This window comes from Eschrichtius robustus, chromosome 10, assembly GCF_028021215.1.
Source record: "Eschrichtius robustus isolate mEscRob2 chromosome 10, mEscRob2.pri, whole genome shotgun sequence".
NCBI classification, from domain to species: domain Eukaryota; kingdom Metazoa; phylum Chordata; class Mammalia; order Artiodactyla; family Eschrichtiidae; genus Eschrichtius; species Eschrichtius robustus.
The window spans coordinates 94,655,317-94,727,405 of NC_090833.1; positions in this window are offsets into that span (position 1 = coordinate 94,655,317).

Below are 72,089 nucleotides of genomic sequence, written 5' to 3' on the forward strand. Positions count from 1 at the left end.
CTCTATGCCTTCTGATTAAAAGAATCAATAAATTTATACTTAAAGTAAAGTAGTTATCAACAGGTGAGAGCTTACTAATATCACCTTTTTGTTTTCTGGATGTTTTGTAGTTCTTGTCCTTTCCATCATCTTTTGCTGTCTTTCTTTGTGGGTTGATGATTTTCTCTATTGATATTTCTTTCTTTATCATTTGTATATCTACGGCAGGCTTTTCCTTGTAGCTAATGCCACTTACATAAAACATCTTATACATATAACGGTCTGTTTTATGCTATAACTTAACTTTGATACATACAGGATGTTTCCTTTATACCCACCCCATAATTTATTTTTGATATCATAATTTACCTCTTTCATTTGTATATCCATTAACAAATTACTGTAGCTATAGTTATTTTTAATACTTTTGTCCTTAAAGCCTTTACACTAAAGTGATTAACATACCACCACCTTACAATATTAGAACATTCTGAATTTGACCATCTTCCAACTTTTACCAGCATGTTTCCTTGTTACTAACTAACATTTTTCATTTTAGCTTAAGAACTCCTTTCAGCATTTCTTGTAAAACAGGTCTAGTGGTGATGAGCTCCCTCAGCTTTTGTTGTTTGGTAAATATTTATCTCTCGTTCATTCATTCATTCATTACTGAAAGGCAACTTTGCTGGGTAAACTATTCTTGGTTGGCACCAAACTCTTTCAGCATTTTGAATATATCACCCCACTCTCTCCTGACCTGCAAGGTTTCTGCTGAGAAATCTGCTGTTCATCTTATGGGGTTTTCTTTATTTGTGAGGTTTTTTTCTCTTCCTACTTTTGAAATTTTCTGTGTTTGATTTTAGACAATTTTATTATAATGTGTCTTGGAAAAGATCGTTTTGAAATGTTGGAACTTTGGGATTACCTATTAGGTTTATGAACTTAGATGTCCAAATATCTCCCCAGATTTGAGAAATTCTCAGTCATTACTTCTTTAAATAAGCTTTCTGCTTCTACTCTTTCTGAGACTTCAACAATGTGTAGATTGTTCCTTTTAATGTTATCCTACATTTCATTTAATTATTTTTCACTTTCTTTTTCATTCTTTTTTCCTTTTGCTCCTCTGACTGGATGAATTCAACTGACCTGTCTTCTAGTTCATTAAATCTTTCTTCTGCTTGGTTGATTCTGTTGTTGAAGCTCTCTTTTGAATTCTACATTTCAGTCATTGCAGTCTTCAACGCTAGGATTTCTGCTTTAAAAAGAATTTCTATTTCTTTGTTGATCTCTCATTTTGTTCATGCATTGTTTTCCTAATTTCATTTACTTATCTATTTGGGTTTATTGTAGTTCACTTAATTCTTTAAGAGGATTATTCTGAATTCTTCCGTAGACAGTTCATAGATCTCCATTTCTTTAGGTTCAGTTATGGAAATTTTATTAGTTTCCTTCAGTGGTATTATTTTTCTTTGGTCATTTATGATCCTGTGGCCTTATATTGTTGTCTGTGAATTTTGAGAGTGTAGACATCTCTTCCAGTCTTTACAGACTAGCTTCAGCAGCCTGTCAAAAATTCTGGGTGGGGAGTCAGATGGTATCCATTGACAGGCTTGCTGTTGGAATTCTTGGTGACCTGGTATTTGGGTGAGTCAAAAGCATTGGGTCCCTGGGTTTATTAATCCCTCCTAGAACCTGGGTTTGTGGGCATTGATTGGTAGCCTAGGGTAACAGGAGAACTTCAGGGCTGTAAAAGCCCTGTACTTGGATCTGCTAGGAACCTGGTTTTTCAGGAGTCTAGCAGGAAACTGGTGTCATGAGACTTGGTTGACACTGAGGTGGGCTAAGAGTCTTGGGCCACTGGAGCTGAGTAGGGACAGCGAGATGGCAGTCACTGGAGTGGATTTGGGGCCTGGATTTGCAAGAGACTTCTAGGAGCCTGGAGCCAAGGAAGCTGCCTAGAGCCATGGAAAAACTCCTTGGTATTTACCTTAATTATTTGAAAATGTGTGGCCATACAAAATTCTGTACACAAATGTTTATAGCAGCTTTATTCCTAATTGCTTACATTTGGAGCAACCAAGTTTCCTTCAATAGACAAATTGATAAATAAGCCATGGTTCAATCATAACATGGGATGTTATTCAGTAACAAAAAGAAATAATCTATCAATACCTTAAAAGCCCTAAGGTAACCTGAAATGCATGTTACTAAGTGAAATAAGTCAATATTAAAAGACTACAAAATGTATGATTCCAACTCTATGACATTCTAGAAAAGGCAAAATAATGGAGGCAGTAAAAAGTTCAGTGATTTCCAGGGATAGGGAAATGTGTAAGATTGATGAATAGATAGAATACAGGAGAATTTTAAGGTGGAGAAGTTATTCTATATGTTACTGTTATGATGGATACATGATATTATGTATTTACCAAAACCAATAGAACTGTACAACACAAAAAGTATATGCAAACTATGGACTTCCATTAATAATAATGGTGGTGTGATGAATTGGGAGATTGGGATTGACATATATACACTAATATGTATAAAATGGATAACTAATAAGAACTTGCTGTATAAAAAAATAAATAAAATAAATTTCAAAAATTAAAAAAAATAATGTATCAGTATCGTTTCATCAAATGTAACAAATGTATTAATGTAAGATGTAATAATAGTGAAACTGTGGGAGTGGGGAAGAGAAGGAGTATAAAGAAACTCTTTGTATTCTCCGCTCAATTTGTTTGTAAATCCAAAACTGCTTTGAAAAATAATGTCTATTAATTTTAAAAATGAAAGCAAATATATCAAAACAATCTTGAAAAAGAACAAAGTTGGAGGTCTCACAGTTCCTGATTTCAAAAGTTATTACAAAGCTACAGTAATTAAAATAGTGTGGTACTGGCATATAGATATACATATATACCAGTGGAAAAGAATAGAGAGCCCAGAAATAAAACCACACATTTATGATCATTTAATTTTGATAGGAATACTAAGATCATTCAATGGGAAAATTACAGTCTTCTCAACAAATTGTCCTAGGAAGACTACATATCCACATGCAAAAGAATGAAGTTGGACCTTGTCATACACCATACACAAAAAATTAACTCAAAAAGCATCAACATCTTAATGTTAGAGTTAAAACTATAAAAACTCTTAGAATAAAGTACAAAGGAAAAGCTTTGTGACACTGGATTTGTCAATGATTTTTTGGTTATGACTCCAAAACACTGGTAACAGAATAAAAAATAGATAAATTGGACTATATCAAAAATTTAAACTTCTGTACATCAAAGGACACAATCAACAGAATGAAAAAGTAACCTATGAAATGTGAAAAAATATTTGCAAACATATATCTGGTAAGGTATTAATATCCAGAATATATAAAGAACCCCTACAATGCAACAACAAAAAAATCAAACTCAATTTAAAAAAGTGAGCAAGGTGATTAAATAGACATTTCTCCAAAGAAGATATACAAACAGCCAATAAGCAAATGAAAAAGTGTTCAACATCACTAATCATTAGGGAAATGCAAGTCAAAACCACAATTAGATACCATCTCACATCCATTAAGATAGTTACTATCAGAAAGAAAAAGGGAAAATAAAAAGTTTTGGTGAGGATGTGAAGAAATTGGAACTCTTGTACACTGTTGGTGGGAATGTAAATTGGTGTAGATGCTATGGAAGATAATATGATGGTTCTTGAAAAAATTAAAAATAGAATTGCCATATTATCCTGCAGTTTTACTTCTGGGTATATACCCAGAAGAAAGAATTGAAAGTATGGTCTTAAAGAGATTTTTATACAGCAATGTTCATAGCATTCACAATAGTCAAAAGATGGAAGTACATCAGTGGATGAATGGATAAGCAAAATGTGGCATATCCATACAATGGAATATTATTTAACCTTTTAAAAGCAAGGGAATTCTGACACGTTACAACATGGATAAACCTTGAGGACATTATGCTAAGTAAAATAAGTTAGATACAAAAAGACAAATACTGTAGGATTCCATTTATATGAGGTCCCTAGAGTAGTCAAATTCATAGAGACAGAAAATAGAATGGTGGTTGCCAGGGTCTAGGGTTTAGGAGGAGGAGTGAGGAGTTGATGTTTAATGAATACAGAGTTTTAGTGTTATAAAATGAAAAGCAATCTGGAGATGGGTGGGAGGGATAGGTGCATAATAATGTGAATGTACTTAACACCACTGAACTGTGGACTTAAAAATGATTAAGATGGTAAGTATTATGTTGTGTGTTTTTTTATATAAACAAATAAATAAAAGGCAGATAAAGACTCAATCAAACAGAAGTAAAGAATTTATTGTCATTAGACCTGCATTACATGAAATACCAAAAGAATTTCTTTAAATAAGAGGGAAATAATACTTGATGGAATTTGGACTGAGACAAAGGAACAAAGAATGCTGGAAATGGTGAATATGTGGGTAACTATTAAAAAAACTTTTTTTCTCACTTTAAAATCTTTTAAAACAATATTTGACTTTTACAGCAAAAATACATTGCAGGACTTATACTGTATGCAGAAGTAACATGAGTGAAAATGGCACAAAGAATAAATGGAGTGAAATGAAAGTATACTGTTGAAAGAGTCTTAGACTAAAGGTGAAGTAGCCCAATATTATTTGAAGTTGGCAGTGATGAGTAAAGTGGTATATTGTAATCCTAGTGCAACGACTGAAAAAGAGATATGACTAATAAGCTATAGCAGAGATTAAATGGGATCATAAAAATAACTGTTCAAAAGAAGGCAGGAAAAGATGAAAAAGAACAAAGTATATATTGGACAAATAGAAACCAAATTCAACTAGTTTGATAATTTACATTAAATGTAAGTGGGTGACAATTCCAAAAATAAAAGATATTTTCAGATTGGATAAAAAAGCAAATCACATGTGTTTTCTATAAGAAATCCACTTTAAATAGACATCAATAGATTAAAAGTAAAAGGATGAAAAATATACACCATGAAAGCACCAATCAAAAGAAAGCTGGAGTGGATATCCTAATTTCAGAAACAGGTTTCAGAGCAAGAAAGGTATATTATCATGGATAAAGAGGAATATGTCAAAATTATAACAGGAATCAATTCATCAAGAGACCATAATTCTTAATTCACCCTAAATTTGTTTAAGTCTTCAGAAGACAAAAGGCATGAAGCAAAAAGCTAATAGAACTCAAAGGAAATGCAGACAAATTCAAAATTTTAGTTGGGGATTTTAGCACTCCTATCTCAGTAACTGATAGAATAAGTAGATGGAAAATCAGTAGGGATTTAGAAAGCTTGAATAGCACACTCAACCAACTTGAACTAGTAGTTATTTATAGAATAAGCCACCCAACAGCAGCAGACCATGCATTCTTTTCAAGCGCACACAGAGCACTCAGCAAAATAAACTATATTCTAGGATATAAAAATTTTCAACAAATAATAGAGTTAAAATTATGCAAAGTGTGTTCTCTGACCACATCAAAATTAAACTAGACACCAGTAACAGGAAGATATCTGAAAAACCCTCAAATATTCAGAAATTAAATAATATACGTCTAAATAAATTATAGAACAAAAGAAAACAACCACAAGGGAACTGAATAAAATGAAAGTACAACATACTGAAATCTGTGAGATTCAGCCAAAATAGTGCTTAGAAGGAAGCATAAAGATTAAATGTTTATATTAGAAAACAAAAGAAGTCTCGTATCAATGCTCTAGGCTTCCACCTTAAGAACCTTCAGAAAGAATTACAAATTAAACCCAAATTGAGCAGATAAAAGGAAATAATAAATGTAAGAGCCAAAACCAATAAGATAAAGAATACAGAAACAATAGAGAAAAATTGATAAAGCCAAAAGCTGGTTCTTTGAAAAGGTCAATAGTATTTCTAAAGCTCTAGAAAGACTGGTGAGTTTTTTTTTTTTGGAGTACACATGAAATACCTATATTATGAAAGGAAGAAAAGCCATCAATACAGATTGTACAAATGTTAAAAGGATAAGTGAATATGTTAATAAATTTATCAACTTATATGAAATGCACAAATTCCTTTAAAGATATAAATTACCAAAACTCACTCAGGAAAAAAACAAAAAGATTACCTGATAGTCCTATACCTATTAACTAGATTGAATTAATAGTTTAAAAAATTTAATTAACAACTATACTCTGATTAATTATACTAAATACTTAAGGAAGAACAAAAATTCTACTTTAACCCTTTCAGAAAATACAGAAGGAAGGAACACTTCTGAACTCATTTTATGGGATCAGCATTGTCCTGTTATCAAAACAAAAGTGATTAGATGTAAGGAAAACTACAGAGCAATAGTCTATATAAATATAGATGCAAAAAGTGCCTAACAGGGGGCTTCCCTGGTGGCGCAGTGGTTGAGAATCTGCCTGCTAATGCAGGGGATACGGGTTCGAGCCCTGGTCTGGGAGGATCCCACATGCCGTGGAGCAACTGGGCCCGTGAACCACAACTGCTGAGCCTGCGCGTCTGGAGCCTGTGCTCCGCAACAAGAGAGGCCGCGATAGTGAGAGGCCCGCGCACGGCGATGAAGAGTGGACCCCACTTGCCGCAGCTAGAGAAAGCCCTCGCACAGAAACGAAGACCCAACATAGCAATCAATCAATCAATCAATAAATCTTTAAAAAAAAAAGTGTCTAACAATACATTAGCAAATCAAATCTAGAAATAAATACAATCATATTACACGTCATGATCAAGGGATTGTCCCATGAATGCAAGGTTGATTGAGCATTTGAAATTCAATCAATGTAGCATTATGTTAACAGAATAAGGAGGAAAATCTTCTGATTATGGCAATAGAAGTTTTCCAAAAACACTTGACAAAAGTCAATGCAGAGCTATGATAAAATTCTCAACAAACTAGGAAAAGAAGGGAACTTCTTCAATCTGATTGAGGGTATATATGAAAATACTATAGCTAATATCCTACTTAATGGTGACAGGCTGAATTCTCCCCCTTTAAGATTAGAAACAAGGCAAAGATATGTATTCGCATCACTTCTATTCAATTGTCTTAGCCATTACTATAGTGGAAAGCAAAAAAAAAAAAAAGGCATACATTTTAGAAGGGAAGAAGTAAAATTGGCTTTATTCATAAACAACATGTTTGTCAATATAGAAAATTCTAAGTAAAATTTTAAAACTTCTTTACTATTACATGGATTTGAAAAGATTGGGGACACAAAGTTAATATACAAATTGTATTTTGACAAACTTGCAATGAACAGTTTTGAAAATTAAAAATTTAAAACTGCCCTTTTCAATATCACAAAAAATGTGAAATAAATATTTAACAATATTTATGCAAAATACATACATTGTAAACTAAAAAATATTGGTGAGAGAAATCAAGTGAAGAGGTATAGTATGTTCATTGATCGGAAGGTTCAATATTATTTATTTTTTAAATTAATTTTTATTGGTTTACAATATTGCTATACAATGTTGTGTTAGTTTCTACTGTACAGCAAAATGAATCAGCTATACATATACATATATCCCCTCTTTTTTAGATTTTCTTCCCGTTTATGTCACCACAGTGCATTAAGTAGAGTTCCCCGTGCTATACAGTATGTTCTCATTCATTGTTTATTTTATACATAATATCAATTCAATATTGTTTAAATATCAATATTCCCAGGAATGCAAGGCTGGTTCAATATAAGAAAACCAATCAACATAGTAAACCAAATAATGGATTTAAGGGAAAAAGCATGTGATAATCTCAACTGATGCAGAAAAAGCATTTGAAAAAAATCCAACACTTTACTTGATAAAAATAATCAGAAAACTAGGAATAGAAGGAAACCTCCTCAACATGATAAAGGGTATTTATGAAAACCCACAGCTAACATCATACTCAAGGTGAAAGATTGAAATCTTTCCTCTAAGATCAAGAATAAAATAAGGATGCCTGCTTTCACCAGATCTATTCAACACAGTACTGGAATTTTCAGCCAGCACTTGAACAAGAAAAAGAAATAAAGACACCCAAATTGGAAAGGAAGAAATAAAACTATCTCTATTTGAAGATGAAATAATATTATCTATAGATAGTCCTAAAGAATCCACAAAAAATTACTAGAGCTAATAAAAAAGTTCAGCAAAGTTTCAGGGTATAAGATCAACATGGAAAAATTAGTTGTATTTTTATATACCACAAATGAATAATCTGGAAAGGAAATTAAGAAAATAATTCAATGAATAATAGTATCCAAAAGAATAAAATACCTAGGAATAAATTTAACAAAAGAGGTGACAACTTTGTATGCTGAAAACTACAAAATATTCTTGAAAGAAATTATAGAAGACCTAAATAAATGGAAAGATATCCTTTTTTCATTGATTGGAAGATGTAATAGGGTTAGGATGTTAATACTACTCAAAGTGAACTATGGATCCAGTGCAATACTTATTAACATTTCAACAGCATTTTTAAATAGAAAATTGAAAAAAAAGAGAAAAAGGTTTAAATTCATGTGGCATTGCAATGAGCTCTGAATAGTCAAAAATAATACTGAAAAAGAATAATGAAAATTAAAGGGAGGAGTGATCAAGATGACAGAGTAGGAAGACCCTGAGCTCACCTTCTCCCACATGCACCCCAAAATTACAACTATTTATAGAGCAACTATTGAGGAGAAAGACCAGAAAAGATTTTCTACAAATAAAGATATAGAGAAGCAATCACAACAAGAAGGGTAGGAGGGGCAGAGTTGCAATATAGTCAGGATCCATACCCCTGGGTGGATGACCCACAAACAGGAGGATAATTACTATTGCAAAGGTTCTCCCCAAGGAGTGAGAGAGAGGTCCAAGCCCCACACTGGACTCCCCTACCCAGAGGTGCTTCACTGAGAAGACAGACTTCCAATGTTTGGCTTTAAGGTCAGTGGGGCTTAATTTGGGGGAGATGAAAAGGGCTGTCAAAATGGACTCCACCCTTAATGGGTGCACATAAAACTTACACACCCCAGAGCCCAGGACAGAAGCAGTAATTTGAAAGGAGCCTGGGTCAGACCCACCAGCTGATCTTGGAGATCCTCCTGGACAGCCCGGAGGCAACTGGAGCATACCTGAAGGACATAGACACTGGCAGCAGCCATTTTTGGGTGCTCATTCTACCATGTGGTCACTGGTGTTGGCAAGTACTATTTTCAAATCCTCTCCCTAGCTTATTAGCATTGGTATCTGGCCTCACCTACCAGCCTGTCAGCATCAGTACAGAAACCCATCAGGTGAAGCAATTATTTGGACAGAGACACAGCTCCACCCAGCAGCAGGCCTGCTGCCTTAAGGCCCCTTGAACTCACAGGGTCTGACTCTGTCCACCTGAGGGTCCAGGATTTGGCCCTGCACACCAGTGCACCAGCACTAGCCCTGGGACCCCGAGGGCCCTGCAGCCAGAGACCTTAGGACCTGGCTGTGGCTACAAGTGGATCAGCACAAGTCCAGGACAAGTCTCACCCATTAGAGGGCAAGCACCACCCCTAAGACCCATTGGATCCAGCCCCACCCACTAGTGGGCCAACATACCAAAATCAGGACCACTAGGGCCCTGAAACCAGAGACCACAGAACTCAGCTCTGCCCAGTAGTGAGCCAGCACTAGTCCCAGGATATTCTGGGTCTCAACCTCCCACCAACCAGCAGGCCCACTCCAGCTCTGGGACCCCTGGGTCCTGCAGCCAGAGACACCAGGATCAGGTTCCACCCACCAGTGGGATGGAACTAGCTCCAGGACATGGTCTCACCCACCAATGGTCAGGAACCAGCCCCAGGATCCCCTGGACCCCAGCCCAGGCACCAGCAGGCAGACACAAGCCCCAGGACTACCACAACCCCACATCCAGCCATGTCAGGATGCAGCCCACCCATCAGCAAGTAGGCACTAGCATTAGGACACCAAGGGCCCTGTAGCCAGTCCCCAGGACCTGGTTCCACCAACCAGGAAGCCAGCACTAACCCTGGGACACCCTGGGCCATGACTCCACCTACAGGCAGGCAATGCCAGCACCAAGATACCTTGGACTCATCAGCCGCTGCCCTAGGATTCAGGCTCATGCACCAGCACGCCAGCACCAACTTTGGGACAACCTGGAGCCTGCAGCCAACATGTCAGGAACCAGCCCCACCCATCAATAAGCTGACACTAGATTCAGGAAGACTGGCCCAAAACCACCCACCCCAGAATAATTTTTCATCCCTCAGTGTGCCAGCAATAGCCCCAACACCCCATGGAGCTCTGCAGCCAGCTGCCTCATAACACAGCCCTGCCAACCAGTGGCTGGCAGCCTTGGCACAAGGCATGGTCTGTTAACCAATTGGGCCAGGGGCCAGACACTCCTAACAGACCACCTACAATAGTCAGCCAAGCACAACAGTAGGACCCACACAGCCCACATAGTGGGCAGACCTAGAGCATATTGATCTGGTGGCCAGGGGGGACTGTGCTGCTGACTCAGGAAAACTGCTACAAAAAGCCACCTTCACAAAGTCAGGAAACTTAACAAGTCTACCAAACACATAAAAATAAAAACAGAAAATTAGGCAAAATGAGATGGCAGAGGAAGATGTTCCAAACAAAGGAACAAGGTAAAACCCCAGAAGAAAAAGTGAAGTGGAGATAACCAGGCTACTTGATAAAGAGTTCAAGGTAATGATCATAAAGATGATCAATGAACTCAGGAGAAGAATGGATGAACAGAATGAGAAGTTAGAAAATTTAAACAATGAATTAGAAAATATAAAAAGAACCAGAGATGAAGAATACAATAACTGAAATAAAAAATACACTAGAGAGAATCAACAGCAGATTAGGTTATATAGAGGAACTGATCAGCAAGCTGGAAGGCAGAGTAGTGGAAATCACTGAAGATGAACAACAACAACAAAAGAATAAAAAGAAATGAGAACAGTTTAAGAGAATTCTGAGACAATGTCAAGTGCACTAACATACATATTGTAGGGGTTGCAGGGAGAGAAGAGAGAGAGAAAGGTGCAAAGAACATATCTGAAGACATCATAGCTGAAAAATTCCCTAACCTGGGAAAGTAAACAGACATCTAGGTCAAGGAAATACAGAGATTCCAAAACAGGATCTACCCAAAGAGGAACACACCAAGGCACATTGTAATTAAAATGGCAAAAATTAAAGATAAAAAAAGAATATTAAATGCAGCAAGGGAAAAACAACAAGTTATGTATAAGGTAATTCCCATAAGGCTATCAGCTGACTTTTCAGCAGAAATTCTGTATACCAGAAGGGAGTGGCATGATATACTTAAAGTGATGAAAGGGAAAATCCTACAACTAAGAATATTCTATCCAGTAGGGCTTTCATTTGAATTTGATGGAGAAGACAAAGTTTTACAGACAAGGAAAAGCTAAAAGAGTTCAGCACCACCAAAACAACTTTGTTAGAAAGACTTCCTTAAGTGAAAAAGAAAAGGTCAGAACTAGAAACATGAAAATTATGAAAAAAATCTTGGGAATTCCCTGGCAGTCCAGTGGTCAGGGCTCCATGCTTCCACTGCAGGGGGCATGTGTTCGATCCCTGGTCATGGAACTAAGATCCTGCAAGCTGCGCTGCATGGCCAAAAAGAAAATAGGAAAAAAAAAAAAGGAAAAAATCTCATTGGTAAAGGCAAATATACAGTAAAGATAAAATTAACCATGAATAAAGCTAGTAGGAAAGTTAATAGATAAGTGTAGTAAAATCATCTATACCCACAATTAATAGTTAAAGGACACACAAAACAAAAAGATGTAAAATGTAGTGGCAAAAACAGTAAACATTGGGAGAGAAGAGTAAAAATGCACGGTTGTTAAAATGCATTTAAACTTAACAGATCAGCAAATGAACATATTCATGTATAGATTGCTATATATATATAAACCACATAGTAACCACAAACCAAAAATCTATAATAGATACAAACACACATAAAAGAGAAAGAAATCCAAACATAACACTAAAGATAGTTATCAAATCAAAAGGGGAGAGAACACAAGAGGGAGAAATAAACAAAAAAGAACTACAAAAACAACACCAAAACAATTAAGAAAATGGCAATAAGTACATACCTATCAATAATTACTTTACATGCAAGTGGACTCAATGCTATAATCAAAAGATGTAGAGTGACTGAAAGGATACAAAAACAAGACCTACATATGCTGCCAACAAGAGACTCAATTCAGATCTAAAGACACACAGAGACTGAAAATGAGGGGATGGAAAAAGGTATTCCATGCAAATGATAATGAAAAGAAAGTCAAGGTAGCAATATTTATATCAGGAAAAATAGACTTTAAAACAAAGACTGTAACAAGAGACAAAGAAAAACATTACATAATGATCAAGAGATCAATCTAAGAAGAAGATATAAGAGTTGTAAATATGTATGCACCCAACAAAGGAACACCTAAATACATAAAGCTAATATAAACAGATATAAAGAGAAAAGTGACAGTAACACAACAATAGTAGGAGACTTTAACACCCCACTTACATCAATAGACAGATTATCCAAACAGAAAATCAATAAAGGAACACTGACCTTAACACATTAGGCCAAATGAGCTTAATAGATACATAGAGAACATTCCTTTGAAAAGCAGCATAATACACATTCTTTTCAAGTGCACATGGAACATTCTCCAGGATAGATTACATGCTGGGCCACAAAACAAGTCTCAATAAATTTAAGAAAATTGAAATCATATCAAGCATGTTTTCTGGCAACAATGCTTTGAGACTGGAAATCAACTACACGAAATAACTGCAAAAACCACAAACATGTGAAGGCTGAACAGTATGCAACTAAACCATCAACGGACCACTGAAGAAATCAACGAAGACATCAAAAAGTACCAGGAGACAAATGAAAACAAAAACACAACAATCCAAAATCTATGGGATTCAGCAAGTTAGTTCTAAGAGGGAAGTTTATAAGAATACAAGTCTACTTCAGGAAACAATAAAAATCTCAAATAAACAACCTATCTTACACCTAAGGAATGAGAAAAGGAAGAATAAACAAAAACAAAGTTACTAGAAAGAAATTCATCATAAAGATCAGAGCAGAAATAAATGAAATAAAGACTAAAAAAAGGGGAAAAATCAATAAAACTAAGAGCTGGCTCTTTGAAAAGATAAACAAAATTGATAAAAGAAGGGAGGAACCCCCAAGGGAACCGGTAGGATGTGGGGGGACTGAGGGGAGAGGAGAAGTGGAGGCCAGAAAGGACCAGACCAGTGCCCCTGAAGAGTGGCTGTGGCTATGCCCTCAGAGGCCCCCTCCAGGCTGCGTTGGTCCTGGGGGCATAGGAGGGAGGCCAGGGGAGAACACAAGAGGCAGGTGGGAGGAACTCTCCAGGACCAGAAGAGGGAGAGAGGAGGAGGACCTTTGCCCCACCCACTCAAGCACGGGAAAACTGTGAACACCTAGGCCATGTCCCCCGTCCTCCAAAGCCCCCTGAAGGCTGCATGAGTCCTGGGGGCATAAGAGGAAGGTTGGGGAGAACAGGAGAGGCAGGAGGGAGGGGGCCTCCAGGACCAGAGGAGCAGGAGAGGAGCGGTGGGCATTTGCCCTGCCCACTGGAGCCCAGGAAGCCTGCTGGGCTCCCAGGTTAGGTCCCCCGCCCTCTTAGACCAGAGGCGGGAAGAACAACTGGGCCCCATCTGTTCCATTGAGCTTAAGCCCCCCCACCCCCCCAGGACTTTTTCCAGCCCTGTGGTCCTAATCAGAGGTCCCGCTCACTGTCCAAACCCCGCCCCTGCTTAGGCTCCACCGTCCACAGCCAAGGCCTTTTCCACCTTTTTTTTTCTTCTCCTCTGTTTTACTATAGTGGTTCTGTTTTACTTTCCAGTTGTTGTTTCATTTATATTTTTATTTTTATATTCTTTCTAACATATCTCTTGCTTTCCTAGTCTAATTATATTTTTACTATGTTATTGTTTTCTCCTTTTTTTTTTTTTTGCTGCCCTGCATGGCTTGCAGTATCTTGGTTCACAAGCCAGGGGTTGAGCCGAAACTTCTGCAGTGGGAGCTCTGAGTCTGAACCACTGGACTAACAGAGAACCTCAGACCCCAGGGAATATTCATCAGAGTGAGGTCTCACAGAGGTCCTCATCTCAGCACCAAGACTCAGCTCTACCCAACAGCTTACAAGCTCCAAAGTTGGAAGCCTCAAGACAAACAACCAGTAAGACAGGAATACAATCCCACTCATAAAAAAAAAAAAGATGGCAAAAAATATGTCACAGATGCAGAAGCAAAGTAAAAACCTACAAGATCAAATAAATGAAGAGGAAATAGGCAATACCTGAAAAATAATTTAGAGTAATGATGGTAAAGATGATCCAGAATCTCAGAAATAGAATGGAGGCACAGATTGAGAAAATACAAGAAATGTTTAATAAAGATCTAGAAGAACTAAAGAACAAACAAAAAGAGATGAACAACACAATAACTGAAATGAACAATACAATAGAAGTAATCAGTAACAGAATAACTGAGGCAGAAGAACGAATAAGTGAGCTGGAAGACAAAATGGTGGAAATAACTGCCGAGGAGCAGAATAAAGAAAAAAGAATGAAAAGAATAGAAGACAATCTTAGAGACCTGTGGGATAACACTAAACACACCAACATTCGAATTGTAAGGGTCCCAGAAGAAGAAGAGAAAAAGTAAGGGTCTAAGAAAATATTTGAAGAGATTATAGTGGAAAACTTCCCTAACATGGGAAAGGAAATAGTCACTCAAGTCCAGGAAGCACAGAGAGTCCCATACAGGATAAACCGTAGGAGAAATACACCAAGATACGCATTAATCAAACTAACAAAAATTAAACTCAAGGAAAAAATATTAAAAGCAGAAGGGAAAAACAAAAATAACATACAAAGGAATCCCCATAAGGTTATCAGCTGATTTTTCAGCAGAAACTCTGCAGGTCAGAAGGGAGTGGCAGGATATACTTAAAGTGATGAAAGAGAAAAACCTACAACCAAGATTTCTCTACCCAGCAAGGATCTTATTCAGATTCAACAGAGAAATCAAAAGCTTTTCAGACAAGCAAAGGCTAAGAATTCAGCACCACCAAACCAGCTTTACAACAAATGATAAAGAAACTTCTCTAGGTGGAAACTCAAGAGAAGAAAAAGACCCATAAAAACAAACCCAACACAATTAAGAAAATGGTAATAGGAACATACATGTTGATAATAACCTTGAATGTAAATAGATTAAATGCCACAACCAAAAGACACAGACTGGCTGAATGGATACAAAAACAAGACCCATATATATGCAATCTACAAGAGGCCCACTTCAGACCTAGGGACACATACAGACTGAAAGTGAAGGGATGGAAACAGATATCCCATGCAAATGGAAATCAAAAGAAAGCAGGAGTAGCAATACTCATATCAGATAAAATATACTTTAAAATAAAGACTGTTACAAGAGATAAGGAAGGACACTACATAATGACCAAGGGATCAATCCAAGAAGAAGGTACAATAATTATAAATGTTTATGAACCCAACATAGGAGCGCCTCAATACATAAGGAAAATGTTAACAACCAGGAAAGAAGAAACTGACAGTAACACAATAATAATAGGGGACTTTAACACCCCACTTACACCAATGGACAGATCAGATCGTCCAAACAGAAAATAAATCAGGAAACACAAACTGTAAATGACACAACAGACCAGATAGATTTAATTGATATTTATAGAATATTCCACCTGAAGGTGGCAGAATATACTTTCTTCTCAAGTGCACATGGAACATTCTCCAGGATAGATGACATCTTGGGTCACAAATCAAGCCTTGGTAAATTTAAGAAAATTGAAATTTTATCAAGTATCTTTTCTGACCACAACGCTATGGGATTGGAAATGAATTACAGGAAAAAACTGTAAAAAACACGAATACATGGAGGTTAAACAGTGTGCTACTAAGTAAACAAGAGATCACTGAAGAAATCAAAGAAGAAATAAAAAGTGCATAGAAACAAATGACAATGAAAACACAACGACCTAAAACCTATGGGATGCAGCAAAAGCAGTTCTAGGAGGGAAATTTACAGCAATTCAATCTCACCTTAAGAAACAAGAAAAATCTCAAACAAGCAATCTAAACCTACACCTAAAGCAACTTGAGAAAGAAGAGCAAAGAATACCCAAAATCAGTAGAAGGAAAGAAATCATAAAGAGCAGAGCAGAAATAAATGATATAGAAATGAAGGAAACAATAGCAAAGATCAATAAAAATAAAAGCTGGTTCTTTGAGAAGATAAACAAAATTGATAAACTCTTAGCAAGACTCATCAAGGGAAAAAAAAAAGGGAGAGAACACAAATCAATAAAATTAGAAATGAAAAATGAGAAATCACAACTGACACCACAGAAATACAAAGGATTGTAAGAGACTACTACAAACATCTATATGCCAATAAAATGGAAAACCACAAAGAAATGGACAAATTCTTGGAAAGGTACAATTTTCCAAGACTGAACCGGGAAAAATTAGAAAATATAAATAGACCTAACACAAGTAATGAAATTGAAACTGTATTTAAAACTCTTCCAACAAACAAAAGTCTAGGACCAGATGGCTTCACAGGCGAATTCTATCAAACATTTAGAGAAGAGCTAACACCGATACTTCTCAAACTCTTCAAAAAAATTGCATAGGGAGGAACACTCCCAAATTCATTCTACAAAGCAACAATTACCCTGACACCAACACCAGAAAAAGATATTACGAAAAAGAAAATTATAGACCAATAACACTGATGAACATAGATGCAAAAATCCTCAACAAAATATTAGGAAACAGAATCTAACAACATATTAAAAGGATCATACACCATGATCAAGTGGGGTTTATCCCAGGGATGCAAGGATTCTTCAGTATATGCAAATCAATCAATGTGATACACCATATTAATAGATTAAGGAATAAAACCCATATGATCATCTCAATAGATGAAGAAAAAGCTTTTGACAAAATTCAACACCAATTTATGCTAAAAACTCTCCAGAAAATGGGCATAGAGGGCACCTACCTCAACATAATAAAGGCCATATATGACAAACCTACAGCCAACATTGTTCTCAATGGTGAAAAACTGAAAGCATTTCCACTATGATCAGGAACAAGACAAGGATGTCCACTCTCACCACTCTTATTCAACATAGTTTTGGAAGTCCTAGCCATGGTAATCAGAGAAGAAAAAGAAATAAGAGGAATACAAATTGGAAAGGAAGAAGTAAAACCATCACTGTTTGCAGATGACATGATACTATACATAGAAAATCCTAAAGATGCCACCAGAAAACTACTAGAACTAATCAATGACTTTGGTAAGGTTGCAGGATACTAATTAATGCACAGAAATCTCTGGCATTCCTATACACTAACAATGAAAAGTCAGACAGAAAAATTAAGGAAACAATCCCATTTACCATTGCAACAAAAAATAAAATACATAGGAATAAACCTATCTAAGGAGATGAAAGATTGTACTCAGAAAACTATAAAACACTGATGAAAGAAATCAAAGATAACATAAAGAGATGGAGAAATATACCATGTTCTTGGATTGGAAGAATCAATATTGTGAAAATAACTATACTACCCAAAGCAATCTGCAGATTCAATGCCATCCCTATCAAATTACTGATGGCATTCTTCACAGGATAAGAAGAAAAAATTTTACAATTCATATGGAAACACATAAGACCCAAATAGCCAAAGCAATCTTGAGAAAGAAAAACAGAACTGGAGGAATCAGGCTCCCTGACTTCAAACTATAATACAAAGCTACAGTAATCAAGACAGTATGGTACTAGCACAAAAACAGAAACATAGATCAATGGTACAGGATAGAAAGCCCAGAGATAAACCCATGCACATATGGGCACTTAATTTACGACAAAAGAGGCAAGAACATGCAATGGAGTAAAGACAGCCTCTTCAATAAGTGGTGCTGGGAAAACTGAACAGCTATATGTAAAAGAATGAAATTAGAACACTTCCTAACACCATACACAAAAATAAACTCCAAGTGCATTATAGACCTAAATGTAACACCAAACACTATAAAACTCTTGAGGAAAACCTAGGAAAAACACTCTTTGACATAAACCACAGCAAGATTTTTTTGACCCACCTCCTAGAGTAATGAAAATAAAAGCAAAAATAAACAAATGGGACCTAATGGAACTTAAAAGCTTTTGCACAGCAAAGGAAACCATAAATAAGACGAAAAGACAACCCTCAGAATTGCAGAAAATATTTGCAAATGAAACAATGGACAAAAGATTAATCTCCAAAATATACTAACAGCTCATGGAGCTCAATATCAAAAAAACAAACAATCCAATTAAAAACTGGTGGAAGACCTAAATAGACATTTCACCAAAGAAGACCTATAGATGGCCAAGAGGCACATGAAATGATGCTCAACATCACTAATTATTAGAGAAAGGCTAATCAAAACTACAATGAGATAACACCTCACACTGGTCAGAATGGCTATTATCAAAAAATCTAGAAACAATAAATGTTGGAAAGGGTGTGGTGAAAAGGGAACCCTCCTGCACTGTTGGTGGGAATGTAAATTGATACAACCAATGTGGAGAACAGTATGGAGGTTCCTTAAAAAACTAAAAATAGAACTACCATATGACCCAGCAATACCACTACTGAGCATGTACCCTGAGAAAACCATAATTCACAAAGAGTCATGTACCACAGTGTTCATTGCAGCACTATTTACAATAGCCAGGACATGGAAGCAACCTAAGTGTCCATCGACAGATGAATGGATAAAGAAGATGTGGTACATATATACAATGGAATATTACTCAGCCATAAAAAGAAACGAAATTGAGTTATTTGTAGTGAGGTGGATGGACCTAGAGTCTGTCATACAGAGTGAAGTAAGTCAGAAAGTGAAAAACATATACCATATACTAACGCATATATATGGAATCTAAAAAAAAAAAAAGGTACTGATGAACCTAGTGGCAGGGCAGAAATAAAGATGTAGACATAGAGAATGGACTTGATGACACGGGGGAGGGGAGGGGGAAGCTGGGGCAAAGTGAGAGTAACATCAACATATATACACTACCAAATGTAAAATAGCTAGTGGGAAGCAGCAGCATAGCCCAGGGAGATCAGCTTGGTGTTTTGCGACCACCTAGAGGGGTGGCATAAGGAGGGTAGCAGGGAGGCTGAAGAGGGAGGGAATGTGGGGATATATGTATGCATATGGCTGATTCACTTTGTTGTACAACAGCAACTAACACAGTATTGTGAAGCAATTATACTCCAACAAAGGTCTATTAAAAAAATGAAATCACATCTAGCATGTTTTCTGACAACAATGCTTTGAGACTGGAAATCAACTACACGAAATAACTGCAAAAACCACAAACATGTGAAGGCTGAACAGTATGCTACTAAACAATCAATGGATCACTGAAGAAATCAGAGAAGAAATAAAAAAATACCAAGAGAAATTAAAAACAAAAATGCAACAATCCAAAATCTAGGGGATTCAGCATGTTAGTTCTAAGAGGGAAGTTTATGGGATTAGAAGTCTACTTCAGGAAACAAGAAAAATCTCTAATAAACAACCTATCTTACACGTAAGGAATTAGAAAAGGAAGAATAAACAAAAACAAAGTTACTAGAAACAAAGAGCAGAAATAAATGAAATAGAGACTAAAAAAAAGTAAAAAAGATCAATAAAACTAAGAGCTGGTTCTTTGAAAAGATAAACAAAGTTGATAAAACTCCAGGTAGATGATCAAGAAAAAAAGAGGGCCCAAATCAGGAAAATCAGAAATGAAAAAGGAGAAGTTACAACTGATACCACAGAAACACAAAGGATATAAGAGATTACTGTGAAGAACTATTTGCCAATAAAATGGACAACCTAATAAAAATGGACAAATTCCTAGAAACATGATCTCCCAAGACTGAATCAGGAAGAAGTAGAAAATAAGAACATGCCAATTAACCAGTAATGTAATTGAACCAGTAAAAACAAAACAAACAAACAAAAATTCCCAACCAAAAAAAGTCCAGGAGGTGGCTTCACAGGTGAATTCCACTAAACATTTAGAGAGGATTTAACATCAATTCTTCTTGAACTCTTCCGAAAAATTGCAGAAGATGGAATGTTTCTTAACTCACTCTATGAGGCCAGCATCAGCCTGTTACCAAAACCAGACAAATATATAATAAAAAATAAAATTACAGGCCAATATCACTGAAGAACGTAGATGCAAAAAACCTCAATAAAATATTAACTTACAGAATTCAACAATATATTAACAGTCTCATACACCATGTTCAAGGGGGATTTATCACAACCATGCAAGGATGGTTCAACATCTGCAAATCGATATACCACATCAACAAGTGGAAGAATAAAAATCTTATGATCATCTCAACATGTACAGAAAAAGCCTCTGACAATATTCAATTTCCATTTATGATAACTCTCAATACAGTAAGTATAAAGGGAACATACCTCAACATAATAAAGGCCATATATGATAAGCCCACAGCTAACATCATTCTCAGCAGTAAAAAGCTGAAAGCATTTCCTCTAAGATAAAGAAGACAAGGATGCCCACTCTCGCCACTTTTATTCAACTTAGTTTTCGAAGTTCTAGCCATAACAATCAGACAAGAAATAAATAAATAAAAGGAATCCATATTGGGAAGGAAGAAGTAAAACTGTCACTGTTTACAGATGACATAATACTATACATAGAAAATCCTAAAGACACCATCAACAAACTACTAGAGCTCGTCAATGAATTCAGTAAAGTTGGAGGATACAAAATTAATATACAGAAATCTGTTACTTATCAATATAGTATCAACACACCATCAGAAAAGAAGTTAAGAAAACAATCCCATTTACAATCACATCAAAAAGAATAAAATGCCTAAGAATAAATCTAAGGAGGTAAAAGAAATGTACTTTGAAAACTATAAGATGCTGATGAGAGAAATTGAACATGCCACAAAAATATGGAAAGATATACCTTGTTCATGGATTGAAAAATTTAACATTATTAAAAATGACCATACTACAAGGTGATCTACAGATTAAATGCAATATCTATCAAAATACCAGTGGCATTTTTCATAAAACTAGAACAAATTATTCTAAAATTTGTATGGAAACCAAAAGACCCTCAATAGTCAAAGAACATTTTGAGAAAGAAGAACAAAGCTGGAGGTATCATACTCCTGGATTTCAAATTATACTACAAAACTGCAGTATTCAAAACAGTATGGTATTGGCACAAAAACAGACACATAGATCAATGGAACAGAGTAGCAAGCTCAGAAATGAACCCACACTCATATGGTCAATTAATCTATGACAAAAGGAGGCAAGAGTATACAATGGGGAAAGACTGTCTCTTCAATAAATGGTGTTGGGAAAATTGAACAGTTACATTAAAAAAACCAAAAATCAAACTGGAGTACTCTCTCACACCTAGCGCAAAAATCAACTGAAAGATTATAGACTTAAATGTAAGACCTGTAACCATTAAACGTCTAGAAGAAAACATAGGCAGTATGGTCTTTGACATTAGTCTTCATAATAGTTTTTTGGGTATGTCATCTCAGGCATGGAAAACAAAAGCAAAAATAAACAAATAGGACTATATCAGACTGAAAAGGTTTGTACAGCAAAGGAAATTATCAACAAAAAGAAAATGCTACCTACTGAATAGGACAAGATATTTGCAAACGATATGTTTGATAATGGGTTAATATCCAAAATATACATAGAACACAATTCAATGTCAAAAAAACAAATAACCCAATTCAAAATGGGCAGAGGATCTGAACAGACATTTCTCCAAAGAAGACATACAGATGGCCAGCAAGCATATGAAAAGATGCTCAACATCACCAATCATCAGGGAAATGCAAATCAAAACCACAATGAGATATCACCTTACACCTTCAGAATGGCTATTATCAAAAAGACAACAAATAGCAAGTGTTGGTGAGCATGTTGCTTTGTGGTTACCAGAGGTAGGGGATGGGGGTAGGGAGAATTAGATAAAGGTGGTCAAAAGGTATAAACTTCCAGTTTCAAGGTAAATACTAGGGATATAATGTATAACGTGATGAATATAATTAACACTGTTGTACATTATATATGAAAGTTGTTAAGAGAATAAATCCTAAGACTTCTAATCACAAGGAAATATTTTTTCCATTTCTTTAATTTTGTGTCTGTATGAGATGATGTATTTCACTAAACTGTGATAATCACTTCACGATATATGTAAATCAAATCATTATGCTGTACACTTAAAACTTATGCAGTATTATATGTCAATTATAACTCAACAAAGCTGGAAGAAAAAAAATTGAAGGATTAGCTTCTCAATTTCAAAACTCACTACGAAGCTATGGCAATCAAAACTGACTGGCATCAGGATAGACATATAGAACAATAGAATCAAATCGGGATTCCAGAAATAAACTCATACATCTTATGGTCAATTGATTTTACACGAGAGTGCCCAGATCATTATAAGGATGAAAGAAAAGTCTTTTCAACAATGTTGCTGGGACAACTAGATTTCCACATGCAAAAGAATGAAATTCTATCCCTGTCTCACTCTATATAAAAATTAAGTCTAAAAGGGTCAATGACCAAAACATAGGAGGGAAAATAATAAAACTTTTAGAAGAAAACATGGGTGAATCTTCATGACCTTGGATTTGACAATATATTTTTAAGCATGACACCAAAAGCATGACACCAAAAGCACAAGCAACAAAAGGAAAAATAGATACATTATATTTCATCAAAATTAGAAACTTTTGTGCATCAAAAGATCTAATCAAGGAAATGTAAAGACAACCAACAGAATGAGAGAAAAAAATTGCAAATCATATATATGACAAAACATCTAGTGTTCAGAATATGTAAAGAATTCTTATAATTCAACAACAAAATGACAAGATTTTTTTAATGGGCAAAAGATTTGAATAGACATTTCTCCAAAGAATGTCCAACAAGCACATGAACAAATGTTCAATATAATTCATCACTATGGCAATGCAAATTAAAATCACAGTGAGATACCTCTGTATATTCTCTAGAAAGCTAAAAGTGGATAAACAATTTTTAAAAACTGACAATAGTAAGTTCTGCTGAGGATGCCAGTCAACGGGAACTCTCATTGCTAGTGAGAATGAAAATCTGTGTAGACAATTTGGAAACAATTTTCCAATTTATTAAAAATTTAAACATATACTTAACATGATTCCAGTATTTCACTTCTAGGTATATACCCAAGAGAACTGCAAACATATATTCACACAAAGACTTGTACTTTAATGTTCATATTATCTTTATTTATACTGTCTACAAAACTGGCAATAATCCAAATGTTCATTAACTGGTGAATGGATAAACAATATTGTGGTACCTCCATACAATGTAACACTACTCAACCACCAAAATGAAGAACTGACTAGACAGACAACAACATGGATGAATCTCAAAAGCATTATGCTGAGTGAAAGAAGCCAGACACAAAAGGCTGCATATGAATTTGTTTATATGAGATTCTGGCAAAAGCAAAACTATACTGACAGAAAAAAGATCAGTGGTTGCCAGGAAATGGGAGTGGATTGAATGAAAACAGGCATAAGGGAATATTTGGGGATGATGGAAATGTTCTACATCACAATTGTGGTGGTGGTTATATGATTGAGTATATTTGTCTACACTTATCAAGCTGTACAGTTAAAGTGGCTATATTTTATTGACGCAAATTATTTCTCAATAAAGCTAATTTAAAAAATCATATCCAGAATCGATCCCTTTGTTACTATTTCACTGCCACCCTGGGCTCTTGTTCAGACAATTGAATTAGCCTCCTCACTGAAGCCCCCTACTGTCCATTTTCCATACACAGCCAGCAGGTCCTTCAACTCTTGAGAGTAGCCAGATGGGTCTTTGTAAACATACATCAAGTCTCATAATCTCTCCATTTAAATCCCTACAGCAGCTTCCTATTTTGCTTAGAAGAAAACCCACACTCTTCTGTGGCCTCTAGGGCCTCTACTCCCCATATGAATGGATAAAGAAGATGTAGTATATATATAAAATGAAACATTACTCAGCCATAGAAAATGATATCTTGCAATTTGCAACAACATGGATGGACCTAGAGGATATCATGCTAAGTGAAATAACACAGAGAAAGGCAAATACCATATGATTTCACTTATATGTGGAATCTAAAAAAACAAATGAACAAACATAACAAAACATAAACAGAGTTATAGATACAGAGAACAAACAGTTGTTTGCCAGAGGGGAGGGTGGTAGGGGGAGAAAAGATTAGGTGAGCGAGATTAAGAGGTACAAACTTCCTGTTGCAGAAAAAGAAAAAAGAAAGAAAAGAAAAAGAGATAAGTCTACAATCATGGTAGGATATTTTACCACATCTCTCTTGGTAACTGATGGAACAAGCATAAACATATCTGATAGAGTATAAAAGATTTAAACAACATGAGTAAAATTGAGTTACTTGCGTGATAAATGAGACTTAGTCTATCTTTATTTTGGTAAAGATATTTTGGCTTTATTTTGAAAAGCATTTGACAATGCTTTTCATGATAACCATGTGATAAGAGAATAAATGCAAGTAGTGTGAGTAGAAAGGAAGATTTCAGGGAATGAAACAACTCAAGGAGTTTGTGGAAGCTCTTTAATACCAAAAGTTATGTTCTTGCTTTAGTCTCTATTCTATTGAAATCATACATAAAAAATACCAGTGATGATAGAATTAGATTCAAAATTCTTTTAATGGTTTGGAACATTGGTTGAATGGTTTGAAACTGAATCTGTGAGATGAAAACTTAATTGGTATAAAGGCAAAGTTTTGTATGTTGCATTTTTTAGTGTGAAAATGGTTTAGTATTTAAAAATTGAGAAATAGGGACTTTCCTGGTGATGCAGTGGTTAAGGCTCTACCTGCCAATGCAGGGGATGTGAGTTTCAGCCCTGGTCCAGGAAGATCCCACATGCTGCGGAGCAACTAAGCCCGTGTGCCACAACTACTGAACCTATGCTCTAGAGCCCGTGAACCACAACTACTGAAGCCCGCATGCCTAGAGCCCATGCTCCACAACAAGAGAAGTCACCGCAATGAGAAGGCCAGGCACCACAACGAAGAGTAACCCCTGCTTGCCGCAACTAGAGAAAGCCTGCGCGCAGCAACGAAGACCCAACGCAGCCAAAAATAAATAAGTAAATAAATTTATAAAAATTGAGAAATGACACACACACACATACACACATACACACACACACACAAGTGCCTAAGTCAGTGACTTTTTGCTTATGTGTACACACATCTAACCAAGTCATAGACTATTTCCAGCACCCTGGAAAGCTCCTTCATGCCTCTTCTCAGTCAACACCCTCCCCAACAGAGGAAACCAATATTCTGCCTTCTATTATCATTTGTAAGTGTTGCCTGTTCTTGAACATTATATAAATGGAATCATCCATACATGTGTACATATATTTATATATATGTGTATGATGTACATATATACATCTATCTACTCTCATCTGTTTATCTATCATTGATCTGTTTATGTATTATGTATATATTGTATGCATGTGTCTTTCTATCATCTATCTTTCTATGTAACATCTATTTATCTATTATCTATTTATCATCTATCTACTATCTAGTTAGCTAATTAGCTATCATCTGTCTGTCTTATCTGTCTATATCTATATCTATCTGTCTATCATCTATCTAGATTCTATCTATCTACCTATCTATTTATCTGAAGGAAACTAGGTCATGCTCACAAAAAAATAAACAGCATCACTTTCCAGGAACCGAAGTTACCTGTCAAAATAAGCCCAAAGGAAACTTAGTGTTGAGGTTGAACTGTAGCTACTTGAAGTGGCTGGCTGAGTGAGTGAGAGCTGCTCTTTTTGTTACAAATAACTAGAAAGGCATTCAAGACATTATTATCAAACTGAGCATTTCTCCCTGGTATAATCAGAAACAGGGTAAAAGACATGAAAAATGCTCTTGCCATGTGATGCAAAGTTATTCAACTCCACATCCAGAACACTCCAAAGCACCTAGCCTGTCTCTAGGTCATGTGTCCCACTCACTGGTAGCGACTGCTTTGGCATTTCTCATGATGTTCTGATGAGGGTCCTATGGCTGAGGTCCCTCAGAAGACACCTCTGCCCCTGGGTCTGTCTCAGTGCTTACCAGGCCTTTGTGTCCCAGATATGGTTCCTTTCTAACTCACATCTCCAGAATATAAATGGATGCAGTATTGTGCCCTCAGGCTGCTGGCAGAGCTGCATAATCTCTCCCTGGACTGGCCTGTACAATCAGGGAGGGCCTGTGTGCTTTTTGATATGGCAGGTGTGAGCCATTGTCATCCAATTGCATAGAGCAGAGTTGTGACCCATCCCAGTTCCCACGCCCTAAGGGGCAGAGCTCACCTGACTCAGGTTTGCCTTTCAAAGTTTCCATTTCTAAGGGGTACACACTGTCCCCTAAAACTTCCTGATGGCCCTGGGGGGCTTATTTTTCTGGCATCTCTGTGCGCACAGTGCAGGGCAGTTCCAGAGGAGAGGAAGGCTGTGAAATCAAAGAGGCTGCTACCCTGATCCATGGACATGAGTTACTGCAGGCAGAAGCTGAGGAAGGTGCCTTCAGACCCGGCAGGAAGTCCCCACTCTGAGTTTGGCCCTGAGTTCAAGGTTAATGACCACCTGGAGAGGTGAGGCCCAGATAGCAGGGCTTCAGCCAGTTAGCCCAAGGTCTGAGCGTGTCCTGTTGCAGGTCTGCAGGTGTGTGCAGCCAGAAGTCCAAGTGTGCTTGAATGTGTCCTGGCCTTACCCTGCAGGACACACGTGCTGCCCTCCTGAGCTGCCATCTACAGACCATGACCTGCAGGTTCTGAAAGTGTTCAGCCAGCAACTGGGTCTGGAAACCCACCTAACTGCTGACCATCCTTTATATCCAGTTCTGGTATGTTCCAAAAGAAAACAACTGTGCAAGTTGTTCTGTTTTTTTTTTCCTTTACTCTGAGGAGAGAAGGTGAGGAAAAATTTGTTCTTACTGAGTAGCACAGAAAAGGAGACTTTATCTTCCAAGACAGTTCCAGATGTTGTTGGGTGGGGTCCTGTCTCCCTCAGCCAGGCAGATCTGGTGCTCCCTGGGTGGGACTTCCAAAAATTGGGGAAACTATAGAGAAGATCAGATGCCAGGTGCTGCAGGGCAGAGTGAGCACATGCTCTCAAGAGTTCACATGACCCCCAGGGCTGCTGAGATGGAACAGGTCTATGACCAGCCTGAGATCCTCAGCATGGGCAGGCTCACAGGAAGCCAGGGCCCTTGCTCACAGTGAGCTCCATCCTGCCTCAGACATCCCAGAGTCCTGGGTATGCAGGGTGGGTTGGCTGTTAGATGCCTGTTGAACTTTATTTTCAAAACATTTCTGCCCTCCTGTGTTCAGGAGTCTGCATGATTCGCCTTTTTCTAGAAACTTCACAGCCAACCTTCCAATCCTGAATCCTCTGCCTTCAAATACACCCAGAACCTACCCGCTTCTCACACCTCCTTCTCAGCCATTGAGCCCTCACAGTCCCTGTCACACTTCTTTCCTCACCCCCACACAGTCAGACGCAGCTGTTCATCTGCTTACAGCCTTCCAGCAACTTCCAGAGTCCTCACCTCAGCCTTTGGCTCCCACTTCTACCCCCTGTCCCAGGGCCTCTTTTGCTCCTCAACCGTGTGCACATCCCCCTCAGGGCCTTGGCTCTTGCTGTGCCCCCTCCTCATCTCTGTAGAGTTTTGCATGACTCTCCTTCACTGCCCTTGAGACTTTGTTTAAATGTCCTCACTGAGCCATCCCTCTGACCAGCTGCCTGACACTGCCAAGCTCCACACCCAGTACTCACCACCTCTTCTTCATTTTCCTCCACCACACTTAAGGATGTCTGACAGACACAGTTTACTTTTCTATGTGTGACTATCATCTTCTGTGCTGAAACTCGGTCTATGAGGGTGTGGCTTGCTTTGTTCCCACCATATCAACAGCGCCCAGCACATAATTGACAGTGGATGCTCAATAAATATCTGCTGAATGACTGAAGAAAGGAGGAAAAGAAGGAAGGAACAACAAGGAGGGGCAGTGATCATCTTCATTTTGCAGAAGAGGAAACCGAGACTCAGAGATATCCCAGTCACACTGCTCATTATTAAGATGGCAAACTCTCAGCAAGTCAGAGTGAGAGAGGCTGTTAGAGACACCCTCCCTTCCCCCACCACTAAAAACAAACCTGCCGCCCAGCCAAGAATACTATGGATGGCAAAACTGTCCCTTAAAAATGAAGGAGAATTTGCAACAAAATGAATGGATATTGAGGGCATTATGCTAAGTGAAATAAGTCAGACAAAGACAAATACTGTATAATACACCTATAAGTGGAATATTAAACAAAACAAAACAAAAAACCAAGCTCATAGAAAGAGAATAGATTGGTTTTTTTTTTGGGGGGGGGTTTGGTCACACCACGAGGCATGTGGGATCTTAGTTCCCTGACCAGGGATCGAACCTGTACCTCCTGCAGTGGAAGCACAGAGTCTTAACCACTGGACCACCAGGGAAGTTCCCAGATTGGTTTTATTGGGGGTGGGTGAAATGGGTGAAGGGAATCAAAATGTACAATCTTCCAGTTATAAAATTAATGTCATGGGAATGCAATGTACAACAATCCTTCTTCAGGGTATATATCCAAAAGAAATGATATCTGCACTCCCACGTTGATTGCAGCATTATTCACAATAGGCAAGATAGGGAATCACTCTATATTTTCATCAACAGACGAATGGATAAAGAAGATGCGATTATATCGAATGGATTAAGGAAGATACGATTATATCTTCTTTATCCATTCATCTGTCAAATACACACACACACACACATACACACACATACATGTATATTCCTGCCATTTGTAACAACATGATGAATCTGGACGACATGATGTTAAGTGAAATAAGCCAGATACAGAAAAACAATTACTGCATGATATCATGTATATGTGGAATCTAAAATTAGTAATAGAAGCAGAGAGTAGAATAGTGGTTGTCCGCAGCTGGGGGCAGGGGGAAATAGGGAGACGTTGGTCAAAGTTTACAATGTTTCCATTATGAAAGATGAATAAGTTCCAGAGACCTACTGTACAGCACGGTGACTACATTTAACAATACTGCATTGTATGCTTGTAATTTGCTAATCTTAAGCATTCTTACCATTTACCATGAAAGAAAGAAAGAAAGAAAGAAAGAAAGAAAGAAAGAAAGAAAGAAAGAAAGAAAGAAAGAAAGAAAGAAAGAAAGGAAGGAAAATGAGGAAAATAGTAATTATGTAGAGGTGAAAAATATGTTAAGTTGATTGTAGTAATCATTTCACAATGTATATATATATCAAAACATTGATATTGTTGTACACCTTAAATATATACAATCTTTATTGTTGTATACCTTAAATACATACAATTTTTATTTGTCAATTAAACCTCAATAAAGCTGAAAAATGTATGAAACAGCCTCACTGAATGGAGTGAGGGAATAAGAAAGTAACTTTGGAAATGAGCAAAGTCTATAAGACTAAAGGTAAAAGGAACTGTGTTCCTGTACACTGTGCATTGTACTCTAGTTGATAAAGCCATCTGCTCTGGGGGTATGGGTTACCAGCTCTTAAACGACTACTTATACTGGAATTGAACAATTAAATAAATAGATGGCTGATGGTGAGAGTCAGATTTCTTACTGTTGGAATGGGATGTCAAAGGTAAACCAGGGGAGGAAGCTATAATGATACATGTAGCAATGGTTAGGGTTAATGACATTAGTTAGAACACATGTAATTTAATATGGATAGAAATGGCTATGCATAGAATTATTTATAGACTTGTATAAATGTGGGTTAGTATCACACATACATTTCCTTGCTCTGTCAGTTTGGACGGCCTAAGAGCAATGACACTCTAGTAGCAATAAGCACATCAGTGCCGAGATCTTGGTTTCTAATACCTTTCTCTAATAAGGAGAAGTTGGGATCCTTGGAGAAATTGCTGACTCTTGGACTAGGGTGGGAAATATACAAAACGAGCCAGAATTTTGTAGTACCAGAAAGTAAAAAAGTGCTTTTAAAAAATCCAAAAAAAGAAAGAAAGAAAAAAACTACAAAACCCACAGTGATTTGGAGGCATGCCAAAGAGATACAGAAGCCAACTGAAAGAGCTTCAATGGCCAAAGCTGGAACAATTTGTGCATCAGAATAAAAAACTTAGAATTGACTTATAACCTAAAGTATAAAATAAATATTCATGTGAACATACTGATATAAATAAGTGATTGAATAAATAAATAAATGGGGAAAACAGACAAATCTCTTATGCAGAACTTCAAATAATTTTTAAGATAACCTGCTCTTAAGGAGATGGAACATAACTCTCCTCTTCTTAATTGTGGTTTACCCGTGGTGACTTTCTTCTAAAGAATACAATATGGTAATGGAGGACAAAAGAATATTTACAATGGAAAAATATGACAAACACTATCTCAAATCAGGTGACCAATGATAACATCAACAGTGACAAATCATATTGATAACATGTACCTTTGCTATGAAGTGATGAGAATGATAATTTACCTCTGTGGTCTTCCTCTGAAAAACATATTACTCCATTCTAATCATAAGAAAAACATCAGACAATTCCCAATTCAGGAGTTTTCTACAAAGTCCCTGACCAGTAATCCTCAAAACTATCAAGACTTTCAAAAAAAAACAAAGTCTAAAAACTGTCACAACCAACAGAAGCCTAAACAGACATGACTACTAAATGTTAGGTGGTGTTCTGGATGAGATATTGGAAAGTAAAAATAATAGTGGAAAATTAGGAAATCTGAATAAAATATGGACTTCAGTTAATAATAATGTATCAATATTAATTGTGACAATGAAAGTCATTAATAGGGGAAACTGAGTATATGGAAACACTCTAGTATCTTTGCAGTAATTTTGTAAATCTAAAACTGTTCTAAATTAGAAGTTTATTGTTAAAATTAATTGGGCATATTTGTGTGGATCTATTTCTGGGTTCTCTATTCTGTTCCACTGACCTGTATGTCTACTCCTCTGCCAGCACCACACTGTCTTGATTACTATAGCTGTATAGTGTGCCTTAACACTGGAAGAAAGGAAACTTCTCACTCAATTTTTTTCAAAAGGAATTTGGGTATTTTGATATCCATGTTTTCCCACATAAATTTTAGAATAAACTAAGCTTGTCTACATTTATAAAAACTTAGACCTTGATGAAATTTTGACAGTAATTGTCTTAAACCTATACATAGATTTACAGAGAATTGACATCTTTACTATGTTGAATCTTTCAATCCACAAACATGATATGTAAGTTTTCTTTCATTTCTTTCTTCAGCAATTTGCAATTTTATCACACAGATTCTTTATTAGATTTTTACTTAATTTTTTATTATCTTTTGAACAGTTACAAAATGCTATTACATTTTTGTTTTTTGGTTTCCACTTGTTTGTTAACAGTACTCAGAAATGTAATTGCTTTTTCATGTTGATCTTGTATCAAATGACATTACTGAATTCGTTTATTAGTTCTAGGAATTTCTTTAATTCCTTGGAATATCCTATGTAAACAATCATATTGTCTACAAGCAGAGATAGTTTTATTTCCTTTCCAACCCGTGTGCCTTCTATTTATTTTTATTGCCTTATTGCAGTAGCTAGAACTTTCAGTATATAATAAGAGTGGTGACAGAAGACATCTTTTAATTGTTTCCAATCATAGCAGGAAAGCATTATGATGTTAGATGTAGAATTTTTTTAAATGAAAATATTTATTAATAAGTAGGTACAAAACAGTTCATATACACTGTCCTATATGCTAATGAAGCCCCAGATCTCAGACCTTTCAGGTGCTCCAGCCATCATCTCATATAGAAAGTGAACTAAAGGTAAATGTGACACCACACCACACAGAGGCAGATTTCTATTACTCACGGTTGGCATCAGGCAAACAGTAACTCTCTTCACCGTTTCCTGGATACAGGGCTAGTAAGACCTTGAGCCTCAGGGACCATTCCTAAGTGTGCAGCCTACACAACTCATTAGATTTCTTTTTATTGTGGTAAAATATACATAATATTTATCATTTAATAATTTGCAAGTGTAAAACTCATTTGCACTGTATACTTTCACAACATTGTGTAAACATCACCTCTACATATATCCAAAACATTTTCATCATCCTCAACATAAACTCTGTATGCATTAAATAATTTCTTATTCTCACTTTCACTCAGCCCTTGGTAACCTCTGTTCTACTTTTCATCTCTATGAATTTGCCTATTTTCTTGCCTCAAATAACTGGACTCATACAATATTTTATTGTGTGGATTATTTTATGTTTTGGATTATTCTGTTTTTGAATTATTTCACTTAGCATAATGTGTCAAAGGTACATCCATAGAGCATATACCAAAATTTCAGCTCCTTTTTATGATTGAATAATATTCCAATATATATACATGTATATATATATGTATACACACACACACACACAATGGACTATTATAATGTCTATGTATCCATTCATCTGTTGATGGAAACTTGAGTTGATTCCACATTTTGGCTATTGGAACAAAGCCACTATAAACACGGGTGGGCAAGTATCTGTTCAAGTCCCTGCTTTCAATTATTTGGGATCTGTACCTAGAAGTGGAATTTCTGGATCATATCATAATTATGTGTTTAGCTGTTTAAGGAAACAAAAAAAAATGTTTTTCACAGCAGCTGTCCCTATTACATTTTCACCTTCAATACAGAAGGGTTCCAACTTCTCTACATACTCACCAACTCTTGTTATTTTTCATTTTTAAAAAATTAAAACCATTCTAGTGCATGTGAAGTGGTATCTCATTATGGCTTGATTTGCATTTCCCTAATGACTAATAAGGTGGAACATCTTATCATGTGCTTATTATTGGATATATCTTCTTTGGAGATATGTCTATTCAATCTTTGCCAATTTTTAAATTGGATTGTTTGCTTTTTGTTGTTGAATAATAGGAGTTCTTTAACATTCTGAATATTAATCCTTGTTAGATATATGATTTACAAATATTTTCTCCCATTTTTTAGGTTGCCTTTTCACTTTCTGATAGAATCAAAATTCTTAATTTTGATGAAGTCCAATTTATCTGTTATTTTATTTGGTATCATATCCATAAATTTGCTGCCAAATCCAATCTTGTGAAGATTTTTGCCCAAAGTTTTCTTCTAAGAATTTTATAGTTTTAGTCCTTAAGTATATATTTTTCAACCATATTAAGGTCATTTTTGTATATGGAGCAAGGCAAGAGTCCAAATTCATTCCTTGGCATGTAGATATCCAATTCCCCCAGCACCATTTGTTGAAAGGACTGTCTTTTCCCCAATTCAGTGGTCTTGACACCCTTATCAAAAATCAAATAACCAAAGAGGTAGTCGACCTGAAAAAGAATTCACAGTAACGATAGTAAAGATGATACAAAATCTTGGAAATACAATGGAGAAAATACAAGAAACATTAAAAAAGGACCTAGAAGAATTAAGAGCAAACAAACAATGATGAAGAACACAATAAATGAAATTTAAAAATATCTGGAAGGAATCAATAGCAGAATAACTGAAGCAGAAGAACGGATAAGTGACCTGGAAGATAAAATAGTGGAAATAACTACTGCAGAGCAGAATAAAGAAAAAAGAATGAAAAGAATTCAGGAAAGACTTAGAGACCTCTGGGACAACATTAAATACACCAACATTTGAATTATAGGGGTTCCAGAAGAAGAAGAGAGAAATAAAGGGACTGAGAAAATATTTGAAGAGATTATAGTTGAAAACTTCCCTAATATGAGAAAGGAAATAGTCAATCAAGTCCAGGAAGTACAGAGTCCCATATACGATAAATCCAAGGAGAAACACGCCAAGACACATCTTTTTTTTTTTTTTATCAGTCATCAATTTTATACACATCAGTGTATACATGTCAATCCCAATCGCCCAATTCAGCACACCACCATCCCCACCCCACTGCAGTTTTCCCCCCTTGGTGTCCATACGTTTGTTCTCTACATCTGTGTCTCAACTTCTGCCCTGCAACCCCGTTCATCTGTACCATTTTTCTAGGTTCCACCTACATGCGTTAATATACGATATTTGTTTTTCTCTTTCTGACTTACTTCACTCTGTATGACAGTCTCTAGATCCATCCAAGTCTCAACAAATGACTCAATTTCGTTCCTTTTTATGGCTGAGTAATATTCCATTGTATGTATGAACCACAACTTCTTTATCCATTCGTCTGTTTATGGGCATTTAGGTTGCTTCCATGACCTGGCTATTGTAAATAGTGCTGCAATGAACATTCGGGTGCATGTGTCTTTTTGAATTACGGTTTTCTCTGGGTATATGCCCAGTAGTGGGATTGGTGGGTCATATGGTAATTCTATTTTAAGTTTTTTAAGGAACCTCCATATTGTTCTCCATAGTGGCTGTATCAATTTACATTCCCACCAACAGTGCAAGAGGGTTCCCTTTTCTCCACACCCTCTCCAGCATTTGTTGTTTGTAGATTTTCTGATGATGCCCATTCTAACTGGTGTGAGGTGATACCTCATTGTAGTTTTGATTTGCATTTCTCTAATAATTAGTGATGTTGAGCATCTTTTCATGTGTTTCGTGGCCATCTGTATGTCTTCTGTGGAGAAATGTCTATTTAGGTCTTCTGCCCATTTTTGGATTGGGGTGTTTGTTTCTTTAATATTGAGCTGAATGAGCTGTTTATATATTTTGGAGATTAATCCTTTGTCCGTTGATTCATTTGCAAATATTTTCTCCCATTCTGAGGGTTGTCTTTTCGTCTTGTTTATGGTTTCCTTTGCTGTGCAAAAGCTTTTAAGTTTCATTAGGTCCCATTTGTTTATTTTTGTTTTTATTTCCATTACTCTAGGAGGTGGATCAAAAAAGATCTTGCTGTGATTTATGTCAAAGAGTGTTCTTCCTTTGTTTTCCTCAAGAGTTTTATAGTGTCCAGTCTTACATTTAGGTCTCTAATCCATTTTGAGTTTATTTTTGTGTATGATGTTAGGGAGTATTCTAATTTCATTCTTTTACATGTAGCTGTCCAGTTTTCCCAGCACCACTTATTGCAGAGACCGCCTTTTCCCCATTTTATATCTTTGCCTCCTTTGTCATAGATTAGTTGACCATAGGTGCGTGGGTTTATCTCTGGGCTTTCTATCTTGTTCCATTGATCTATGTTTCCGTTTTTGTGCCAGTACCATATTGTCTTGATTACTGTAGCTTTGTAGTATAGTCTGAAGTCAGGAAGTCTGATTCTTCCAGCTCCGTTTTTTTCCCTCAAGACTGTTTTGGCTATTCGGGGTCTTTTGTGTCTCCATACAAATTTTAAGATGATTTGTTCTAGTTCCGTTAAAAACTGCCATTGGTAATTTGATAGGGATTGCATTGAATCTGCAGATTGCTTTGGGTAGTATAGTCATTTTCACAATGTTGATTCTTCCAATCCAAGAACATGGTATATCTTTCCATCTGTTGGTATCATCTTTAATTTCTTTCATCAGTGTCTTATAGTTTTCTGCATACAGGTCTTTTGTCTCCCTAGGTAGCTTTATTCCTAGGTATTTTATTCTTTTTGTTGCAATGGTAAATGGGAGTGTTTCCATAATTTCTCTTTCAGATTATTCATCATTAGTATATAGGAATGCAAGAGATTTCTGTGCATTAATTTTGTATCCTGCAACTTTACCCTATTCATTAATTAGCTCTAGCAGTTTTCTGGTGGCAGTTTTAGGATTCTCTATGTATAGTATCATGTCATCTGCAAAGAGTGACAGTTTTACTTCTTCTTTTCCAATTTGTATTCCTTTTATTTCTTTTTCTTCTCTGATTGCTGTGGCTAGGACTTCCAGAACTATGTTGAATAATAGTGGTGAGAGTGGACATCCTTGTCTCGTTCCTGATCTTAGAGGAAATGCTTTCAGTTTTTCACCATTGAGAATGATGTTTGCTGTGGGTTTGTCATATATGGCCTTTATTATGTTGAGGGAGGTTCCCTCTATGCCCACTTTCTGGAGAGTTTTTAATCATAAATGGGTGTTGAATTTTGTCAAAAGCTTTTTCTGCATCTATTGAGATGATCATATGGTTTTTATTCTTCAATTTGTTAATATGGTGTACCACATTGATTGATTTGCGTATATTGAAGAATCCTTGCATCCCTGGGATAAATCCCACTTTATCATGGTGTATGATCCTTTTAATGTGTTGTTGGATTTTGTTTGCTAGTATTTTGTTGAGGATTTTTGCATCTATATTCATCAGTGATATTGGTCTGTAATTTTCTTTTTTTGTAGTGTCTTTGTCTGGTTTTGGTGTCAGGGTGATGGTGGCCTCATAGAATGAGTTTGGGAGTGTTCCTTCCTCTGCAATGTTTTGGAAGAGTTTGAGAAGGATAGGTGTTAGCTCTTCTCTAAATGTTTGATAGAATTCACCTGTGAAGCCATCTGGTCCTGGACTTTTGTTTGTTGGAAGATTTTTAATCACAGTTTCAATTTCATTACTTGTGATTGGTCCGTTCATATTTTCTGTTTCTTCCTGGTTCAGTCTTGGAAGGTTATACCTTTCTAAGAATTTGTCCATTTCTTCCAGGTTGTCCATTTTATTAGCATAGAGTTGCTTGTAGCATTCTCTTAGGACGCTTTGTATTTCTGCAGTGTCTGTTGTAACTTCTCCTTTCTCATTTCTGATTCTATTGATTTGAGTCCTCTCCCTCTTTTTCTTGATGAGTCTGGCTAATGGCTTATCAATTTTGTTTATCTTCTCAAAGAACCAGCTTTTAGTTTTATTGATCTTTGCTATTGTTTTCTTTGTTTCTATTTCATTTATTTCTGCTCTGATCTTTATGATTTCTTTCCTTCTGCTAACTTTGGGTTTTGTTTGTTCTTCTTTCTCTAGTTTCTTTAGGTGTAAGGTTAGATTGGTTACTTGAGATTTTTCTTCTTCCTTTAGGTAGGCTTGTATAGCTATAAACCTTCCTCTTAGAACTGCTTTTGCTGCATCCCATAGGTTTTGGGTCGTCGTGTTTTCATTGTCATTTGTCCCTAGGTATTTTTTGATTTCCTCTTTGATTTCTTCAGTGATCTCTTGGTTATTTAGTAACGTATTGTTTAGCCTCCATGTGTTTGTGTTTTTTACGTTTTTTTCCATGTAATTCATTTCTAATCTCATAGTGTTGTGGTCAGAAAAGATGCTTGATATGATTTCAATTTTCATAAATTTACTGAGGCTTGATTTGTGACCCAAGATGTGATCTATCCTGGAGAATGTTCCGTGTGCACTTGAGAAGAAAGTGTAATCTGCTGTTTTCAGATGGAATGTCCTATAAATATCAATTAAATCTATCTGGTCTATTGTGTCATTTAAAGCTTCTGTTTCCTTATTTATTTTCATTTTGGATGATCTGTCTAGTGGTGTAATTGAGATGTTAAAGTCCCCCACTGTTATTGTGCTACTGTCAATTTCCTCTTTTATAGGTGTTAGCAGTTGCCTTATGTATTGAGGTGCTGCTATGTTGGGTGCATATATATTTATAATTGTTATATCTTCTTCTTGGATTGATCCCTTGATCATTATGTAGTGTCCTTCCTTGTCTCTTGTAACATTCTTTATTTTAAAGTCTATTTTATCTGATATGAGTATAGCTACTCCAGCTTTCTTTTGATTTCCATTTGCATGGAATATCTTTTTCCATCCCCTCACTTTCAGTCTGTATGTGTCCCTAGGTCTAAAGTGGGTCTCTTGTAGACAGCATATATATGGGTCTTGTTTTTGTATCCATTCAGCAAGCCTGTGTCTTTGGTTGGAGCAGTTAATCCATTCACGTTTAAGGTAATTATCAATATGTATGTTCCTATGACCATTTTCTTAATTGTTTTGGGTTTGTTTTTGTAGGTCCTTTTCTTCTCTTGTGTTCCCCACTTAGAGAAATTCCTTTAGCATTTGTTGTAGAGCTGGTTTGGTGGTGCTGAATTCTCTTAGCTTTTGCTTGTCTGTAAAGCTTTTGATTTCTCCATCAAATCTAAATGAGATCCTTGCTGGGTGGAGTAATCTTGGTTGTAGGTTCTTCCCTTTCATCACTTTAAGTATATCATGCCACTCCCTTCTGGCTTGCAGAGTTTCTGCTGAGAAATCAGCTGTTAACCTTATGGGAGTTCCCTTGTATGTTATTCGTCATTTTTCCCTTGTTTCTTTCAATAATTTTTCTTTGTCTAATTTTTTGCCACTTTGATTACTATGTATCTCGGCATGTTTCTCCTTGGGTTTATCCTGTATGGGACTCTCCTGCGCTTCCTGGACTTGGGTGGCTCTTTCCTTTCCCATGTTAGGGAAGTTTTCGACCATAATCTCTTCAAATATTTTCTCTGGTCCTTTCTCTCTCTCTTCTCCTTCTGGGACCCTTATAATGTGAATGTTGTTGCGTTTAATGTTGTCCCAGAGGTCTCTTAGGCTGTCTTCATGTCTTTTCATTCTTTTTTCTTTAGGCTGCTCCGCAGAAGTGAATTCCACCATTCTGTCTTCCAGGTCACTTATCCGTTCTTCTGCCTCAGTTATTCTGCTATTGATTCCTTCTAGTGTAGTTTTCATTTCAGTTATTGTATTGGTCATCTCTGTTTGTTTGTTCTTTAATTCTTCTAGGTCTTTGTTAATCATTTCTTGCATCTTCTCAATCTTTGCCTCCATTCTTATGCCGAGGTCCTGGATCATCTTCACTATCATTATTCTGAATTCTTTTTCTGGAAGGTTGTCTATCTCCACTTCATTTACTTATTTTTCTGGGGTTTTTTCTTGTTCCTTCATCTGGTATATAGCCCTCTGCCTTTTCATCTTGTCTATCTTTCTGTAAATGTGGTTTTTGTTCCACAGGCTGCAGGATTGTTGTTTTTCTTGCTTCTGCTGTCTGCCGTCTGGTGGTTGAGGCTATCTAAGAGGCTTGATGGGAGGCTCTGGTGGTGGGTAGAGCTGACTGTTGCTGTGGCGGTCAGAGCTCCGTAAAACTTCAATCCACTTGACTGTTGATTGGTGGGGCTGGGTTCCCTCCCTGTTGGTTGTTTTGCCTGAGGCAACCCAACACTGGAGCCTACCTGGGCTCTTTGGTGGGGCTAATGGCAGACTCTGGGAGGGCTCACACCAAGGAGTACTTCCCAGAACCTCTGCTGCCAGTGTCCTTTTCCCCACGGTGAAACAGAGGCAGCCCCCGCCTCTGCAGGTGACCCTCCAACACTAGCAGGGAGGTCTGGTTCAGTCTCCCCCAGGGTCACTGCTCCTTCCCCCGGGTCCTGATGTGCACACTATTCCGTGTGCGCCCTCCAAGAGTGGGGTCTCTGTTTCCCCCAGTCCTGTCGAAGTCCTGCAATCAATTCCCACTAGGCTTCAAAGTCTGATTCTCTATGAATTCCTCCTCCCATTGCCGGACCCCCAGGTTGGGAAGCCTGATGTGGGACTCAGAACCTTCACTCCAGTGGGTGTACTTCTGTGGTATAAGTGTTCGCCAGTCTGTGAGTCACCCACCCAGCAGTTATGGGATTTGATTTTACTCTGATTGCGCCCCTCCTACCGTCTCACTGTGGTTTCTCCTCTGTCCTTGGACGTGGGGTATCGTCCTTGGTGAAGTCCAGTGTCTTCCTGTCGATGATTGTCCAGCAGCCAGTTGTGATTCTGGTGTTCTCACAAGAGGGAGTGAGAGCACGTCCTTCTACTCTAACCATCTTGGTTAATCTCTCTGCCAAGACACATCTTAATCAAACTATCAAAAATTAAATAAAAAGAAAAAATGTTAAAAGCAGCAAGGGAAAAACAACAAATAACATACAACTGTTAACCCCATTAGGTTAACAGCTGATCTTTCAGCAGAAACTCTGAAAGCCAGAAGGGAGTGGCAGGACATATTTAAAGTGATGAAAGGGAAAAACCTACAACCAAGATTATTCTACCCAGCAAGGATCTCATTCAGATTTGATGGAGAAATTGAAACCTTTACAGACAAGCAAAAGTTAAGATAATTCAGCACCACAAAACCAGATTTACAACAAATGCTAAAGGAATTTCTCTAGGCAGGAAACACAAGAGAAGGAAAAGATCTACAATAACAAACCCCAAAACAATCAAGAAAATGGTAAGAGGAACTTACATATCAATAATTACCTTAAATGTAAATGGATTAAATGCTCCAAACAAAAACATAGAGTGGCTGAATGGATAAAAATACAAGACCGGTATATATGCTGCCTATAAGAGATGCACTTCAGACCTAGGGACACATACAGCCTGAAAGTGAGGGGATGGAAAAAGATATTCCATGCAAATGCAAATCGAAAGAAAGCTGGAGTAGCAATTCTCATATCAGACAAAATGACTTTAAAATAAAGACTATTACAAGAGACAAAGAAGGGCACTACATAATGATCAAGGGATCAATCCAAGAAGAAAATATAAAAATTATAAATATATATGCACCCAACATAGGAGCACCTCAATACATAAGGCAAATACTAACAGCCATAAAAGGGGAAATTGACAATAACACAATAATAGTAGGGGATTTTAACACCCCACTTTCACCAATGGACAGATCATCTAAAATGAAAATAAATAAGGAAACACAAGCTTTAAATGATACATTGAAGAAGATGGACTTAATTGATATTTATAGGACATTCCATCCCAAAACAGCAGAATACACTTTCTTCTCAAGTTTTCATGATACATTCTCCAGGATAGATCATATCTTGGGTCACAAATCAAGCCTTGGTAAATTTAAGAAAAGTGAAATCATATGAAGTATCTTTTTGACTGCAATGCCATGAGACTAGATCTCAATTACACGAAAAAATTTGTGAAAAATACAAACACATGGAAGCTAAACAATACACTACTAAATAACCAAGAGATCACTGAAGAAATCAAAGAGGAAATAAAAAACTACCTAGAAAAAAATGACAATGAAAACACGACGACCCAAAACCTATGGGATGCAGCAAAAGCAGTTCTAAGAGGGAAGTTTATAGAAATACAATCCTACCTCAAGAAGCAAGAAACATCTCAAATAAACAATCTAACCTTACACCTAAAGCAATTAGAGAAAGAACAAAAAGCCCCCAAAAGTTAGCAGAAGGAAAGAAATCATAAAGATCAGAGCAGAAATAAATGAAATAGAAACAAAGAAAACAATAGCAAAGATCAATAAAACTAAAAGCTGGTTCTTTGAGAAGATAAACAAAATTGATAAACCATTCACCAGACTCATCAAGAAAAAAAGGGAGAAGACTCAAATCAATAGAATCAGAAATGAGAAAGGAGAAGTAACAACTGACACTGCAGAAATAGAAAGTATCATGAGAGATTACTACAAGCAACTCTCTGCCAGTAAAATGGACAACCTGGAAGAAATGTACAAATTCTTAGAAAAACACAACCTCCCAAGACTGAACCAGGAAGAAAGAGAAAATATAAACAGACCAATCACAATCACTGAAATTGAGACTGTGATTAAAAATCGTCCAACAAACAAAAGCCCAGGACCAGATCGCTTCACAGAGAAGTTCTATGAAACATTTAGAGAAGAGCTAACACCTATCCTCAAACTCTTCCAAAATACAGCAGAGGGAGGAACACTTCCCAACTCATTCTACGAGGCCACCAACACCCTGATACCAAAAACAGACACAGATGTCACAAAGAAAGAAAACTACAGGCCAATATCACTGATGAACATAGATGCAAAAATCCTTAGCAAAATACTAGCAAACAGAATCCAACAGCACATTAAAAGGATCAGACACCACGATCAAGTGGGGTTTATCCCAGGAACGCAAGGATTCTTCAATATACGCAAATCAATCAATGTGATACACCATACTAACAAACTGAAGGAGAAAAAGCATATGATCACCTCAGTAGATGCAAAAAAAGCTCTTGACAAAATTCAACACCGATTTATGATAAAAACTCTCCAGAAAGTAGGCATAGAGGGAACTTACCTCAACATAATAAAGGCCATATGTGACAAACCCACAGCCAACATCATTCTCAATAGTGAAAAACTGAAATCATTTCCACTAAGATCAGGAACAAGCCAAGGTTGTCAGCTCACACCACTATTATTCAACATAGGTTTGGAAGTTTCAGCCACAGCAATCAGAGAATAAAAAGAAACAAAAGGAATCCAAATCCGAAAAGAAGAAGTAAATCTGTCACTGTTTGCAGATGACATGATACTATACATAGATGATCTTAAAGATGCTACCAGAAAACTACTAGAGCTATTCAATGAATTTGGTAAAGTAGCAGGATACAAAATTAATGCACAGAAATCTCTTGCATTCCTAAACATGAATGATGAAAAATCTGAGAGAGAAATTGAGGAAACACTCCCATTTACCACTGCAACAAAAAGAATAAAATACCTAGGAATAAACCTACCTGGAGAGACAAAAGACCTGTATGCAGAAAACTATAAGACACTGATGAAAGAAATTAAAGATGATAGAAACAGATGGAGAGATATACCATGTTCTTGGATTGGAAGAATCAACATTGTGAAAATGACTATACTACCCAAAGCAATCTAGAGATTCAATGCAATCCTTATCAAACTACCATGGCATTTTTCACAGAACTAGATCAAAAAATTTCACAATTTGTATGAAAACACAAAAGACCTCGAATAGCCAAAGCAATCTTGAGAAAGAAAAATGGAGCTGGAGGGATCAGGTTCCCAGACTTCAGACTATAGTACAAAGCTACAGTAATCAAGACAGTATCGTACTGGCACAAAAACAGAAATATAGATTAATGGAACAGGATAGAAAGCCCAGAGATAAACCCATGCACATATGGTCACCTTATTTCTGATAAAGGAGGCAAGAATATACAATGGAGAAAACACAGCCCCTTCAATAAGTGGTGCTGGGAAAACTGGATAGCTACAAGTAAAACAATGAAATTAGAACACTCCCTAACACCATATACAAATATAAACTCAAAATGGATTATAGACCTAAATGTAAGGCCAGACACTATAAAACTCTTACAGGAAAACATGGGCAGAACACTCTATGACATAAATCACAGCAAGATCCTTTTTGACCCACCTACTAGAGAAATGGAAATAAAAACAAAACTAAACAAATGGGACCTAACAAAACTTAAAAGCTTTTGCACAGCGAAGGAAACCATAAACAAGACGAAAAGACAACCCTCAGAATGGGACAAGATATTTGCAAATGAAGCAACTGACAAAGGATTAATCTCCAAAATTTACAAGCAGCTCATGAAGCTCAATATCAAAAAAACAAACAACCCAAATGAAAGATAGGCAGAAGACCGAAATAGACAGTTCTCCAAAGAAGATATACAGATTCCCAACAAACACATGAAAGGATGCTCAACTTCACTAAACATTAGAGAAATGCAAATCAAAACTACAATGAGGTATCACCTCACAGCAGTCAGAATGGCCATCATCAAAAAATCTACAAACAGTAAATGCTAGAGAGGGTGTGGAGAAAAGGGAACCCTCTAGCACTGTTGGTGAGAATGTAAATTGATACAGCCACTATGGAGAATGGTATGGAGGTTCATTCAAAAACTAAAAATAGAACTACCATACCACCCAGTAATCCCACTACTGGGCATATACTCTGAGAAAACCATAATTCAAAAAGAGTCATGTACCACAAAGTTCATTGAAGCAATATTTACAATAGCCAGGACATGGAAGCAACCTAAGTGTCCATCGACAGATGAATGGATAAAGAAGATGTGGTACATATATACAATGGAATATTACTTAGCCATAAAAAGAAACGAAATTGAGTTATTTGTAGTGAGGTGGATGGACGTAGAGTCTGTCATACAGAATGAAGTAAGTCAGAAAGAGAAAAACAAATACCATATGCTAACACATATATATGGAATCTAAAAAAAAAAAAAAAGAAATGGTTCTGAAGAACCTAGGGGCAGGACAGGAATAAAGATGCAGAGGTAGAGAATGGACTTGCGGACACGGGGAAGGGTAAGGGTAAGCTGGGACGAAGTTAGAGAGTGGCATTGACATATATACACTACCAAATGTAAAATAGATAGCCAGCGGGAGCAGCCGCATAGCACAGGGAGATCACCTCTGTGGTTTGTGGCCACGTAGAGAGATGGGATAGGGAGTGTGGGAGGGAGATGCAAGAGGGAGGGGATATGGGGATATATGTATATATAGAGCTGATTCACTTTGTTATAAAGCAGAAACAAACACACCATTGTAAAGCAATTATACTCCAATAAAGATGTTTTTAAAAAAATCAAATAACCATCAGGGGTCATTTTGAGTTTATTTCTGGGTTCTCTATTCCATTCCATTGATCTGTATGCCCACATTTATTCAAGTACCACATTGTTTTGATTACTGTAAATTTGAAGTAAATTTTTAAATTTGGAAATGTGAGTCCTCCAACTTTATTCTTCTTTTTCAACATTGTTTTGGCTATTCAGGGTCCTTTGCAATTCCATATGAATATGAAGATCACCTTTTGAATTTCTGTAAATGAAGCTGTTAAAATTTTAATCAGAATTTTGTTGAACCTATAGATTGCTGTGTATAGAATTGAAATCTTAACAATATTGAGTCTCCCTATCCATGGACACAGAATGTCTTTTCATTTATTTAGATCTTTAACTTCTTTCAGCAAGGTTTTGTAGTTTTCAGCATACGAATTTTTCACCTCCTTGGTTGGATTTATTCCTAAGTATTCAATTCTTTTAGATGTTTTTGTAAATGGAACTGCTTTCTTGATTTCCTTTTCAGATTGTTCATTGCTGGTGTGTAGAAGCACAACTGATTTTTGTGTGTTGATATTGTACCTTGAAACTTTGCTGAATAGTAGTTGTTTTTTTAAAAAATTCTTTGGCATTTATATGTAAGACATGTCTCCTGTGAATAGAGATAGTTTTACCACTTCTTTTCTAACTTGGATGACTTTTATTTCCTTTTCTTAGCTAGTAGCCCTGGCTAGAACTTCCAGTTCAAAATTGAATATCAGTGGTGAAAATTTGTATCTTTCCCTTGTTCTTGATATTAGGGAGGAAGCTTTCAAGCATTTATCTTTGATTATGTTAGTGGTGGGTTTTCATAAATATCCCTTATCACATTGCTCAGTTTCCCCTGAATTCCTGGTTTTCTAAGAGGTTTTTATCATGAGAGGGTGTTGAATTTTGTCAAATGCCTTTACTGCATCAATTGAAGTTTTACTCTTTTATTTTATTAATGCAATGCATTACATTGATTGATTGTCTTTTTAATTAATTTTTATTGGAGTATAGTTGATTTACAATGTTGTGTTAGTTTCTGCTGTAGAGCAAATTGAATCAGTTATACATATACATATATCCACTCTTTTATAGATTATTTTCCCATATAGGTCTTTACAGAGTATTGAGTAGAGTTCCCTGTGCTATACAGTATCTTATTAGTTATCTATTTTATATATAGAAGCGTGTATGTCAGTCCCAATCTGCCAATTTATCCCTCCTCCCCTTTTCCCCGTTGGTAACCATAAGTTTGTTTTCTACATCTGTGACTCTATTTCTGTTTTATAAATAAGTTCATTTGTACCATTTTTTAGATTTTACTTATAGGTGATATCATATGATATGATATTTGTCTGACTTACATAACTCAGCATGACAATCTCTAGGTCCATCCATGTTGCTGCAGATGGCATTATTTCATTCTTTTTTATGGCTGAGTAATATTTCATTGTATATATGTACCACATCTTCTTTACCCATTCCTCTGTTGGTGGACATTTAAGTTGCTTCCATGCATGTCCTGGCAATTGTAAATAGTGCTGCAGTGAACATTGGGACGCATGTATCTTTTTGAATTATGGTTTTCCCCAGATATATTCCCAGAAGTGGGATTGCTGGATCACATGGTAACTCTACTTTTAGCTTTTAAGGAACCTCCATACTGTCCTCCATAATGGTTTTACCAATTTACATTCCCATCAACAGTGTAGGAGGGTTCCCTTTTCTCAGACCCTCTCCAGCATTTATTATTTGTAGATTTGATCATGGCTATTCTGACCAGTATGATGTGATACCTCATTGTAGTTTTGATTTGTATTTCTCTAATAATTAGTGATGCTGATCATCTTTTCATGTGCTTCTTGGACATCTGTATGTCTTCTTTGAAGAAATGTCTATTTAGATTTAGATCTTCTGCCCAATTTTTTTTCATTTGATGCATTTTTTATTTTTGTAAATTTTGTTTTTGTTTTCTTTTTCTTTGGTTGTCTTTTTAAAAAATTTTTTATTGGATTATAGTTGCTGTACAATGTTGTGTTAGTTTCTACTGTACAGCAAAGTGAATCAGCTATAGGTATACATATATCCCCTCTTTCTGGGATTTCCTTCCCATTTAGGTCACCACAGAGCATTGAGTCGAGTTCCCTGTGCTATACAGTAGGTTCTCATTTGTTATCTATTTTATACATAGTATCAATAGTGTATATATGTCAATCTCAATGTCCCAATTCATCCCACTCCCCTCTTTCACCCTTGGTATCCATATATTTGTTCTCTCTGTCTGTGTCTCTATTTCTGCTTTGTAAATAAGATCTTCTATACCAATTTCTTCTGCCCATTTTTTGATTGGGTTGTTTGGTTTTTTGATACTGAGCTACATAAGCTGCTTATATATTTTGGAGACAAATCCCTTTTCAGTAGCTTCATTTGCAAATATTTTCTCCTATTCTGTGGATTGTCTTTTCCTTTTGTTTATGGCTTCCTTTGCTGTGCAAAAGCTTTTAAGTTTAATTAGATCCCATTTGTTTATTTTTGTTTCTATTTTTATTACTCTAGGAGGTGGATCCAAAAATATCTTCCTGCAGTTTATGTCAGAGAGAATCTGCCTATGTTTTCCTCTATGAGTTTTATAGTATCTGGTTTTACATTTAAGTCTTTTAATCCATTTTGAGTTTATTTTTTTGTATGTGTTAGGGTGTGTTCTAACTTCATTCTTTTACATGTAGCTGTCCAGTTTTCCCAGCATCACTTATTGAAGTGACTGTCTTTTCTCCAGTGTATATTCTTACATCCTTGCATAGACTAGGTGACCACAGGTGCATGGGTTTATCTCTGGACTTTCCAATCTATTCCATTGATCTATATTTCTCTTCTTGTTCCAGTACCATACAGTTTTGTTTTTTTAAAAAAATTTTTAAAAATTAATTAATTTATTTATTTTTGGCTGCGTTGGGTCTTCGTTGTTACTCGTGGGCTTTCTTTTTTTTTTTTTTTTTTTGGTTGTGATGAGCGGGGGCTACTCTTCATTGCCGTGCGCAGGCCTCTCATTGTGGTGGTCTCACTCGTCGCGGAGCACCAGCTCTAGGCCAATGGGCTCTAGAGCGCAGGCTCAGTAGTTGTGGCACACGGGCCTAGCTGTTCTGCAGCATGTGGGATCTTCCTGGACCAGGGCTTGAACCCGGGTCCCATGCATTGGCAGGCGGATTCCTAATCACTGAATCACCAGGGAAGCCCTGTTTTTTTTTTTTTAAACATCTTTAATGGACTATAATTGCTTTACAATTTTGTGGTAGTTTGTTGTATAACAAAGTGAATCAGCTATGTGTTTACGTATATCCCCATATCACCTCCCTCTTGCATCTCCCTCCCAACCTCCCTATCCCACCCCTCTAGGTGATCACAAAGCACAGAGCTTATCTACCTGTGCTATGCTGCTGCTCCCACTGCCTATCTATTTTACATTTGGTAGTGTATATATGTCAATGCCACTCTCTCACTTAGGCCCAGCTTCCCCTTCCCCTTCCCCGTTTCCGCAAGTCCATTCTCTACTTCTGCGTCTTTATTCCTGTCCTGTCATTAGGTTCTTCAGAACCATTTTTTTTTTTTAGATTCCATATATATGTGTTAGCATACGGTATTTGTTTTTCTCTTTCTGACTTACTTCACTCTGTATGACAGACTCTACGTCCATCCACCTCACTACAAATAACTCAGTTTTGTTTCTTTTTATGGCTGAGTAATATTCCATTGTATATATGTACCACATCTTCTTTATCCATTCATATGTCCATGGACACAGGTTGCTTCCATGTCCTGGCTATTGTAAATAGTGCTACAATGAACTTTGTGGTACATGACTCTTTTTGAATTATGGTTTTCTCAGGGTATATGCTCAGTAGTGGGATTGCTGGGTCATATGGTAGTTCTATTTTTAGTTTTTTAAGGAACCTCCATACTGTTGTCCATAGTGACTGTATCAATTTACATTCCCACCAACAGTGCAAGAGGGTTCCCTTTTCTCCACACCCTCTCCAGCATTGATTGTTTGTAGATTTTTTGATGACGGCCATTCTGACTGCTGTGAGGTGACACCTCATTGTAGTTTTGATTTGCATTTCTCTAACGATTAGTGATGTTGAGCATCCTTTCATGTGTTTGTTGGCAATCTGTATATCTTCTTTGGAGAACTGTCTATTTAGGTCGTCTGCCCATTTTTGGATTGGGTTGTTTGTTTTTTTGATATTGAGCTTCATGAGCTGCTTGTATATTTTGGAGATTAATCCTTTGTCAGTTGCTTCATTTTCAAATATTTTCTCCCATTCTGAGGGTTGTCTTTTCATCTTATGTATGGTTTCCTTTGCTGTGCAAAAGCTTTTAAGTTTTGTTAGGTCGCATTTGTTTATTTTTGTTTTTATTTCCATTTCTCTAGGAGGTGGGTCAAAAAGGATCTTGCTGCGATTTATGTCATAGAGTGTTCTGCCCATGTTTTCCTGTAAGAGTTTTGTAGTGTCTGGCCTTATATTTAGGTCTATAATCCATTTTGAGTTTATATTTGTATATGGTGTTAGGGAGTGTTCTAATTTCATTCTTTTACATGTAGCTATCCAGTTTTCCCAGCACCACTTATTGAAGGAGCTGTCTTTTCTCCATTGTATATTCTTGCCTCCTTTATCAAAATTAAGGTGACCATATGTGTGTAGGTTTATCTCTGAGCTTTCTATCCTGTTCCATTAATCTATATTTCTGTTTTTGTGCCAGTACCATACTGTCTTGATTACTGTAGCTTTGTAGTATAGTCTGAAGCCAGGGAGCCTGATTCCTCCGGCCCCATTTTTCTTTCTCAAGATTGCTTTGGCTATTCAAAGTGTTTTGTGTTTCCATACAAATTGTAAAATTCTTTGTTCTAATTCTGTGAAAAATGCTATTGGTAATTTGATAGGTATTGCACTGAATCTGTAGGTTACTTTGGGAAGTATAGTCATTTTCACAATATTTATTCTTCCAACCCAAGAACATGGTATATCTCTCCATCTGTGTCATCTTTGATTTCTTTCATCAATATCTTACAGTTTTTTGAGTAGAGGTCTTTTACCTCCTTAGGTAGGTTTGTTCCCTGGTATTTTATTCTTTTTGATGTGATGGTAAATTGGATTGTTTCTTTAATTTCTCCTTGTGGTCTTTCGTTTTTAGTGTATAGGAATGCAAGTGATTTCTGTGCATTAATTTTGTATCCTGCTACTTTACCAGGTTCATTGATTAGCTCTAGTAGTTTTCTAGTAGAATCTGTTGGGTTTTCTATGTATAGTATCATGTCATCTGCAAACAGTGACAGTTTTGCTTCTTCTTTTCCAATTTGGATTCCTTTTATTTCTTTTTCTTCTCTGATTGCTGTGGCTAGGACCTCCAAAACTATGTTGAATAAATGTGGTGAGAGTGGACATCCCTGTCTTTTTCCTTTTCTTAGAGGAAATGCTTTCAGTTTTTCACCATTGAGAATGATGTTTCCTGTGGCTTTTTTGTATATGGCCTGTTGATGTATGCTCCCTCTATGCCCACTTCTGGAGAGTTTTTTTTATCATAAATGGGTGTTGAATTTTGTCAAAAGCTTTTTCTGCATCTATTGAGATGATTATATGGTTTTTATTCTTTAGTTTGTTAATGTGATATATCACATTGATTGATTTACGTATATTGAACAGTCTTTGCATCCCTGGGATAAATCCCACTTGATCATGGTGTATGATCCTTTTAGTGTGTTGTTTGATTTGGTTTGTTAGTATTTTGTTGAGGATTTTTGCGTCTATGTTCATAAGTGATATTGGCCTGTAATTTTCTTTTTTGTGTGATATTTTTGTCTGGTTTTGGTATCAGGGTGATAGTGGCCTCTTCGAATGAGCTTGGAAGTGTTCCTTCCTCTACAACTTTTTGGAAGAGTTTGAGAAGGATAGGTGTTAACTCTTCTATAACTGTTTGATAGCATTCACCTGTGAAGCCATCTGGTCCTGGACTTTTGTTTGCTGGAAGTTTTTAAATCACAGTTTCAATTTCAGTATTTGTGGTTTGTCTATTCCTGTTTTTTATTTCTTCCTGGTTCAGTCTTGGAAGGTTGTATCTTTCTGAGAATTTGTTCATTTCTTCTAGATTGTCCATTTTATTGGTGTATACTTCCTTGTAGTAGTCTCTTATGGTTTTTTGTATTTCTGTGGTGTCAGTTGTAACTTCTCCTTTCTCAGTTCTAATTTTATTGATTTGAGTCCTCCTTTTTTTTTTGATGAGTCTGGCTCAAGGTTTATCAATTTTGTTTATCTTCTCAAAGAACAAACTTTTAGTTTCATTGATCTTTGCTATTGTTTTCTTCATCTCTTATTTCATTTATTTCTACTCTGGTCTTTATGATTTATTTCCTCCTACTAACTTTAGGTTTTGTTTGTTCTTCTTTCCTTTAGGTGTAAAGTTAAGTTGTTTATTTGAGATTTTTCTTTTTTCTTGAGGTAAGATTTTATTGCTATAAACTTCCCTCTTAGAACTGCTTTTGCTGTGTCCCATAGGTTTTGGATCGTCTTGTTTCAATGTCATTTGTCACTAAGGTATTTTTTGATTTCCTCTTTGATTTCTTCAGTGATCCATTGGTTGTTTAGTAACATTGTTTAGACCCCATGTGTTTGTGCTTTTTACAGTTTTTTTCCTGTAATTGATTTCTAATCTCAAAGCGTTGTGGTCAGAAAAGATGCTTGATATGATTTCAATTTTCTGAAATCTACCAAGGCTTGATTTGTGGCCCAAGATTTGATCTACCCTGGAGAATGTTCCATGTGCACTTGAGAGGAACGTGTATTCTGCTGCTTTGAGATGGAATGTCCTATAGATACAATTAAGTCTATGTGGTCTAATATGTCACTTAAGGCTTGTGTTTCCTTATAAATTTTTTGTCTGGAGGATCTTTCCATTGATAAAAGTGGGGTGTTAAAGTCCCCCATTATTATTGTTACTGTTGATTTCCCCTTTTATGGCTGTTAGCATTTGCTTATATATTGTGATGCACCTATGTTGGGTGCATATATATTGACAATTGTTATATCTTCTTCTTGGATTGATCCCTTGATCATTATATAGTGTCCTTCCTTGTCTTTTGTAACAATCTTTATTTTAAAGTCTACTTTATCTGATATGAGAATTGCTACTCCAGCTTTCTTTTGATTTCCATTTGCATGGAATATCTTTTTCCATCCCCTCACTTTCAGTCTGTATGTGAAGTGGGTCTCTGGTAGACAGCATATATACGGGTCCCATTTTTGTATCCATTCAGCCAGTTTATGTCTTTTGGTTGGAGCATTTAATCTATTTACATTTAAGGTAATTATCAATATGTATGCTCTGATTGCCATTTTGTTAATTGTTTTGAGTTTGTTTCTGTAGGTCTTTTTTCTTCCCTTTCTCTTTTGTTCTCTCTTCTTGTGGTTTGATGACCCATTTTAGTGTTGTGTTTGGGTTGCTTTTTCTTTTTTTTGTATGTATCTATTGTAGTTTTAGGTTTGCTGTTTCTATAAGGTTTTGCTATGCAGTCTATGTATGTCCAAAGTGGTTTTAAGTTGCTGGTCTCTTTCCTGCCTACAGAAATTCCTTTAACATTTGTTGTGAAGCTGGTTTGGTGGTGCTGAATTCCCTTGGTTTTTGCTTGTCTGTAAAGCTTTTGATTTCTCCATTGAATCTGAATAAGAGCCTTGGTAGGTAGAGTATTCTTGGTTGTACATTTTCCCCTTTCATCACTTGAAATATATCATGCAGAGTTTCTGCTAAAAAATCAGCTGATAACCTTATGGGGATTCCCTTGTATGTTATTTGTTACTTTTTTCTTGTTGCTTTTAATATTTTTTCTTTGTATTTAATTTTTGTCAGTTTGCTTATGTGTCTCAATGTGTTTCTCCTTGGGTTCATCCTGTATGGGACTCTCTGCATTTCCTGGACTCAGTGAGTATTTCCTTTCTCATGCTACGGAAGTTTTTGGCTATTATATCTTCAAATATTTTCTCAGGCCCTTTCTTTTTCTCTTCTCCTTCTGGGACCCCTATAATGCAAATGTTGGTGCATTTAATGTTGTCCCAGGGGGTTCTTAAACTGTCCCCCTTTCTTTTCATTCTTTTTGCTTTATTCTGTTCTGTGGCAGTGATTTCCACCACTCTGTCTTCCAGCTCACTTATTCTTTCTTCTGCCTCAGTTATTCTGCTATTGATTCCTTCTAGTGTATTTTTCATTTCAGTAACTGTATTGTTCATCTCTGTTTGTTCTTTAAATCTTCTAGCTCCTTGCTAAACATTTCTTGTATCTTCTCGATCTCTGCCTCCATTCTTTCTCCAAGAATTTGGATGATCTTTACTATCATAACTCTGAATTCTTTTTCAGGTAAATTGCCTATCTCCTCTCGGTTTAGTTGTTCTTGTAGGTTTTTATCATGTTCCTTTGCTTGCAACATATTTCTCTGTTGTCTCATTGTGTCTAACTTTCTGTGTTTGTGGTCTTTTTTCCACAGGCTGCAGGATCATAGTTCCTCTTGCTTCTGGTGTCTGGCCCCTGGAGGGTGAGGTTGGTCCAGTGGCTTGTGCAGGCTTCCTGGTGCAAAGGACTGGTGCCTGCCCTCTGGTGGCTGGAGCTGGGTCTTGTCCCTCTGATGGGCACAGCTGTGTCAAGGTGTGTGTTTTGAGGTGGCTGTGAGCTCAATATGACTTTAGGCAGTCTATCTGCTGATGGGTGGGGCTGCATTCCTGTCTTGCTGGTTGTTTGGCCTGAGGAGTTCCAGCACTGGAACCTGCAGGTTGTTGGGTGGGGCTGGGTCTTCATGCCAAAACGTGGACCTCTGGGAGAGCTCACTCTGATTGATATTCCCTGGGGCTTCTGCTACCAGGGTCCTTGCCCTCATGGTGAACTACAGTTGACCTTCGCCTCCCCAGGAGGCCCTCCAAGACCTCTAGGTAGGTGTAGCATATGCTCCTATGGAGGTACTGCTTTGTGCTGGGTCCCAGTGCACATGAGACCTTGTGTGCACTCTCCAAGAGTGGAGTCTCTGTTTCACCAGTGTGAAACTTCTGCACTGAAGCCCTGCTGGCCTCCAAGGCTAAATTCTCTGGGGGTTTTTCCTCCCAATACCAGACCCTCAGACTGTCTTGGAGGGCTATTTTTATGTGGGGACATACCTGTGTAGCCTGAATGGGTTTAATAGTTTTTGATATTAGGGCTGTTTTTATTATTGATGTCTGCCACATCTTTCCTTAGTGTATGCTGGCCATTAGCTCCTTGATGGGAGGTGTGACTGATGTTGTGGTGGCCAGAGCCTGTACTGGATATTGAGCAGGGCTTCCCCTTTACTCTGTGGTTTTCACTACCCTGTCAGATGTGGGGTGTCCTCTAGTTGTTGGAGTAGAGGTCCCCCAGATCTGTTTCTTAGCTGTATTTCTGATCTGCAGTGTGAAGTAGGCAGGATTGGGGCACTTCCACTGGGAGGGAAGCCACTGAGTATTCCTCCTCTGGAGGTGTTCACCTTTAGGTGTGCTCTACTGTGTCTCCTTTCACCTGTTGTGTGAGCTCTCAGATTACACTGTTGTTGGCACTGCTCTTGGGCCCACCTTAACCATGGGTATGCTGGCAGTTGGTCTTGGTGTCTCTCAGACACTGTTTTCTTTTCTTTTTTTTTATTACTTATTTATTTATTTATTGGCTGCATCAGGTCTTAGTTGCGGCACATGAGAGCTTCCATTGCAGCGTGTGGGCTCTTCATTGTGGTGCGTGGGCTTCTCTCTAGTTGCAGTGTGTGGGCTTCTCTCTAGTTGCAGCACATGTGCTCCAGTGCACATGGGCTCTCTAGTTGTGGTGCATGGGCTCCAGAGGGCACGGGCTCTGTAGTTGTGGCACATGGACTTAGTTGCCCTGTGGAATGTGGAATCTTAGTTCCCCAACCAGGGATCAAACCAGCATCCCTTGCAATGCAAGACTGATTCTTAACTGCTGGACCACCAGGGAAGTCCCTCATATGTTGTTTTCACCAGGCCACTAGTGTAGATCCACTGAAGTCACATCCCAGAATTGCAGTAATCATGGATCTGGACCCATTGTGGGAAATATGGGGGCAGCTCAGACTCTGGCCTGGCCCAACCCTCACATATATGTGCCCACAAAGTCTATAGCTGCTAAAGCTAGACCTGTCTTGGCTGCAGGAGCACTCGTTAGATGTTCTGTAGGTGCTGAGTTTACAAAGCCAGTTGTGGGTGTGTCAATTCATAATTTGCAAAGCTGCAAGGAGATATTTCAGCTTTTCTTCCTTAGTTGCATGGTCCCTGGGATTCAGCTGTGGTTTTCAGCCCCACCTCTGCATGTGGGCCACCCACAAGGATCTGCTCCCGAGGCTGCTCTGGTACACACAAGTCTGCCCCATAGAAGAGGGGGCGCAGAGCTGGTGATGACCAGGGTTGCGAGAGTGCCCACTGCAGTGGGATGGGGTGCTGCTGAGGAGGTGGCGGCTGCCAGGGTCATGGGAGCCCTGACAGTGATGGGTGCGTGGGGGAGCGGGTGGCCACGGGCATGAGAGAGCCGGCCGTGGTGGGGACAGGGCATGAGGGGGGTGGTGGCCGCTGTGGGCGTAAGAGAGCTGGCCCTGGCGGGAGCCCTTCCTAATACCCGGAGAGGCAGGGACCTGCTTGTGGGGAGAGAGGCTGCAATTGCAGCCCCACCCCTTGCGCATCACTCAACAATAGTGCTTTTCTTCTATGGCGGTAGGGGTTTCCTCCACAAGCATTCCTAGTTCCGGATTTCCTCACTTCCGTCCCCTCAGGCTGTCTCTTCGCAGCCAGCAGTCCTCTCCCCAGGTTTGATCTCCAAACCCCATGTTCCAGCACTCAGCCCCCATCCACACAGGCAGACATGCAGGGCTTAGGCACAGGGAATGCATCTTAGGCATCTTAGGCTGGGGCATGCAGGACTGTGGCATGCATCTTAGGTATCTTAGGCTGGGGCATGCAGGGCTGTGGCACGGACAATCTGTGTAGGTCTCACTCTGCCCTGCCTGCCACAGACTGGTGGCTGCTCTCTCCTCCGATAGCCCCCGAAGCTACCCTTCTGTCCCAGCTGATCTCCCTGTGGGTGAGCGGACTTCACCAGATACAGGAACCTGTCCTCCCTGTCCTCTCCTTCAGCTTCACCCCCTCCCTAGGGGCACAGGTCCCATCATGCTTCGTCTCCTCTTCCTTTTCCCTTCTTATTTCTTTCATCCTACCCAGTTAAGTGGGGATCTTTCTTATCTTTTTAGGAGTCCATGTCCTCTGCTAGTGTTCAGCCAGTGCTCTGTGAGAATTGTTCCATTTGTAGATATATTCCTGATGCATTTGTGGGGAGAGATGAACTCCACTTTCACCTACTCCTCCACCATCTTGACTTCTCCCTGATTGATTTTCTTATGTTGAACCACCCTTGTATTCCTGGGATAAATCCTACTTGGCCATAGTGAATATCCTTTTAATGTGCTGATGGATTTGACTTGCTAATATTTTGTCAAGGAGTTTTGCATCTATATTCATAAGGGGCATTTGTTTAGAATTTTATTTCCTTATGTCTTTATCTGGCTTTGGTATCAGGGTAATCTGGCCTTATAGAATCATTTAAGAAGTGTTCCTTTTTCTTGAACTCTTTGGAAGACTTTGAGAAGGATTGATATTAATTCTTTTTTAAATGTTTGGTAGAACTCACTGTTGAACCCCTTTGATCTAAGACTTTTCCTTTTTGGAATGTTTTCAATTACCAATTCAATCTGTTTACTTGTAATAGGTCTGCTGAGTTCTTCTGTTCGAGTCTGTTTAGGTAATCTGTGTTTTTCAAGAAATTTTTCCATTTGTACTAGATAATCTAACTTGCTGACATACAATTGTTCATAGTATTTTCTTATAATCCTTTTTATCTCTATAAGGTAGGTATTATTGTCCCTATGTTCATTTCTGATTTTAGCTATTCACATCTTCACTCTTTTTGTTTTGTTTTGGGTTTGTGTTTGTTTTGTTTGTTTGGCTTTTTGCCTTGTGCTTTGTCAAGTCTGTTGATCTTTTCAAAGAATCAACTTTTGCTTTCATTGGTTTTCTCTATTGTTTTTCTATTCTCTATTTTGTTTATCTCCTCTAGTCATTATTATTTCCTTCCTCCTGCTAGGCTTGGGTTAGTTTGTTCTTCTTTTTGCTAGTTCCTTAAGGTGTAAAGTTAGATCATTGATTTGAGATTTTCTTCTTTTTTAAGAACCATTGTATAATTATATGGGTTTTGATAAATGCATATGTCTTATATCCATTGAAGTGATAGTGGTATCACTAAATCCCTCACCTGTCCTTGGGGTGATAGTAAGATCTCTTGGTTCTCCATCTGTACATTCAGGTGATCATGGTATCACTTGAATCCTCATTGTACTTTTGGTTGAGAGTAGTATCATTTGGTTCTTTAGCCCTGTGCATTAGGGCTACGCAAGATCTCACTACTTAGTTTAGGGTGCTATAACATTGTACTCTCCAAACCACATTACTGTCTTGAAGCAATTTTATAAGTGGGAGAGACATTTCCCACAAAGAGACAATGGCCTTAATATTAAAATCTATGACATCATAGTCCTGATAGCCCAAACACCTGACTCAAGTCCATTTACATGACAGTAAATTCATCTTGTTCTGGAGATTATCTGTGGGACATTGGTTGACAATCTACAGATTTTTACAAGTAGCCACAAGTCAGAGGTATACAAAATAAATTTTGCTGGTGGAAAATCATGGTTCAGGGAGGGGATCGAATCTCAGAAGTGTCCTGCTGCTGCACAGCACCCAGAAGCACCCCAAGGACAGTGACTCTGGAATTTCAGTTGAAGGTGTTGGTCTGAGGAAGCAGGGTGAAAGGCCTGCTGTGTGAACTTGCACTTGTTACCTGTCTTTGGTGAGCTGCCCACCTGTTCAGTGTTTCTAGAAAACAGATGCAATTTCATTCTAGGTGAACACATCAGCACCCCTGCCCCTTGACTTTGAAGTCACATCTTGGGGAGCCCTCCCTGGCAGGACCTGGAGCTCCTCTGGTTCCAGCAGCCCCTTGCACACCTCACTGTGTAGGGCTGCCTGTTCGCAAGTCCAACTTCTCCCCAGCCTGGGAGCTGGGGACTCCATGAGAGCCACAACCCAGCCAGAGGCTGATTGGGTTCTTTCCCCCATAGTGTAAGAGACAGATTGCTGGGAGCTGTAGCTGCTTCCCATGGAGCCAGGCCAGCCGGGCCTCAGTGGAGGTTGCATAGGGGCTGGACACTGACTGTTCAGCAGCTGACTTTCCAGTTGACACCTCTTCTGAGTCAAGGAGACTCGCCAGCCAGATCCTGATCTGCCCACTCCTGGCTGTGTGACCTGAGGCAGTGATGCCTCCTCTTTGACCTCAGGCCCCTCCCCCACCTGCAAAATGGGGTCAATGATGATGTAAGACAATGCACTGGAAGTGTTTAGTGCACAAGAAGAGCTTAATGATCATCAGCCCCCACCGAAGCCTGCTGGGAGAAGTGCAGGGAGGGAGCCCCCCTCCAGGCCAGGCTGAGAAACAGCCCCAGTCTCTCCAGGGACCAGGCCTTGTAGACGTTGGGCTGCAGGGGTCCTAGGTGCTGTGTGCAGTGGGACAGACCCTGGCTCCAGTGTGGCCTCTGCCCCTGGCTCTGTGGCCGCTCTGCACCTCAGTGGTCTCTGCTGTGTTTACCTCACAGACCCTTATTGGTGGGGAAGCAGATGATCAGTGTTCCCACTTTCCCTCTGTTTTGCACACGGTAATAATCATAACAGTAGTAGTCATGGCCAGCCAGCCTCACACAGTGCTGTCCAGATTCCAGGCCCCACTTTGAATCCCCTTAACACATGTTATTTTACTTAATTGGCACAAACCCTATGAGGCAGAAGCAGATATGTTTTCATTTTCAGATGAGGACATGGGCTCAGGGAGATGAAGGCCTTGCCTGGGGTCTCACAGCTACCACTTTTGAGCCCCTGGGGCCAGCAGAATCTTTGTTCACACCTTGGTCCCTCAGTCAGCAACAAATATGAAGATCCAGATGAAGAAAACCAGGCTTGGAGAGGTCAGGAGACCTCCCCATGTGGGGCCAGAGAGAACAGATGGGAGTGATTGGCTGGGACTAAAGCTGGAAACCCATTCTACAGACTGCAGAAAAGAGCCATCACTGCATTCAGGCTGCTGGGGGTCTCATGTGGTCAACCCCACGGCAGTAGCAGTAGCTATAAAGGTGACAGCAGCTCCTGCACCTGCCATGTGCTGACCCAGCACAATTCTGAAGGCTCTCTCAATGCCTGCACTACCTCCAGGGACAATATCCTCAGGCCCAGTCTCCCCTTGCCCTATGATGGGTCCACTCTGAGTCTATGGGGTGAGTGTGCTTGATGGGGAAAGTCTGAGGCATGTGTGCTGGGGAGGACCCACGGTTGAGAAAACAGGTGTGGGGAGGGCACTGCCTCCCTGGCCTGTCCCTCTGTACCAGCTCTGTGCTCTCGCATGGGGAATAGAAGTCCCAGGCTCAAGTTCACACACTGACCCTCCCACTTGCTGTGTGAACTTGGCCACCCACTTCACATCTCTGTGCCTTGGTTTTCTCATCTGTAAATGGGGACAACACAGCTCAAGTAAAACTGCCATGCCACACCAGGGGCTCAGTTACTGTGGGCATCTGTTAGCTATCATGGAACTGAGTTCAGAGGGCTGTGACAGGCCCATGGTCACATAGTAGGCAGATGGTAGACCAGGAATCTTGCCCAGGTCAATCTAGAGTGATCATAACTCCCTTTGATCCAGGCCAGGCCAACTGTGTTCAAAGTACTTTGTATAGATTATATTATGTAATCCTTACAATGGACTGAATTGTGTCCCCAGAACCATTTGTTGAAGACCTAACCCCCAATGTGATGGTGGTGCTAGAGGTGGGGTCTTTGGGAGGTAATTAGGTTTAGATGAGGTCATGAGAGTGGGACTCTCATGATGGGATTAGTTCCCTTATAAGAAGAGGAAGAGACAGGAGACCAAACACATGATCCCAGGAAAGGCCATGTGAGCACATAGCAAGAAGGCGGCTGTCTGCAACCTGGAAGATGATCTTTACCACAACCTGACTATACTGGTTCTCTGATTTCAGACTTTAGCCGCCAGAACTGTGAGAAATAAAGTCTGTTGTTTAAGCCCCCTGTCTGTAGTATCTTGTTATTGCACCTGAGCTAAGACAATGCTTGTAACAACTCTTTGAGGTAGGTATCATTTTTTATTTTCATTTATTTTATATTTTTTACTGTTCATTTTATAGATAAGAAAACTGAGGCACAGGAGAGAAGCAGACATTGGCCCTGGTTGCACCGCTCATAAGTGTGGAGCCAGGGACTTACACCGAGGCCATGCATCCTGGCTCTGGTGTCCATGCAGTGCACGCCTGGAGAACAGAGTTGCTGACCCACGTTGACAGTAGAGTTTAACCATGCTCGCTAGTACAGGTTTGGCAAGTGAGTTAGAAAGAGGCACTAATGTTTGTCAAATTAATTGATGTTAAATATTTAAAATGTAAATGATTAAGAGTGTCAATCATGCATGTTTACGAGCGTAATTGTCATCAGGAATGGAGAATGATTTTGGGCTGGGGGTTCCAGTCTGAGCTCTGAGTAAATGGTTGCTGTCTGAGCCTTGGTCCCCTTGCCCATAAGATGAGCATCTGACATCGCCCCATAGACATGACGTAACAGCTGGACGAGCTGGTGGGAGAGGCACCACAGCACTGGCACACAGCCCCCGAAAATTGTGACTGACAGTGACATCCCCTGGCCCGACCCCTCCTCGGCATCTTCTCTAGGCTGCTGCCCCTGAGGCCTGAGTGTACCAGGACCTGGGTTGTTTGGGTGTGGGGAGGCCTGCCCCTCTTCCTTCCTAATGGGGGTACTTTGTTCTGGAGAAAACAGCCAGTTGGGCTGCCCCATGGGGAACTTGTAGCTTTAGCTGACTCTGGCCCCCATCCTTCCCTCTTGGGGTTCCAGAGATCTTCCTAATGCAGTCCAAATCCCACCCCACCCCTCTACCTACTCACCTGACCCTTTCCCCACCTGCAACTTGACCACCCCCACCCTAGGACCCTTCAAGAACATCTTCCTTCCCGGCCACTCTTCTCCCCTCTGGGCTCCTGTAGATCTCTCACCAGACCACCTGGCTCATAGCCCACTGCCTGCGGCATATCTAACACCCTACCTGTGTGACCCTGGCAGTCCCCTCCCTCCTATAGCCCACATTTCCTACCTGTATGATGGGGCTGACAATGAAAATACCTTCCCGAGTTACTTCTGCCTCACAGAGGCCTACAAAGTGGTGGGCGGCTCTTGGAAGGGGGGAGTTCCCTGCTGTGTGACCCTGGGCAAGCTAGTGAGCCTCTCTGTGCCTCAGTCTCCTCCTCTTGTAAAGTGAGGGTGATGGGAATGCCTACCTCACAGGGATTTTCTGAGGATTAAATGAGCTACTACACATAAACTGGGCCCAGTGCCAGCAAGTAGCAGGTGCTACGTAAGTATTTGCTTTTATCTGGTTGTGGCTGATTAGCTCTGGGAAGAGGGAATGTCAGGATTTACCTCCTCTCCCTGAACCACACCCAGAAATGGGTAGTCGCTATCTCTCACTCACCAGGGAGCCCAAGTGCCCAGCGTCTGTCCGCCAACAGAAGGGCCTCCTGGGCCGGCCTGGCCCCTAGTGAGCCTGTCCTGGCATCTGGGCCACCGTATCCTGGGTGGTGAGCGTCCTAGGCCACAACTTCCCAGCCCCCTCCCCTGCACCCAGCAGTGCCCCACATTCGTCCTCCACCCAGCCTCGGGGCCATACCTGCTCTGGGATTTGGAGGAGGAGACCTCACTCTGGACTTTGGGCTCAAACACCGTCCTGCAGTGACCAGCTGGGCAAGCTCAGCCACCCCTCCCTCAGGGCACCAGTCTCCCTCTGCCAATGGCCTTGCCAGTCCCAGGGTGGAGGGACCCACCAACTTCACACAGTAGGCACTCAAACTGGACAATCACCAGCAGATGTGTTGTTCCCGCACTGCCCCACCTCCCCGGTCTCCTGCCCTCCTGCCCTTGTGCCCCTTCCCCACCCTGCCCCTGCGTGTCCCCTCTGCCATGGGGAGCGGCTGGTGGTTGTGTCTGAGTAATTTGGGCCCCTGTTTAAGGAGAGGAAGCAATAATAGCAGCTGTAATTGTCCAAATTACTGCTGCCCCTTCGAGCATGACATCTGCCTGATGACGGCGGATGGAAACCTGACCCAGGCAGTGGGTACTGTGTGGCCTGGGGAGCAGAGTCCCTAGTGCTGGCCCTGCTAGGCTGGTGGAGCACCTGGCCTGGACCCCTCAGCCTCTGCAAAAGGGGAGAGCCCAACTCATCTCAGGGCGGGGGTGGCAGGGTGGTAACCACACAATAAGTCAACAAATGCTTACTGAGCACCTGCTATGTGCAGGGCCCAGCTCAGGGCACAGGCCGGGCCAGCACGGCAGCCCTTGAGACCCTGGCCTCCAGATCAACATAGAGGGAGAGCTGATGCAGCTGTGAGCCCCGGCGGGGCATGCCCACTCCTTCCAGAGAGTCGATGTCTCCTTGCTTTTGGAGTTTCCTTTTTGAGAATGTGTGAGGGGATGGGGTGAGAGGTGGGGGCCAGGGTCAGAGGGCACTGTGGGACCCTTCAGGGATGGTGGGGTGAGAGGTGGGCTTGGGGGTCTGGGGGTCAGAGGAAGCTTTGGGCCTGTTGGGGGTGTCTTCCAGGCCCAGGTTGACTGGAGGGTGAGCCGGCTTCAGCTGGGGAGAGGGTCCAGCAGTGGGGAGAGGAGGGACGAGGCTGGCAAGGGCAGATGGACAAGCGGATGAGGCTGGAGAGGAAGGAGGAATCTGATCGTGATGGGTAAATGCGTCAGGCTGTCAAAGTGGGTTTTGCTGCTGTCTGTGTTTAGCAGGGTCTTGATATGATTCAGCGAGCACTGCAGAAACCGCGAAGGCTCCTCTGCGCAGAGTGGTGGGAACAGGAAGCCTGGGGCCTGCACTGGGGAAAGAGAGGTGGTGGCCATGGGTGGGCAGGTGCTCGGACTTCAGGGCTATCCCACCCTTGCTCTTCGCCCCACTTATGCCTCCCAAGTTTTCCACAGTGATGAGGGGTCCCCAGCCCCCCATTTGTTCAGCCAGACTGCTGGTGTTCTCCAAGAAGCTGACGTGTAAGGCCTTTATTTGGGGGCTGACTCCAGGAAACACCAGTAGGGTGGGGAGGTACAGCAGGGAGGGGACAGTGACAACCAAACATGTGGCGTCGCACTTAGCCACTTGGGGCAGGATCTCCAGCACCACTGTGGACTGTGCCCTCACCGGGTGAGGACGCAGTGAGTGTCCAGTGCCTCCCAACAGGAGGGCTGCTCGGACATCCTCTCACCTGCCCTTCCCTCCCACACAGGTTGGAGACCCACAGACTAGAGAATAGAGACTGCTTTGGGGAGGTCCTGGATGGGGGAGAGGTGGGGTATCTGTCATTTGGTACGTTGAACTGTCATTTGTATTTTGAACTATATATTGAGTTATCTATTAAAAATTAAGGACAAACAAGACAGCCCCTCTTCACCTCTTGCTTTGATCTCTCCCAAAGGCCAGAGACACCTGATGTATCTGGAATCCAGGTCAGAGATGCCTGGTGTACCTGGCATCCAGATGGGCAGTGTGGGGCTCTGCTGTTACCGAGCTCACTCAATCGTGACCTCCCTGGAGGACACAGGGCATGAATATGGCTGAAATGTCTGACCCTCCCCTCAGAAGTATCTGAGGGTCGGCAGGCCCAGGAGCCCCTGGTCATGAGATTTCATGGGTCTACAACCTTAAAAATGTTAGGGAGAAACCGAACATGGCTATGCACTGAGTCGTGAAGCAAGGACCCACTGCCATTTGTTATTACAAAGAGCAGGCGTCTCAGCATCCAGGACAGTACTTTCCAAGAAAGGACAGGGTAATGTATTTGGGGTTTGCCAGGGGAACCAACTCCCATGGCTTAAGGAAAAAGGAGTGGGCCAGTCCAGGGCTAAGCCAGGAGATTGCTTTAGGCCCAGCAGTTCCTGCGACATCCTACTTCCCAGCTCCATCCCACTGGGTTGTCTCCACACTCAGGCAGGATCTTCACGCTCCCCCAGGCCCCTCCTTTATTTGCAAAAACTCAGACTCACTGAGAAGATGGAGCTGGGTGTCCTGAGGTCTGAGAGGAAGGAAACAAATGTGGCTTTGGGGCAAGGAGAGAAGGTGAGAGTCTAGGAGACGGGGTGGTGAGGACCCCTCATCCAGCTCTGCAGGAGGTGGGAGCCTGTCTCTCTTATCTAGATGGCCAGGCCAAGGGGGCAGGAACCATGAGCTTCTCAGGGGTCAACAGAGGGTCAGTGTCCCCCCACTAAGGACTAGAGGGGCCTTGGCACCGCTGCTGCTGGGGATCCCAATGCCGAGCCTGGCCCAGTGGGTGAGGCTCAACATTAGGCTCAGGATGGTAAGAAAAAGCTAAAGAACATGCTATTTCTTCCTCTCTGAGTGGCTTATAGCCAATCTCTCCATCTGCTTTTTCAGAAAACTCTGAGTTCCACGTGGGACCTTGCCTGGCACCTGGAGAGGCAAATCAGTGCTGTTGATCAAATACTAAATCACTTCTGATTTCCTTTTCCAGAGGGCTTCTTTATGCATTAAGAAGGTACTTCGTGTTTGCCGGCCAAGGGGCAGGTGTGGGGTTTGCAAAGAGTTCTATACCTAGAGCCAGATGCACACATGTTTGAATCCAAAATCCCACTCCTTTGCTATCTTGAGCAGATCTGTTCACTTCTTATGCCTCAGTTTACCCCTCCAGAAAATGGGAATTTGATGCTGGGGTTGCAAGGCTGCCGTGAAGGCATGATGAGTCCACTGGCCTTGCATGGGCCTCAGGCTCTCGCTGCAGGGCACGGCCCTCCAGCAGCAGGCCTGGGGGCCTCCGCCCTGTGGGTCCACTCACTACCGCCCCGGCAGCCTGTTGCATGTTGCCGGACCCTTATGTTCAGGGCTGGCCTGGGGATTGCCTGGAGCTGCAGGGTCACAGGCTCATGGACCAGGAGGGTGTTAAGACATCAGGATGGAGGGCAGGCTGAGTAGGCCCCAGGTGCTGGCTAGAGAGAGGGCACCAGGCCTGCGAGGCTGAACGCTGAGTACAGGAGGGCCTGTGCTCAGGCCTCTGAGCCACTGCATTGGGAGCAATGGAACCGCTTGGCTGGGCACCCTGAGGAAGTTGGGCTTTCCTCAAAGCTGAGCTCAGGTAGTCACTTGAGGCTCTGCGAGGGGTGCTCTGCCTCCCATTAACCCAGTTGTAGACCCCACCCCACATGCCACATGCCCCCCAGAGACATGGCTCTGAGCAGATTAGCAAGTCCCCAGAGTCGCAGAAAGGTTGTCGTAAGTCCTTCAAAGGACGGGGTGCTGAGGCTGACTTGGTTGGAAAGGGGGCCCTGAGCCGTGCCCAAGCCTCCGACCCCTGCACTCCCTCTCAAGCTTGGAACCTGCTAAAAGCAGCCGCTTCCTCAGGCCACTTGCTAAAAGCCCCAGGTCCTTCCGGCCGCGCAGCAGCTGGGGCCTCAAGAAGAGCATAAAAATGTCTGGATGACACTTTTCACCTTTATTATATACAGAGGCCCCTCATCTCCTGCCTTTCAAGAGGGCCTCTTCGATGGGCTGCTGCGGGGGCGGCCACTCAGAGGCCGTTTATCTGCAGGGAGGAATGTCTGTGAGACCCGTGGCAGAATGGAGCCTCCTTGGCCCATCCATCACCACCTGCCCGGGAGCCCCTCACTGTGCTGTGTAGTGGGGGAGCCTGGGAGAGGCAGAAGCCTGCCCAGGCCTGTGTCTAGCCCCAGCAGGGGGGTTCATGCAGCCTGACACCAGGGGCTCCCAGCCTGCCTGGGTCCAAGTTAGGCCAGGCCTGCCTCTGGGAGCAGGGGCATTAGAAATGAGCCAACCAAGGGAGTGAGATCTTTGCCCACTCAGCCCAGCTGGGGAAGAGCCAGGGGAGAAGGAGGTCCAGAGCAGGGCCAGGCTGGAGAGCAGTGAGGGACCTTTGAGGGTGTGGCATTGAGCATGCAGGGCTCTGAGTGCCAGGTAGAGCCCAGGTCCCTGGGCCAAGACACTTGCCAGGGTGCTACACGTACTCACATGGGGAGAGTCTCTTCAGTGTCCCAGCCTGGAACCCAGCTCTGTTTTATACAAAAACATAGAGTGTCTTTTTCATGGTTCTGATGTATTCTGAATTTTTCAAGAACACAATGCCTGTGTGACCTAAGGGACTGTCACACTGCACTGTATAAAGCATTCCCAGGTGCTGCTCACCTTTGTAGGAAACTGCAAACCAGAGTGTGCCTGGCTCTGAGGGCCCACCCAGCCCCTCCCCATCCTGCCCAGCATGCCCTTCACAGCTGCATCACGCAGATGTGTGTTCATAACCAAGCGGCTACTCCCAAATTTCACATAGATAACAACAGTGTTGGCAGCCCACGCAGCTGAATACTCTCTTCACTCCAGTTTGTACTTGCGGCATCATGCACCATCTGGGTGCCTCCTGGTGTTGTGTGGTGTAGCCAGGCCTCCTACACATTTGTATGTTAAAACACACATTTAAAAACATTAGATTAATTTCCTTTATGTCTCCTTCCATTGCAGGTGAGGCATTATATGGAGGTTTGAAATGATGTGTTTGTGGAGGCTGTGTTGTTTACTGATTGTACCCCAGGATGCTAATGGTTGCCACGAAATACATCAGGAGCTGGGGTGCTGGTTCTGGCCAGGCAGGTGGTGCCTGCTGAAGGTCCACAGCCTCCTCCCCATGGCTGTGCTCCCTAGGCAGTTCTTGGGCCTTGGCAGACAATGGCCATGGTAGTGCCCACACATCTGTCCTGTGCCTCCTGGGTCACTTGTCCCAGCTGTGGTGCCATCTCCCACTCACCCACTCCAGAACTGCAGCCCCCAGCAGATTACCACACCAGTTCCATAGTCTGTAAAAGGAGATGCATTCACAATGCAAATGAAGCCTATGGGTGTTCCATCTGGGTGGAGGAAACAGGAGTCACAACAGCAATGATAATATGGCCCTTGGATGCTGATGCATGCTGCCCACTGGCTCATGTACTAAACAATATTTTGGTGCACCTGTTATGTGTCAGACGTTGTTCCAGGTAGAAGACACACATGTAAGAAAAACAAGCCCAAGTCCAATGCCATAAGGTGATGTCCCAAAAGGAGTATCTAGACAGAAAACAGACCATTTTGGAGAGAGAAAGAGAGCTATGAAGAGAGTAATACAGGTCATGGCCTGGCATACAGAGGGCTCTAGCTCAGATGGTCCAGGAGGGCTTCTTGGGGTATTTGTTGTTTGTCAGAGTTGTGTGACACGTACTGGAGCTGGGATTCACACAGCACTCAGAGCAGTGGTGGAGAGTAGCAGCTGTTTCCTATCTGGGTGCTGGGCTAGGGGTTCTGCCGTGTCTCATGGGCACAATGTGGCTGCCAGCACTCTAGACAGCAAGTGCACACAGGACCACAGCAAAGGCAGGGATGTGGAGTATATGTGAGGGAGGCTGGGAGTGGCAGTTGGAAAGGTCCCTCTCATCTTCTCAGGGAGGATAAATCCTCTCAGACACCCCTTCCTCAGGGAGCTCTCTCTACATCTCATTGACGAGAACTGCGAGAACTGACTGCCCTCTCCTGCCCTGCTTCACTGCAAAGTGAAGTGAGGGTCTGGTTCTTTCTCACTTACGGTGAGAGTGGAGGGAGAGAGGTGGGGCTAGGTGTGGGGGGTCAGCTAGCCTGTCCCATAGCAGGACTTCTCAGAACCTGCTCCTCTCTCTCCCTCCCTCCTTTCCTATCTATCATCTATCTATCTATCATCTATCTATCCATCTATCTATCATCTACCTATGTATCCCTCTATCTGTCATCTCCCTCACTTGGCTCTAGCTGAGCCATCCTTTTCACTGTTCCTTGAACCTCCCCAGGCTGGCCTTGCCCCCAGGGTCTTTGCATGTGCCGTTCCCCAGAGCACTCTTCCCCACATGTCTGTCCATGTAGCCCCCTCCCCACCCCCTCAGGTCTTTGTTCAGAGCCCTTTTCTCAGCAAACCCCCTCCCCATCCAATCCCAACACTCCCCCAGGGTCACCCTGGGCATAAACACGACATGCTGCTGCCGCTCGTGCTCACAGCGTGGAGCCTGGCACGTGGTAGGTGCCCAAGAATTCATTCATTCCTTTATCCATTGATTCAAGAAACACTGATTAGCGATGACAGGGGAGGTGGAGGTCATTAAAATCCCTCAAGAGCTCTGCGTCTGGTGCGGAAGACAGCCTTGTAAACAGACCATCACAGCCGTGAGGTAAGTGCTGGGATGGGGGTGGGGGCGGGGGGCAGAGAGGCTGCCACATGAAGCCCAGTGAGCTGAAAGGGACTCACACTGGCTCAACACAGAGACGGGCGCACCCCAGGTGCCAGGCCAGGAGGCAGGAGGGGACTCAGCATCAGCACCCTTCTGGGTCTTCCGCGCCCGGTGCAGGGCTGTGGTGACAAGCCGGTGGGAGTGGGTGGGTGTACCGTCACCTCTGTTTCTCCCTATGTGCAGAGATACCCAAGGTGGCACTGGCCTTGTCCAAGGTGCCAGAGTGCCCGCATGAGGCAGATGGGCCCTGGCAAGTGTCTGTGGATGACCATTTAGTGGCAAGCCTCCAGCTCAGGTGTACCAGGTGCATTCCCGGCCTCCCCTCCTCTCCAGCTCCCTAAGCCCTCTGTTTACACAAGCAGCAGCAAGCAATACAAATCACCTGCCTCCACTAATGGACGGCCCTGCCTGCTGAGGCCCCTGACAGCTGCGAGATGCTTTCGGGAAAAGCTTTTGACATTAGGGTGCAATCTCCTGCTCAAAGCCCCCACCCCCACCCCCACCCCCAGCCTGGCTGCTGGCGGGACAGTAAGTGCAGACTCACACAAAGGACGCTTCGAGAACAAAACACCGCAGGAGGATCTGGTTCTGGAGGCACCAGGGTTGTCCTTTTCCTGTGGACATGGACATCAAACAGCCCCACCCACACAGAAGTGCTCCAACTACACCCTCTGCTGTTCTGAGAGGACAGGGAAGCCACGTGTACCCAGCTGGTTCAGTCCCAGCGCTGGCAGTGTATGGCCCTGGGGCCCTGGGAGGGTCGCACGCAGCACGGCACATCAGTTCAGGTGGCACAGGTGTGGGGCATCCTGAGGGGGATGGAAGGCGGCACCCCTTCCCAGTCCTCTGGAAACCTCTGGCTGGCTCTAGGAACAGGCCCCCATACACCAGTTTCTAGACTCCAAGCCGTGGAAGGCAGCGGGTCTGGCTAGAATTTGATATCACTCTTCGGCTCCTATTGTCTTCATGTTCCTTGTTATGCTTCCATGGACGGGTTTTACGGTGGTGGCAAAACGTCTCCTTTGAAGTAAATTACTCTGAGGAAAAGAAGGCACATCATGGAAAGGAAATTAGTTGTGCCACTGTCAAGGTGAACCGAGCCATGGCTGAGGCTGAAAGGGGTGCATGAGACATCAGCCAGTGGGCCGGGGTCCACACCTGGTTTGGGGCCCTGGTTTGTCCAAAGACCCAGCAGAAGGTCCAGCCCCTTACCTTTGTGCTGGCCGTGGGCTGCTGGCCCGGAGATCCCTCCCTCACTCTCCCCTGCCCCGAACTCCATCTCCAGCAGGAGCAAAGGAGCAGTCCCCTCCCATCTCTGCTCAGCACTGTCCTACAGGTGCCCCGCCAGCCAGGTGGTGGGACTTCCAGAAGGCACTGATCTGCAGAGAGACCTCTCACCTCCTCCATCACCTGCACAGCCAGTTCTCTGCATTAGAGACCCTCTCTTCTAAACACTAGAGGAGCTTCCTGCTACCCGGGTTCCACCTCTGACTGTGAGCTGAGACATACGTTTCTCCCTGGCCCTGCTGACCTCTAATCTCCAGGAAGCTGTGGAGCCAACACACATATACTTGTCCCTCCCAGCAGGTCCCCACGGCATTGCCTACTTGCTGGGCTGTCCTGTCCTGCAAGTTCAGTCTCTAGGCCTTCCACCTAACCTGTGGGCCACCCTGGGATTTGGGCTTCCTCTGATTTCCGTGGGTACTTGTTTGATGTAAAGATGTGGACATAGCATGGAAACGCCCTAACACCAGGGCCAACCCCAGTGGAGCCACTTACTCACCAGATGGCCTCTGCCTCCTTCTACACCTTGGCTCTCCCTCCAGCCCTAAGACATGTCACCTGGTGAAATGGCGTTGCCAGGAGGACCCACATGCACACAGCTTTTTGCTTTTTAAATAATTTCTGTAGGAAAAACATTCCCAAGAGGGGGTTACTTTGCCAAAGGATATGAGCAACTGGGGGGCTGATTCAAATGTTTTTAATGTCTCATTTGCAAATGGTTAAACAAGCTAGACCCACTTATCCTCTTGGGATCTGATGAGCAATTTTTCCCTTTATTTATTAACCACAAGTGGGCTGGTCTCTCTGTTATAAAATTCCAAGCAGTCATTAATTATTCGCAAAGACTAGGGTTTTGAAGGAGGTTTGGAGCCAAATGGTGGAGGAATCCATACTCCATCATGAAATTTGTTGGCCCCTCACCCACCTGATGGAAACTCGGGGCCAGAATGAGAAAGGCAGGAAAGGCTTTGAGACGCTGCCTGGTGCCAACTCAGATAATTACATTTTGTATAACACCTGTATCAAGATATAATTCACACTTCATAAAATTCACCCCTTTTAAGTGTACAGTTCAGTGACTTTTAGTATTTAGAGTCGTGGAACCATCACCAATAATTCCAGAACATTTTTATCACCCCAAAAGGAGACCCCACATCCCTTAGTAGTTACTCCTAATTCAGCCCCCACCCCAGGGCAACCAGTAATCTCCTTTCTGCCTCTATGCCTTTCTCTATTTTGGACATTTCATATAAATGGATCCTATAATTTGTGGTCTTTTGTGACTGGCTTCTTTCGCTCAGCATAATGTCCTCAGGGTTTATCCATGTTTCAATGCTTCATTCCTTTTTATGACTAAATAATATTCTATTGTATGGATGGACTACATTTGCTTACACACTCATCTGTTAATGGACATTTAGGTTATTACCATTTTGGGTTGTTAGGAAAAATACTGCTTGAACACTTAAGTACAAGTTTTTGTGTGGATACATGTCTTCAATTCCCCTGTATATATATGTAGAAGTGAACCTCTGGGCCATGTGATAACTACTTTTAACACTTTGAGGAACCACCAGGCTATTTGCAAAAGCAGTCGCACAATTTTCTACCCTGAACAGCAATGAGGGTCCCAATGTCTCCACATTCTCGCCAACACTTGTTATTATCTGTCCTTTTGTGCTTAGCTGTCCTAGTGAGTATGAAGTGGTATCTCACTATGGATTTGATTTGCATTTCCCTCATTGACAAATGATATTTTGCCTTTTTATTTTAGCTCTTTGTGTTCTTTGTGTATATTGGATGTAAGACCCTTACCAGATATGTGATTTGCAAATATTTTCTCCCATTCTGTTGTTGTATTTTTACCTTCTTGATGGGGTCATTTGAAGCACAGAAATTCTTGATTTCGATGATGTCCAGTTCAGCTATTTCTCTCTTGTTGCTTGTGCTTCTCGTGTTCACATCTAAGGAACCATTGTAAAATTGAAGGTCACAAAGATTTTCTTGTATTTTCTTCAAAGAGCTTTATAGTTTTGTCTCTTACACTTGGGTCTTCGATCCATTTTGAGTTAATACTTGCATATGTGAGTCTGTACATTGTTCTTTGAAACAGTTACTTTTTCATGCCAACTCCCTGGAGTTACTACTTTCTGAGGAATGCTGGTGAGGCCTGGTTTTATGTTTCTCCATCATTCACAATACTTCTGGGTTTTAGAAGATGCCTAGCCATGAGGAATGTGACATCACATCCATTATCTTCTCCCTTCCCCGCCACAGCCCCGTATGAGCATGTTAATTAATCCCACTTCATGGAGTGTGTGTGTGGGGGGGTGGGAACTGAGGCTCATGAACAGGGAGGAAGTCACCTGTCCAGAAGAACAGAGTGAGGTGAACCCATATGGTTTCCTCAAACCCTCCTGCCCCTCCTCCCAATGAAAAGTTCTGCTCTGGAGCAGGGAACCTCCTTACCTATCAGAGTCTTCTTCCTCAGAAACCCCTGTCTCCTGACTGCTTGGGATTGTTTGAATTACAGACAGTGATGGAGGGCTGGATTTCCCACATTCTCTGTTTCTTAAACCAACAGTCTCATTTGTTGAGTGGAAGGAAGGGGGAAGGAGAGAGAGGGAGGGAGG